The 70,682-nt window shown below is 46.6% G+C and overlaps 3 protein-coding genes, 3 long non-coding RNA genes and 1 pseudogene across 9 annotated transcripts; 3 read left to right on the top strand and 4 right to left on the bottom strand.

Moving 5' to 3' along the window:
- Window positions 1-3,924: 3,924 nt before the first annotated feature.
- On the top strand, window positions 3,925-8,128 carry LOC136520450 (adenine nucleotide transporter BT1, chloroplastic/mitochondrial-like). Its single transcript, XM_066513984.1, has 4 exons — window positions 3,925-4,169; window positions 4,577-5,230; window positions 6,945-7,106; window positions 7,184-8,128. Exons 2-4 carry the CDS (start codon window positions 4,604-4,606, stop codon window positions 7,658-7,660), a joined length of 1,266 nt encoding a protein of 421 aa, XP_066370081.1. The 5' UTR covers window positions 3,925-4,169; window positions 4,577-4,603; the 3' UTR covers window positions 7,661-8,128.
- Window positions 8,129-10,415: 2,287 nt separating this feature from the next.
- On the bottom strand, window positions 10,416-12,245 carry LOC136521351 (uncharacterized protein At2g34160-like). Its single transcript, XM_066515082.1, has 5 exons — window positions 11,945-12,245; window positions 11,585-11,633; window positions 10,876-10,938; window positions 10,736-10,800; window positions 10,416-10,642 (listed from the first exon to the last, which is right to left on the bottom strand). Exons 1-5 carry the CDS (start codon window positions 12,059-12,061, stop codon window positions 10,547-10,549), a joined length of 390 nt encoding a protein of 129 aa, XP_066371179.1. The 5' UTR covers window positions 12,062-12,245; the 3' UTR covers window positions 10,416-10,546.
- Window positions 12,246-34,462: 22,217 nt separating this feature from the next.
- Window positions 34,463-35,077, bottom strand: LOC136524260 (ethylene-response factor C3-like). The gene has a single exon (XM_066517696.1). It carries the CDS (start codon window positions 35,075-35,077, stop codon window positions 34,463-34,465), a length of 615 nt encoding a protein of 204 aa, XP_066373793.1.
- A 3,413-nt stretch (window positions 35,078-38,490) lies between these two features.
- On the top strand, window positions 38,491-39,463 carry LOC136524259 (peroxidase 4-like; annotated as a pseudogene).
- Window positions 39,464-40,963: 1,500 nt separating this feature from the next.
- LOC136523082 (uncharacterized) lies at window positions 40,964-43,327 on the top strand. Its single transcript, XR_010776090.1, has 3 exons — window positions 40,964-41,243; window positions 41,334-41,618; window positions 43,223-43,327. It is a non-coding gene; the product is annotated as an uncharacterized lncRNA (long non-coding RNA).
- A 5,922-nt stretch (window positions 43,328-49,249) lies between these two features.
- Window positions 49,250-51,483, bottom strand: LOC136523081 (uncharacterized). 4 transcript variants are annotated; one of them, XR_010776089.1, is made up of 6 exons: window positions 51,119-51,483; window positions 50,869-50,974; window positions 50,159-50,232; window positions 49,808-49,901; window positions 49,633-49,713; window positions 49,250-49,543 (listed from the first exon to the last, which is right to left on the bottom strand). It is a non-coding gene; the product is annotated as an uncharacterized lncRNA (long non-coding RNA). The 4 variants fall into 4 exon arrangements; XR_010776088.1 differs by having other exon boundaries at window positions 49,250-49,713; XR_010776087.1 differs by having other exon boundaries at window positions 49,250-49,901; window positions 50,869-51,013.
- A 7,385-nt stretch (window positions 51,484-58,868) lies between these two features.
- Window positions 58,869-60,142, bottom strand: LOC136519451 (uncharacterized). Its single transcript, XR_010774919.1, has 2 exons — window positions 59,957-60,142; window positions 58,869-59,440 (listed from the first exon to the last, which is right to left on the bottom strand). It is a non-coding gene; the product is annotated as an uncharacterized lncRNA (long non-coding RNA).
- Between the last annotated feature and the right edge of the window lie 10,540 nt (window positions 60,143-70,682).

The following is a 70,682-nucleotide window of genomic DNA, read 5'->3' as shown; positions in this document are numbered from 1 at the left end:
AAGCTAGTTGGAGTGGTATACCTCCTTGATGAATCCGACTGTGAGGAGTTTGGCGACCTCCTCGCCTATGGCCCTACGCCTCTCATCGTCAAAGCGACGCAAGCGTTGCTTAGCGGGCTTTGAGCCTGAGATGAGGCGTAATGCATGCTCGACGACCTCTCGTGGTATGCCTGACATGTCAGAAGGTTTTCATGCGAAGACATCACGATTGGCACATAGAAAGTCAGCGAGCTCGCATTCCTATTTGGCCAGGAGCTGAGTCCCTATCCGTACCGTCTTGGTTGGGTCGATGGGGTCGATCTCCACTGCCTTAGTTTCCTTGAGTGGGTGGAAGGCAGTTGAGGAGGTTGGCTTGTTGTAGTTCGGGACTGCTGGGGTCGATGATTCTTTGAGCCAAGGGAGCTTGGCTGAGTTGATGACGGCAGTGGCGAGCTCATAATGCTCACGATCGCACGTGTAGGCGTGCGAAAAGGTGCTACCCACAATGATGATGTTGTTCGGTCCTAGCATCTTCAACTTGAGGTAGGTGTAGTTGGGGATCACTATGAACTTGGTGTAGCATGGCCGCCCCAAGATGGCGTGGTAGGACCCTAGGAAGTCCACCACCTCGAAGGTGAGGACCTCCGAGCAGAAGTTGGCTCGGTCACCAAACGTGACGGGCAGGTCAATCTGCCTGAGCGGGTATGCCTGCGTTCCTAGGATCACGCCGTGAAAGGGAGAGCTCACTAGGCCGAGCTCCAACCGGGGGATGCACATAGCGTCGAGGGTGTTGACGTAGAGGATGTTAGGGCCATTGCCTCCATCCATCAACACCTTGGTGAGGCACTTTTTGTGGATAATGGGGTCGACGATGATCGGGAAGCGACCCAGTCTAGCGATGTGGAAAGGATGGTCCCTCTGATCAAAAGTGATTAGAGATTTTGACCAGCTAAGGAAGGAGGGGATGGCCGTTTTGGCGACGCATGCCTCTCTGTAGTGCACTTTGTGCTAGCGCTTGGAGTAGATAGCATCGGATCCCCCAAAGATCATGAGGCATTCCTCAGGGTCGAGAAAGTCGTCCCCATCCTTGCCCGCCACGCCTCCTTTCTTGGGCGCTGCCTCCTTGCCCTTTCCTTATTTCGGTCCACCGGCCTATTATAGAAAGCGCTTGAGGAGTTCACAGTCCTTGTAGAGGTGCTTGACAGGGTAGGCGTGGATGGTGCATGGGCTCTCCATGAGCTTGTCGAAGTGGTCGGGTAGGCCCTGCTAGGGCTGCTTGCCTGCACGATCGACCGCAGCGACCAAAGCAGAGTTGGCCGATCGACGCCGATCCATCTTGTTCTTTTTGCCCCTTTGCATGGAGGGGCCCTCGTCTTGCTCCTCACGCTTGGCCTTGCCCTTGTCCCAGCCTCCACTAAAGACCACTCCGACCGCCTCCTCATCGAAGGCGTGGTTTGTGGCGATGTCGAGCAGGTCGCGGGTGGTCTAGGGCTTCAGACAGCCGAGTTTGTGGACCAAGGACTCACAGGTTGTCCCAGAGAGGAACGCGCTGATGATGTCCGCATCAACGACATCAAGAAGAGAGTTGCATCATTTTGAGAACCTACAGATGTAATCATGTAGGGACTCGTTGGGCTCCTACTGGCAGCTCTTGAGATCCCAAGAATTCCTAGGACGGACATACGTCCCCTGAAAATTCCCGATGAAGATTCTCTTGAGATCCGCCCAGTCACGGATGCTGTCAGGGGGGAGGAATTCGAGCCATGCTCGAACGTGTTCCTCTACACAGATGGGGAGGTATTGAATGATGAAATGGTCATCATCCACTCATTCGACTCGGTAGGTGATCCAGAAGTCTTTGAGCCATATACCAGGATTTGTTTCCCCGGTGTATTTGGCGATGTTGGTAGGTGATCGAAAGCGCTGTGGGAACGACGCTTTCTGGATGCGACAGCCAAAGGCCCGTGGTCTCGGGCTAGGACTCCGATCGTTCAGTCGGCGACCATGCCTGGGGTGTGTTTCCCCGCTCCCCTCGATGGTCCGGCCGGGCCCCATGCCGCCTGCTCTCACCACGCCTTGATGGACGTCATCATCACGTCGGGCCTGACACCGATTGTTGATGACGCTGTGAGTGTCTCGGTTCGGCCTGAGCCATTTGCGCATAGGGGGTCGGTGTGGAGCGGGTGCCGGGTCAAGCCGTGGTGAAGCTACGGCCTCCTGTTTCACGCCCGACGATTGTATTGGTGAGCGGACGAGCGATTCAACTGGTGCGCTCCCATTCCTTCGGTGGGAAGAGAGGCCGCGAGTTAGTGTCGTGATGCGGAGCTCTCCGCCTGCTGAACGGCGGCAGTTTCCACCAGCGCCCGGAGGTTCCGATGGATCGCCTGCTCTTACGGTCGATAGGCTCTGGAAGGCCGCATAGAAGCATCGCCGCAGCAACGATGTTCTGGCCAGCCCAAGCGAACTATGGGGGATCGTTCCCCCATCAATGATGTTGCCCTAGCTCCGGGTTACGCGCGTGTGGCGCAGCGTGATGCGCCGAGCGCACCGACGCATGTGGCGGCTGGCTCTACCGCCTTTGCCATAACTCCTCGCCGTGCTCCTGTGCGCGCGAGAGGGCCTGCGCACGAGGGACCGGAGGGGTGTGAGTCTATAGGGACTCTTGCACGTGTCAGCAAAAGATCGGGCCAGATCTGCCGCATGTGTGTGCATAACTGCGTCGCCCGACCATGGTTTCGTGTCTCGTGAAATTTTAGAGAAAGTCTATTTGCCTCCTCGATTATCACCTAGTCTGTTTTGCTTGTTGAACTTCAAAACCAAACATCTTATACCTCTGGAAACTCTCAAAATCATTCAATTTAACTCTCTGATCTAGTTTGGAGTGGTTTTGAAAACGGTTTCGTCTTTTTAAATATAAAAAATCAATAAAAACTGTATAAGGGGTTTTAAACCATGAAAATTTTATCTTAGATTTTAAAAACTAGAAACCAATTCCAGAGACAGATTAAGATACGTAAATACAAATATAATATTTAGAGCCATGAAAACATCTTTAGGAACTTAAAAAATAGGTTTAGCTCTTTGAAAATGAGAGAAATATCCAAAAAATTCTAGAATATTCTCAAAAGATTCTAATCTAGGTAAAACACGTTTTAAAAATTGTACATGTAAAAAGTATGAGATGCAACCAATATGAATGCAATATGCATTAATGTTCAATGTGTTCATGCTATGCATCCATGATGGTTATGTATCATGCTTTTTGTGGAAAAAAGTTCTCAAACCCTGTTTACATAACAAGTAGAATATTTTGAGAATTTTCTATATTTCTATGGATTTTTTTCCATTCTCCTAGAGCTAAATCCATTTATAAATCATCTAGAGATTTTTTTCATGAGTTCTAATATATTTCATTTGAAATTTTCAAATTCCAATGTATCTCTACAATTCTTCTAGGATTTTTAAAATCTGAGACATTTTTTTTATGGTTTTAAAAAAAATTATGAAGTATTTACCCATTTTTAACTTAAAAAGATAAACCTGCCTTCAAACCCACTACAAATCAGGATAGAGAGGTAATTTGAATGGTTTTGAGACTTTAGAAGGTAATATGTCTGGTTTTAAAGTTCGTAAGAAAATCAGACTACAAAGATAGTTTACCAAGCTAGAATGGACCTTTTTCTCGAAATTCCAGCAAAACAATCGTCCTCCGAACGGGCCTTACCCTGAATCCAGGTTTTGAAACTAGAGGCCCATGTAGCGACGGCCCACAGCTGCAGGCCTGCAGCGTCCAACGGTCCAACCCAACCGGAGCAGGGCGGACCAGGAAACGCGAACCCAGCCGGGGTCAGCGTGACGCGCGTCCACGCGCCCTAAAAATCCTCTGTGAATACCCGGAACTGCCCTCAAGTTGGTCCGCCATTAACCCCCTGGTCCCCTGCGAACCAACCCCCAAAAAAGGTAGCGGATTGGGTTTTCCCCTCCGCCTCCCTCCCCCCTCACAAAAGGGCGGCAGCACAGCACCCCTCCTGTTCTGTCGAGTTCGGAGCGCAGCGCAAGGCGGGGGGAGGAACAAGCAGCCGCCGGCCGCCCTCCTCCGGCTCACCACCAGCCTGCCTCCGCGCCGCGCCGCGCCGCCACGAGGAGGAGCGGCGTCCAATTCGGGATTCCTAAGCGGCTTCAGCCCCGAGGTATCTTTCGCTCCGTCTCCTCGACGCGCCACCGCCGGTGCCGGTGCCGGTGCCGTAGGGTGCTTTATCGGGTGGGGCAAAAGGGTTTGGTGATCTTGCTTAGGATGGGTCCGTTTGGTCCGGGCTGAGGTCGGCGGAGCGGGGAGGCCCAGGTTCACTGCATCTGCCCCCGTGCTCGTTGTATTAAGTGCTGATGTCCGATTGGTCCATCACTCTTGGGCCATCTTTGTCTGCGATTTCCTAGTGGAGAGGGTAGGTGGTATTCTTCATTCTTAGTGGCGAGCTCTTCTTATTTTGAACCAATGGTGTTAAACTTTTGGAATTGGTGGCTGAGAATATACCACCCCTTGTTGTGGCCGTCAGTGCAGCGCTGCTGAAAGCCTGAGCCCCCGCTCTGTGTCCTGCAGATTGAGCCAAAGCTATTTTCTAAGAAAATGGCGGCGACGATGGTGGCGATGACTGCGAGGAGCAAGAACAGCGTATTATCCGTGGAGAAGAAGCAGGGCTGGTCTATTCAGCTCCCGGAGCTCCGGTTCCCTTGGGATTCACACGAAGACAAGGGCTTCTCTCTAAGTCTGCAAGGCTCTGGGCCTGCTCATGGCGGCTTGTTTGCTAGCGTGGGTCTTAAAGTGTCGACGGGTGCGCCAGCAGTGGCGCCCGGTCCGGGCGACAAGGATATTAAGATTCCGTTTGCTGATCATTGTATGAAGTACGTGTCCGAGGCGGTTGGGTACAAGGTTATTAGCACTAAGGCCGAGCCAGTGGAGGAGGAGGTGGTGGATGCTAAGGCAAAGAAGGCAGCCAAGAAACGTGGGCTGAAGCTGAAAATTAAGATTGGGAACCCACATTTGAGGAGGCTAGTTAGTGGAGCTTTTGCGGGCGCTGTTTCCAGGACTTGTGTGGCACCACTGGAGACAATCAGGACTCACTTGATGGTTGGGAGCAACGGTGACTCCATGATAGAGGTGTTCCAGTCAATCATGAACACTGAGGGGTGGACTGGGCTTTTCCGTGGGAATCTTGTCAATGTTATCCGAGTTGCGCCAAGCAAAGCAATTGAGGTAAACTGCTTCCTTTTTTTATTTAATTTGATATTACCATTTAAATGTCCTGGAGGTCAGGTCCTGTTGCTTAAAATTCTATCATGTGATGTCACTGTTGTCAGTTGTTGTATCAGTGATGCTAACTGATGCTTGTACAAATCATGGTGTTTTTTACACTTAAATGGGGTTGATAATTATGGGTAAATGATTAGGAAAAGATTAATTATATTTGATACTGTTGTACTGCCAATTCCATTTTGCTGATGGCCTAGCAGTACAAACAAATCCATGTTGAAATAAGATTTTACCAATATACTGAGATTGTGCCACTCTGAAGTTAAATTTCTGTAACAGCACCCTGGCTGCTATTAGTATAGTATATGTGATTTGCAAACACATTCTTCAAAGGAGTTAGTGTTCGCTTCATGCTTTTCTTCATCTAGTTGCTCTTGATCTTTTAGTTGCTTATTACATTCTTGATATGATCTGTATCCTCTACAAGAAAATATATGGTATCATATTGCTATCCTTGGTTTTGATAACATTTTACGGCTTGAAGCTATGGGCCTTGTTGTTTGTGGTTATTCAGCTTTGTCTAGATCAATGTTCAAAAAGGCGCTAGGAGGTATCTAGGTGCTGGCCGGTCCTAGAGCCTAAGCGTGCCTAGGCGTCATCTAGGAGTTTTCTAGGCGTTCTACACATACATTTATTACCTTAAATAAAAGAAAAAACAGGGGACTGTGGACTGAAAGTTAGACAGAAAAGCCCCAAAAAAGCCCAGCCCACCTTTCCCTCCCAGGTGCACGCCAACCCAGCCCACCTTTCCCTCCCAGGTGCATGCGTCCACCTTATCTTCTCGACTCACAGACTCTGCTTTCCGCCCGCCGCCTCCCTGCCGTCTCCGCCGCCGCTAGCTTCCTCCTGGCTGCCGTCTCCGCCGCTGCAAGGCTGCGCCTGCCGTCTCCGACGCTGTGCGGCCATGCCTGTTGTCTCCACCTGCAAGCAGCCCGCCGTCCATGCCTCCTCCCCCGCCATCCCCGCTGTTCCCACCACCTCCTTTGGCGCCCCTGCTGTTCCCACCTCCTCCCCCGCTGCTCAGCATCCTTACCTTCGTGGATCTGCTTGTAGGAACACCAGGGACGGCATGTCCGGCTGCCACGGCCGACGGGAGCCACCTAGGTACCACCTACCCCCCTAGGGTCCACGGTACCCCGTCAGTCCGTCACGGCGCGCCTAGGCGGCCGTGGAATCACGCCTTTTTGAATACTGGTCTAGATTGGTAGTTTATGAATTGTATCAACTGAGTTGCAACCACTTACCTTATATTTTGAATATTATATTTTTTTCTGATATTTTGAGCTTGCTATCTGGTCATGTGCAGAATAGGCATGTTTGACACTCTGTAGGCGGCAAACATGTATAATATGCTACTATATAAATTTTGTTTCTGAACATGTGAGAGGCCTCAAAATGAATTTGTTAATTAGCAGTGTGCTTTTTGGATATTTTTTTATGGCCTGCACTGCAAGAGAAATTTATTTAGATATGGACTCGCAAAATGTGTATATGTTAGCCTTTATTATGACTTTGCTTGTGGTATTCCATGTCCATTTTTTTCTGCTTATGAATCTAAGATATCCAGAGACCTTGGTTTTACAACAATTGATCAATTATCACCTATACTGTTGTACAAACATACCTTTATATACCTGACCTCTTTGTTCAAATGCAGCTGTTTGCTTTTGATACTGCCAAGAAATTCTTGACTCCAAAGGCTGATGAGTCCCCAAAGACCTTCCTACCTCCATCACTTGTTGCTGGAGCACTTGCTGGAGTCAGCTCAACCCTGTGCATGTATCCATTGGAATTGATTAAGACCAGATTGACGATAGAGGTGCACAGAGCTCTTTCTCAACCACTTGAATAACTGATGTTTCTCTGTGCACCTCAGCTCACTCCTTGTTTCTGCAGAAAGATGTCTATGACAACTTCCTCCATGCTTTCGTCAAGATTTTGCGAGAGGAAGGTCCATCAGAGCTCTACCGTGGTCTGACACCAAGTCTGGTAGGAGTGGTGCCATATGCTGCGACCAATTACTATGCCTATGACACCCTAAAGAAGCTCTATAGGAAGACGTTCAAGCAGGAGGAGATCAGCAACATCGCAACTCTCCTAATTGGTTCAGCAGCTGGTGCCATCTCTAGCACTGCCACCTTCCCTCTCGAGGTGGCCCGCAAGCAAATGCAGGTAGGAGCAGTAGGTGGGAGGCAGATCTACAAGAATGTGTTCCATGCGCTCTACTGCATAATGGAGAAGGAAGGGATCAGCGGCCTGTACAAGGGGCTCGGACCGAGCTGCATCAAGCTGATGCCTGCAGCGGGCATCTCGTTCATGTGCTACGAGGCCTGTAAGAAGATCCTGGTTGAAGACAATGAGGATAGTGAGTGAAGCTGAAGCTTTTATGCCCCTGAGGAAGGGGTATGACTGATGTGGAAGGCTGGAAGGTGGGGGTACTATACCCTAGTCATATCAACCGATGAAAATGTGAGCATGTTCGTTTGGCTGTGGCTTGTCGTAAACGATCGTAAATTTCCAGTTGGAACAGTATTTTTCTCACATACAAATCAGCCAGCAGCACTTCTTCACGAACCAGCAACGATATGAACCAGTGAACCGAACAGGCAAGATCTAAGATATTTGAACGCCTGTTAGATCAAGTTTTGGCTCAGTTTTGTGTTGCAATCCATAAAGAATATTCTTACTTGATGGTGCTGCATGTTGCGGGGGCAATTTTGTCATGTGATCATGTCTGGTAATGTCGTAAGGCTCGTAACTTTTGCTGTCGCTACTCTAATTTTGTAACCTGTTCCCTCAATCTTGAAATAAGGGACGAAAGCATTTAAATTTTGAGCAGAAGTATGCTCGTTTAATTTCCTCAACGACATTTCCTCTCTTACACATAGGTCCCTGTTTAGGCCTCGTTTGGAACATAGAAAACCAAGAACATATAGGTCCCGTTTAGGTCCCTTTGGAACATAGAAAAGCAAAACCATAGGAATATAAAAAAAGAAAATATAGAAATTACACATGAATTTGAAAGGAACGATAAAAACATAGGAATACAAAAAATTGCAGGAATTACACATGAATTTGAAAGGAATGATCATTTGGATGGACCGATTTTTACCAAGATATTTGAGCGAATACTAAATTTTCTGTAGTTTTCCTTCAAAACAACATTCAAAGAAAAAATTCCTACACTATTCCTAAGCTCAGTTCATGTGAACCAAAGACATGAAAAATGTGCTCTCTAAATCTAGAATCCACCACAAAAGGCAACAAATAGTTTCTTCCGGGTCCTAAATCTAGAATCCACCGTAAAAGATAAAAAAATAGTTTCTTTCGGCTCCTCCATACATGCACATGGGCCTCCACTGGCGTTGCGGCCTACTTAGAAAATGCGCTCTCTAGATCTACAGCATGTTTGCTTAGCCGTAAACGATCGTAAATTTTCAGCCAGAAAAGTATTTTTCTCTCACACCAAACCAGCCAGCAGTAATAATCCACGACTGTATACGATCGTTTCAGCCTCAGCTGAACAGGCTACTAGAATCCACCGCATGAGGAAAAAAAAGGTAGCTTCTTTTGGCTCCTCCGTACATGCACGTGAACCCTTCGCTAGAGCTCTGGCCTATCCCACTCGGGAAACACAATCTCTGGATCTGGAAATAGAATCCATTGGGGAAGAAAAGGTCTCTTCTTCTAGCTCCTCCATACACACATGTGAACCCTTCCAAAATGCCTCTCTTCCATGCCCACCCCTCCATGCAGGATGCGCGTGGGGTGAGCGGCGATCGACTCCGACTCCAACGGCATGGGGACAAAAGCATTGAAGGCGGAGGTGTGATGGAGGCCGAGGAGACCGAGGTGGCATGTGGACAGAAGTCAGCGACACATGCGATGGTATGTTGAGCGGATAAGAGCAACTCTAGAGAGGCCCCTACAAGCCCCTACTTAGAGCTCTCAAGACTAAATTTGAGAACTTACGATAAAAAAAGAGGTCCGGAGAACTCTACCAGAACCCTAAAATTTGAGGGCTAATTTGGAAGCAAGGGGAGGCACACCCAGGAATGAAAAACCCTCCATAAAGAATAAAATAATTATTCAAATTATTTCTCCATAAATTTTTCCACCCTAGAATAAGTCGCCCCGAGAGGGCCATCAAATCCCCCTTCGGACCCTCATTCCTGGGGGCTCTGGAGGGAGCCCACTAATGGAAGGGAGCCCACTAATGGATGGTTTCCTCGCAGTTCTGCCTCCTAGGCTCCCAGCGCCCCCCTCTCCGGTGAGGCCTCCTCCGGTCCTCCCCCAACGCCTCTCCCTGGCAGCATGGCCTCCTCCTCCCGCCCTCTAGTCAATGGGGAAGAAGGCAAGAAAGACTGAAAGAGGATGGCAAGCGTCTTCTGTCATTCTCTACTTAGAATTGTTTTGAGCCGCGGGCCACTTAACAGAGTGCAGAAAAAAAACCCTCCTCAAAAAGTAAGAGAGCATGAAAAAAAGGGCCCTATTTCGACGGCTACTACCGAAGTTATACTCTAAAGAGAGAAGAAAATAAGAGAGGACATAAAAAACAAAGAAAAGAGAAAAAAAAGATCAAACAAAGAAAAGATTAGATTTCATCCTTTTTATCCATTTTTTTATTAAACAACCAGAACCTGACGTTTTCCAACCGGAGCAAAAAAAAAAAAAATCACCACCTTTTTGAGTAGCCAAGCCCTACCAAACACGTCGTAAGACTGTCTCCAATAAAGAACCCATATGGGCACCCAAACCCAAAATGGATAGCAAGAGACCCAAAATCAGTTTCCAACCGAGTACCTATACGGGAAATCTATTTTAGGTTGTCTGAGAGACACAACACAAATATGAGCATCCTTTCTCTTGAAAACCCATTTGCAGAAAGAATTCTCTTTTGGATCTTGTTGTTGAAAATGCCGAATAGGTATTGAACCTTTTACATGTAGCGCAGGTCTTGTATTTTGGATGGTGTTGTTGGAGATAGCCTAACTCCACTTTTTTTCCCTACTAGTGCAGAGTTTGTGGAGTTGAAAGGAGTGGAGCAGAATAGTCCAAGACAGGCCCATAATTGGAAACTCAACAAAACACTAGTGAAAACGAATCTTATCATAAAGATAAGTTACCATGGAAACAAATAAAATGAGCACAGCTCTTGATTATACTAGCACAGAAGTACTGTCTCTTGTTGGCCAAGAGATTAAAATCCACAACCTAACAGCATTGTACTAATACAACATCAAAATTTAAGATAGACGTTTAGCTCTGTTCCTCTGCCTCGGCAGCTTCCCTCTCTGCATCAGCTGCCGCCATCAGCTCATCAAATTTATCTGTCTTGCCCAGCACTATTTCGATCTGGCCACAGTAACAGTATTAGCATAAAAAAAACAATCCGCTAGTAATCTTGAGCAATATTACTTCATTTCTTAGAAGGGAAGAGATGTTCACCTTGGCTTTCTGAATAGGGCGGGCCTTTGAATCATCCTTGACATCAACTGTGGATGTCATGATCTCTGGAAACCAATTCTCATTAGATGAAGATGCAAATGAGTCACAATGACAGAAGTATATAGGCTACAAATCCTTACTCTTTTCAACAGCGAGCCCATTATTTTTCAGAATTTCAGCAACAGTAACCACAGTGGCAATGGCTGGAATGATAAGGAAGTTCATCAGCATACCAACATGTTGTAATTAAGAAAGTACAGTATGGACAGGCACAACAGATATTACCACAGCGAAGAGGACAATTGCAAGATATAATTATGAATACAAAGTGAAAAGTGGAGTCATGGACATTATGTCATCATGTTTGTATGTATGTAAATTTGACCAAAGAAATATCCTAAAACAGGTACCATAACAGAAAAGCAATAAAACATAACAGAAAAGTAATAGAAAGGACACGATAAATCATGCTAAAAGTTAACCTTGGGCACTTGAACTTATAACCACAATAATACGTCATCACAGATCCGCAAGACCTATGGCCAATAACTAGACATTGCAATAACAGAATTAACCTGTGTTGACCTTTCAGAGTGAACTTTCACAAGGATCACCACATCCTTGAGGTAGGACAGCTCACAAGAATGCCAACACAAGACACTCTGAAAAATCGCTAAGACTTCACAGTCAAAACTCAAAATATGAGTAACCAGGGACAGTTGTAGTCAAAACTCGACATACAAACGTTTCTGACTTTTGAGATACAGGTACATAAAAGCTTACAACAACACAACAGTTGAACGTGAAGAATACTGGTAAATAGCATTGTGAAGGGCAAAAGAGTTTTACCCATGCCAAGGGCCGAGAGCTCCACCTCCTCGTGCTGCTGCATGTACCTCTGCAATCATCGCAACAAACAAAAAAAAAGTCTCGAGTTATCGCCAAACGAAAATACATGACAAAACAAAACAGTACATATTCTTTCAAGAGAAAAGAGATGGAATCAGATAGTTTTTTCCCCTCTAGGGTTTAGTGACCAAAGCCCATCCTGGATCCGTGCACTAATTCTAGGAAACTTATAAAAATTTGATGAAAAAAGAGGATGCAAAACCGCATCCGCGCTGTTGGCTCAATAACTGGCAATAATAATCCCCCGAACAATCAAGGAGAAAAAAAGAAAAAAAAACGAGAACGGGGGAAAAACCTCACCTTGGCAAGGTTGACGTAGAAAAATAGAGGCTTCTTGGTGTTGGAGACCTGGATCCTGTTCTTCTTGTGCGGCTCCGTAATAGCCAGATTGTTCACTCCCTCCGTGACCTCCTCCATCTCCGCAACCACAGAAACCCTAACCCTAGCTCGGCACGAAGACGCCGCCGCAAAAAAACACGCCGCCGCCTGGAGGCTACTGACTTCGGGTAGGACAAGGCGCGGCACAAAAATCGCACGGGCAGCACAGACGAAGGCTACAGCGAATCGGCGGCGAGACGGGTAGCCCGATACCGGGCGGCTGGGTTATAACTTATATGGGAGGAAGAGGAGGAAGCGGGCTGGAGTCGGGTTCGACTCGAGTGCGGAAGCCCGGCGCGGCCGCGGTTGCCGTTTGTCCCTCGGGGCTGACGGAGATGCACGGGCTCGCGTTCAGGCCGGTTCGGCCTGGATGGGCCAAGGGCCTTGCTTGGCCCATGAGGTGTTTTCTTTTTCGTGTCTTTTTAATTAAATAAATGGCCGATCCATTTTTTTTTGGGTAAAAGTGAAACTCTTTGGCCGATCCATCAGTTTTGTTTTTTGAAACAGATCCATCAGTTTTTTATGGAGTAGCTAAAAGGATGCGGAAGTCAAGTTGGTTTCCAGAAGGAAGAAAGAGGCAATGAGAAGCAACTAGAAATAAATCCAGACATGCCACCATGAAGAAGAACGAGATATAATCGGAGAAATCCAAATGGTTTGAGTAGCACTGTCCCCAACCATTTCCCAACCCTAAACATAGGAGAAATGAAAAGGAATCTAAGAAGTAAAAAATCAATGCAATGGTTAAAATAATGAAGAATTTTCCTAAACAATCAAAAATATTTTTACATAATGTTCTTCTGAACGTAGAGTCTAGTACTCTAGTTTATGAAACATTCATATAAACATTTTTTAATATAATGTGTGAAACATTCTATCATCAGTAACTGGCAACTGTTATATCAATTTTCTTCTATGACAAATATGGTTTCAAACACGCAGTTATCTCACGCACTACCACCAACATAAGTGATAAGTGTGACTTCTAACAAATAAGTGTAGCTGAGGAGTTCGATAACAGGATCATAAGCAAGAAAGAGAAAAGTAGGGAAATCCAAACATTTTTAGCAATAATGCACCCAACCATTTGCATCTGTAAGTAGGGATGAATGAAAAAAAAAAACCAAAAAGTGAAAGTCAATGTGTCTGAAACATTTGAGCAAAAACGTTTTTGAATATAGTGTCTACTGTGCGAAACATACACATATAACATATTCCTAAAGGTAATGTGCGAAACTTTGATAGTCTCTATTCTTCGTACGAATGATTTCTCTTATAGAAACTTCCTCTATAATAGTAGTGCAATTCTGAACATATAGTTCCTTCATCTCTCCTCACTAGCTACAAGTGTGGAGATTTGTTGAACATACTAATAAAGAAGTATGACCGAGGATTCAAGTGAGTTGATCACAAGCAATAAAGATATAAGCAAAGGCTAAATGATTTAGGTACCAAATGCACTTGCTTGAACATGTGTATACATTATTCTTAATAAATAAGGAAACATTTGTGTAAAATATTCTTTGAGTGTACGTAACATATTGAACATTCAGATAAAGCTGAATTTTGAAAGTAACATGCAAAAACATTCAAACCATCATTTGATATATGTATACCTAATTTCTAATAATCTATGGTTCACATAATATTCTGTAATGCTTACCACATATCCACAATTACTATACTTTCTAATTTGTTGTAAGAAGATACCCCTTCTTCATTTTTTTTCTCTTAGTGGTCAAACAACCCATATTTTGTGTAGACTCGTCCTTCACCCCTTTTATGTGTTCATAGTTAAGAGAATGAATATGCATATAACCAAGCGCCATGCCCCCCCCCCCACATTCACGACTTGGTAGTCGACACAAGTACTGAGAACTTTGCCTCCCCCAAGGCCTAGGCCCTGTTTGGAACAACTTAGAGGCCTAGACCCTGTTTGGAACAACTTGTATTGCCCACACTTCAATTCACAGCCAGCTTTGATTAGAAACAAAGCAAGGAAAAGCTTGGTATTTGGGACTCTAATTCTTCCCACAACTACCTGAGCCCAACGGACTTGCCAAAGCGACCACCAAAGAAGAAGGAGATGGATCTGCCACTACCCCCATCTTGCATGCATCACTCGCTCCGCCCTGTCACCTCTAGAGAAGAAGGAGGTGGATCCATCGTTGCCCCCCTTCTCACAGGCATAACCCACCCCGCCTCATCATCGCCAAAGAAGGAGGTGGATCCGCCTTCGCCCCCATCTTGTAGGCATCACTTGCTCCGTCACTGATGGAGAAGGAGGCGGATCCACCGCTGCTGCTGTCTCACGAGCATAACCCATCTCGTCACTGCTGGAGATGGAGGAGGCGGATCCGGTGATGGGGATGAGAGAGAGAGAGAGAGAGAGAGAGAGAGAGAGAGAGAGAGAGAGAGAGAGAGAGAGAGAGAGGTGGAGGTAGGGTCCAAGGGACTAAGCGTAGCGTTGAGCATGGGGAGGCAGACACTGGACTCTAGCGAGGAAGGCTAAGCCAAGCGATATAGGAGAGAATCATGTGGATTTTCCCACTGTTCATTGGGAGTCGATTCAACGTTCACGTGAAATGAGACGGGGAAAGAATCATGGGAAAAATAAGTCGCTGGAGAATCACGGCGTTTGGTACCCTTGCACGGTTTCTTTCCACCAGAGGCGGTCCCAAACAGGGCCCTGAGCACAATGATGATTAGCTTTGGATGTAGATCACTAGACCATAAAAACAACATTGCCTTAACTATCAAATGTGTGTGTCATACACTGGTTGTACAAATGCGCTGTAGTAAAGCAAAATGTTTCAAAGTTTCATTAATTTGATGCCATGTATGACGTGTTTTTTTTTCCTAAACTATCAAAAGTCCTACCACATCTTTTTTTACAAGGAATGACCTGTCCAATACAAAGCATTGTTCCATGGTTTACATTTCAATCGTTCCATGGTGGTCTTTTCTGAGGATCTCTTCCAAGGTATGTGTTCATGATTATGTATATAGACTAGAAAAGGGATTTTAACATTACAAAGCCAAATTAAAATGTATCTTTGTGTCTTTGTGGTATATGACGTAGCATGTACATGCACACCCTTCCTATGTGCGTAAACTCTATATAAGACAAAAAAAAGTGAGGGTAATTTTCTTCATGCTTTCACACTTTAAAACATTTGCGGTGTGAAACATTGGAAAATAATCCTTATCCGGTGGTATGCACAATTATCAAGAATTTAGAATCCAAATGAGAAACATTTTGCAATCCATAATTGATGCAATTTTAAGTTTTCTATAATGTGTCCCTTCTTCATTTTCTCTGTGTACCTTGAGTGCTTATCACACATGTTAACGCCACACTCTTCTTAATTTAGGCCATTTACGGTGGCAATAATTAAGATTACTACTGCTGAGACACAATTGAGTAAAACCAATTGTTTTTTGCTGCCATTAGTGCACTCAATACAAATTTACTTCTGCACAGCTTGCCAGAATAAAATTGAGGCAAAGGCTACGTTGTTAGCGCGTTGAATAGAATTCAAGGTGCAACTATATATAATTGTTAGCAATAAGAGAGCCAAAGCGCATAATTTTGTCTCTAGAAGGTGGAATGAGGATGGTATTTTACTTTGAGTTTTTGAAACTAAGTCAAATATTTCACAATCACCATTGTGTGTTCATGATTTTGATTTCCAGCAGTTCAAATCCACCTTCTATTTATTTTGTAGCGATACTCTTTAGCAATTAAATTTCATGCAACAAAATATTTGGTACAGTTCATCACCTATCTATAAGTTTTATTAGTTTCTATTTCAAAAAAGTGTTCTCAACGATCACAAAAGCCACCAGCAGTCACAAAGCCACCGACAATCATAATTGTTCTTTGGTTCTTCTAAATTTCCTACATTTCCAGAATTGCCATGCTTCTTTGAACCAATATCCCCTATCACCTCATTCAACGCTACCACCAGTGCTATTTGTCACAGAGAAGTATGTTAGAGAAAATAAGTGATCTAGGCGAGGCGCAAGCAACTAAGGTTGGTAGTCAGGTTGGTAATGAAGAAAGAAACAATGAGAAAGCCAAAGCGATAGAGTAGCAAAATGCCCAGCCTTTAACTCATGTTGAGGCAGGATATTAATCCCACCCGAGAAGTGAATGTTTGAAGGATTGTCCATTTCCAAAGATGTAAGTATGTCAGAGAAATTAAGTGACATGACCACAGGCAAGGTGCAAACAACCGTGGATGGTAGTCAAAGGTGGAAATAAAGAAACGAACAACAAGCAATTCGAAACGATAAAGCAACATGCTCAGCCTTCAACTCATGTTAAGGTAGGTGATTAAAGCCCACCCAAAAAAACAAAAGTTTTAAGGATTGTCCATTCTCAAAGATATAGCGCTCACTGAGAAGAAGGGATTGGCAAGTCAAACAAGATCCCATTCCAAATTAAAACTAGTGGCCAAGGATCGCAAGATTCCATTCTAATGATATCATAGAGTTGGGCTCTATTGATTCTAATGATATCATAAACATGGACTCTGTTAGAGAAGAAGAGGCAAACACCGGTATCACCGATGGTAATTCTAGTTTTTTTTTCTTGCATTTTATGTTTTAAGGAGATATGCCTAGACCTTTTCTTATTACCTTGGTCTACTTCTTGGAAGTTAATTTCTCTAATGACATAAAAACATGTAGAATCTAATTTATGAAACATTCACATAAACATTTTTTCATATAATTTGCGAAACATTCTATCATCAGCAATTGGCAACTCTTAAAACAAGCTTCTTCTATGACAATATGGTATAAAACACATGTGTCGGGTTCATAAACCCGGGGTCCCTCATTAACCTGCTTCCTAGCAAAAGCTCGGCCCAGCAGACAACGTTGCGAACAACGCGCAACTCCTAGGCCGGCCCAAAAACCTAACGACAGGCCAGAAGAACGATCCAGTCTCCTACCGGAAGGCCTGACCAAAAAAGAACGATGCTCGCTTCCGACCCTGGCTCGCCTCTCCGACCGGAAGGCCTAGCTGGCGCACGCTTCCGTTGCTTCTGACTCTAGCCCGCCTCTCCGACTAGAAGGCCTGGCCGAGAAGGACCGACGCTCCCCTCTGACTCCGGCCCACCTCTCTGACCAGAAGGCCTGGCCAAGGAGGAACGACGCTCGCTTCCGACTTCGGCCCACCTCTCTGACCGGAAGTCCTGGCCAAGGAGGACCGACGCTCGCCTCCGACTCCAGTCCGCCCCTCCGACTAGAAGGCCTGGCCAGCTCGCCTCTGACTCCAGCGCTCGCTTCCGACTTCGGCCCGCCTCTCTGACTGGAAAGCCTAGCCAGCTCGCCTCCGACTCCGGCGCTCGCTTCCGACTCTAGCCCGCCTCTCTGACCAGAAGGCCTGGCCAAGGAGGAACGGCGCTCGCTTCCGTTGCCTTCGACTCCAGCCCGCCTCTTTGATCGGAAGGCCTAGCTGAGAAGGGACGACGCTCGCCTCTGACTCCGACTCGCTTCTCCGACCGAGAGTACATCGAACCTCTACTTACAGCTCTTCTCCGACCGGGAGGCCGGAGCTGACTGGGGAGCGACCGACCGGGGACGCCCGCTCGGTGAAGATCTAGGAAACGGACAGAGCAAGTAAGGCATGACGCTCCAGTCAACCGCAATATCAAGGGTCGTACCCTGCACACCTGCAGGACAGCACTATCAGGCCATGTCAAAAGGATGCACCACAACCTTCCAGACATGTCAGAACACGATCAATGTTGTGGGCGCCAACATTTATCCTACAGTATGGTAGGCGCCGACATCTGTCATACCTGAAGAAGACGATGTAACCTACCACATGCATCTGAACATCAACAGTGTTATGGGCGCCGACAAACCGCCTTGTACCCGACGGCGTGGGCAACAAGACTAGGTAGCACACACACTCTTTCTCTCACACCATCTCTTGTAAAGCCATCCTCTTCATCTATAAAAGGGGATGCGCTCTCTCCAAAAGGAGAACGATCGATTCAGACGAGTCGAACAACCATCAAACGATTCCAACGAAAAACATACGGATCATTTTGATTCTCTCTGCTCGGCTCTAGAACTCTAAAGCCGAATGGAGCAACACTTAGCGCACGTCGGAGCTCCCGTCACTCTTGGCTCTTCGGTCCAGAGTCCGACCGGACCTTTGATACCCCCTATCTTACTCCCTCTCGTTTGTAACCCCACAACAAACTTTGAGCACCTGGGCTCAGGAATAAAGTCTCTGACCGACTCAAACTGAACGTATGGTACCTTGCCTGAACCAGTATAAACCCTGTGTCATTGAGTGTTAGGCCACATCCGATCACAACATACAACAAAACTACAAATATTTACGTGTTGGTCACTTTTCGCACCGACAACATGATTATCCTATCTCACGCACTACCACCAACATAGGTGTGGCTGTTCCTTAAACATTCTAATAAATAAGTGTAGTTGAGGAGTTGAGTGAGAGGATCATAAGCAAGAAAGAGAAAAGTAGAGAAATCCAAACAATTTGAGCAGTAATGCACCCAACCATTTGCAGCCGTAAGCAAGGATGAATGAAAATTTCCAAGAAGTGAAAATAAATGTGTCTGAAACATTTGAGCAAAATTTTTTTGAATGTATTGTCTATTATGCGAAACATTCACATATAACATATTCCTAATAAAGGTAATGTCTGAAACATTGATATTCCCTATTTTTCATCTACAACTTCTCTTACAACAACTTCCTCTATAATAGTATGGTTTCAAACATATAGTTCCTTCATCTTTCCACACTTGCTACCACCATAAGTGTGGCCATTTGTTGAACACACTAATAAAATAATTATGACTGAGGAATCGAGTGAGTCAATTGCAAGCAAGAAAGATACAAGGAGAGGAATCTAAATGGTTTAGACAACAAATGTACATGCTCGGAGATGTGTATACATTTTTGTTTATAAACAAGGAAACATTTGTGTAAAATGTTCTTTGAGTGTAATATGTTGAACATTCACATAGAACTGTCTTTTTTGAATGTAATGTGCAAAAAAGCATTCGGGCCATCATTTAGTATATGGTATACATAATTTTCAATAATCCATAATTCACATAATAATTTGTAATGCTTACCACTTATCCATAATTATTACTATACTTTATAAGTTTGTTGTAAGAAGGTTCCCCCTTCTTCATTTTTTCTCTCAGTACGCAAACAAGTATTACCAAGTGGTACGACCCCCACATTCATGAGTCAGTAGTCGGCACAACCGCACTAGTACTAAGAACTTTGCCTCCGCCTAGGCCTAGATGGCAAGTTTAGGAGCACAATGATGATAAGCTTTGTATGTAGATCACTATGTCATAAAAATAGCATTGCGCTGTCGATGTTTCACCACCGATCGCCTGCCACGGGGGTACCCGGGGCAGTATGTTCGGGCTTCGGTGTATGCTGAACTCGATGGTTAACGCAAGAGACAGCCGATTTATCCTGGTTTAGGCCCTCGATCGTAGATCGAGTAATAACCTTACGTCCAGTCGGCCTTAGGCCTTTGCGTTGGATTGATTATGATATGCCCTGTTCTTTTTTCCTGACAGGAGCCCTGCCCTCCTTTATATAGTCAGGAGGCCAGAGTCCTAGTCGGTTTACAATGAGATTTCCTAGTAGGATTACTTAATAGTTCTACTACTAAGATTTACATGGGAAGAATCCTAGTTGAACTAGATCTTTTCTCTCCCTTGCGGGGTATCCTGTGGGTCCCATATCGACAAGCCCCCGAGCACTTCATGGTTGAGCTCTGAAAGTCTCGCTCTGCCCCTTCAAGTCTTGTTGAGTAGGAACAAGATGTCATCCGAGTGCTTTCTGGAGTGAAACCTTGTAGCGCTTCTTAGGATCTTTGAGTGGTGAGTGCTTTTCTGAAGAAAAAATACATCCATCTGGTTGTAGCCCCCGAGCCTCTTGCTATTTGGAACAAGGAGCTGGAGGATCTTGTCTTGAAGTTGTTCTGATTGTTCGTTGAAGTTTTATCAAAAAGAACTCGAATATGGCTCGTTCCAGGTTCTTTTTGTCGTAATGTCTTGAAATGGTCTGCGTTGAGAAAGTCTTTTGGTGACGTGCGTTTTTTCGAAGAAAAAGTGCACTCACTGAGTGTAGCCCCCGAGCCTCTTGCTATTTGGAACAAAAAGTTGGAGGGTCTTGATCCTTTATGTTGTTTGAAAATTTGTGTTCTGAAGTAGTCCCCAAGACTTGGATTATGTCATCGTCCGAGTAGTTTCACGGCATCTTTCCGAAGCGGCCTTTTAGTCTTGGATTAAACCATCATCCGAGTAGTTTCGCGGCATGCAGCCTCCAAGCTTATGTCCGGGTTCCTTTTGGGTGAAATTGCACTAACTGAGTGTAGCCCCCGAGCCTCGTGCTTTTGGGTCTATCCCGCAGCTCCGCGCTTTCTCCGAGTTCTTTTCTTTAGAAAAGAAGTCGGATGAAGAGTCGTGATGTATCGTCGTCGTTGTAGTCTTGAGTTTCTTGTATTCTTGGTCCTTTGTCTTTGGTTCCGAGCCTCCGGGAGTAGTTGAAATGAAAGCCGAGTTCCCTAGCTTAGTGTTGATTAAGCTATGGTGCTGGCCGAGCCTCCGAGCGTATATCCGTGTTGTTTTGTTCAGGAAGAACTCGGATGCGAGGTCTTGGCGTATTCTTTGATGGTCTGCTGTTGTCAGATGTAGTTGTATGGTGGTGGTTGAGTGTAAATGCCTTTTGTTCACGGGTTGTACTGTGCTGGTATATTCTTCTGAATATGCCCGTCTTCGAGTACTGCTTCCTCTCGCCTGAGTCATCTATTATTGAGTCCTATCTTTTCACTGTGTCCTTTGTTAGGCTTATTTCGTTGGTACTCCTAGTCCATGTGCGCCGATCCTTTGGTCTATAAATACTGTCCCGGAGTGCTTGTTTTCATCCATTGGACATTCTGTTGAAACCTTGGTGGTCATGAACATGGTAGTTTGTGAAGTAGAGCAGCCCCCGGGCATATTTTGTAGTTCCTGTGTGTCTTGTCGTAGCTGGAGGAAGTCTTGTGATAGGGATTAGAGGTAGGCTAATCCCGCGACAGCATTGTGCCAGGATGTACGTGGTGGTAGTTGGAGGAAGTCTTGTGATGTGGGCTTCGTTCCTTCATCCGGCAGTTCTGGGTTGATCCTCGTCGCCTGTCTTGAGACTGTCCAGTGCAGATCAACACCATATCCAGCATCACATCGGTCTTGGGTAGACAGATGCCCGCCGGCCTTCTCTGCTCCATGTTGCCCTGCCGTGCTGCCGATTTCCGCCTTGGATGCACTGCGTCCGTCCTTTGAAGAAAATAGTGTAGCTGATGGCGGTCTGTCCTTCCGAGTAGCAATTTGGGACACGTAGTCATTCCAGAGCCTAGTCGTGTCCGTGTTCCTCTTTGCTACTTTGCTTTTCGTGGTGCCGAGTTCGTTGGGTCTTGTAAGATTTGTAATCTTCTATTTTTGAAGTCGCTTGTAATGTAACGAATCTTGTCTTCTGAGTTGTCTTTGACTTTTCTGTTGTGATCCCTGTCGTTCATGAGACTACCGAGTTCTTTCTTACATAACCGGGTTCTTTTGTTCCTCGTGAGGTAGCCCTTTCTTTCTTCTTTCTTTCTTCTTGGTTTGATGGGTTGTTCTTGTATCAATCTGATAACCCTGCCGTGGTGCTGGACGGATAAGTCTGAAATCTGCCCGTTGGTTTGTACCGTTGTGTGGATTCGTGCCCTCCGTCGTTTTAGCTGCGTCGGTAAATGGACCGTTGCGTTCCCACATTGTGTTTTAACGGGCCTTGTGGGCCGTTTGTATCACTGAAAAATCTATTTAAAGACCTTTTATCTTCCTTTCCCTTGCTGCCCAGCTCTTGCCTTTAAACCCTAGCTCTCAGAAATCCACCGCCGTCATTGTCGCCATCACCCGAGCACCATCATCCTAGCTTCATCTTCCTTAGTGCCTTTTTTGCTTCCGCCAGTTCATGGGAAAGAAGAAAACCGCAAGCAAGTCTCAGGCGACCTTCGTGGACGAGGAGTCATCCCTCTCTTTGATTGAAAACCAGGAGTTCGTGGCCATGAGGGCAGCTCAGAAGGTTTGGCCGGCTCCAACAACAAGCGAAGACCAGCTGCGCGAGCTCGTTAGCGACGGCTTGATCCAAAGCAAAGTCATCGCTGAATGGAGAGTTCCGGGCGAGCATCGGGTTCCGGCTCCGGGTCCTGGTGAGATTGTCCTTTTTGTTTCCTTTGTCCGCGCTGGACTTTGTCTTCCTGCTTCCGCCTTCCTTCATTAGTTTCTTGGTTATTTCGGGGTTAGTCTGAACCATCTAACCCCCAATGCCGTTCTCCATCTTTCTGTTTTTGTTCACCTTTGTGAAGCCTTCCTTGGGATCCCTCCTTCTTTATCTCTTTTTCGCTTTTTCTTTCGTCTGAAACCTCAACCTCGCCGTGAAGAAACCAGCACCCTCGGCGGTTGCGGGATTCAGTTTTGCCAGGGTCTCAAAATTAAGTTTTTTGATTATGACCTAGTCGATTCTATCAAAGATTGGCGTGCCGAGTGGTTCTATGCTGCCAATTTGATCCCTTCCCTTGTCGTCCACTCCGGATCTGGTCCTGTGGTGAATGACCGATGGGACAAGAAGCTTGAGTCACCTGCTGAGATTCAAGCGATCCAGCCACTCCTTGATAGGATTAGCATGCTGAAACAGCAGGGTTTGACCGGCTTTGGTATTGTTTCAAGCTTCCTTCGTCGCTGGGTTCAGCCTTTGAAAGAGCGGGAGCATCTCGGCTTTGAGTATTCTGGGGCCGAGGATCCTTCACGCATGGTCCCAGCTCTTGAGCTGACCGGTGAGGAGGTACTCGAGCGCCTCCAGAAGATGCTGAAAGGAGTGAGCGTCATTCCTCCTGCCGTCTCTGAGTTCTCGGCCATCAACCTGCCCCCAGCTGTGAGTTGTCTATCTTTTTGTTTGAGTTCTTTATGTACTCTTGCTGCATCCATTCTTGCTTAGCTTTTCCTTGTCTCGGTGTTTTATCTTTTTTCGTAGGAGCTTGGGCGGAACTTTGTCGATCCGATCCCCCTTGATGTTCTCCCTGCCGTGGCGGAGACTGGGGATCGTCTAGCTGGTACTTCTGCAATTAGTAAGTCTCAAACCTTTATAGCCCTTCCTGGGGTTTCTTTCAGATTTGTTGATGTATATGAAGAATATGTTCCTCGTCTAGTCCCTCGCGGCCCTCGCAGTGTCTCGAAGAGGGGGCGAACGGATGGGTCTTCATCTGGCCTGCCTATCTCCAAGAAGCCTCGCAAACCAAGTACTCCCTCAGGTACTCCAGTCGTTGCTAGCATGCTCTTAGGTGAGCACATTTAATACTCTTTGTTCCTTTATTTTCATGTCTCTCTCTTGATCTGAGTACTTTTATTCTCTTTTCAGCAGGTGCTCTGGTTTCCTTGGCTGAGGAAGAAGAGGATGATGAAGTCCCCCTCGTCATGCGGTGGTGAGTTGTTTTTCATATTCTTGTTGCATTGAATTTCTCTTCTTTGTTTTGACTTTTAGTCTTGAACTTTTTGAAGTAATCGGAGGTCGGGTGTGAGTTCTTCCGAGGCTCCCGCGCCGACTTCTCCTGAAGCTCCGGTGTCGAGTTCTTTGGTTGCCTCTGTCCCGAGCTCTACTGCTCCTCCGGTGCGGAGTTCTTCCATGGCTCCAGCCCCGGCTTCTTCCGCGGCTCTATTGTCGGCTACCCCGCGCCCGTCGCCGGGTGGCGGGGACGTCTTCGCCGTCGTGGTTCCCCCTGCGAGGCCTTCTCTTGGCTTCGCGAAGAAGAAAGTGGTTGGGTGAGTAGATTCTAGCTTTATCTTTTTGGCTTTTATCTTCCTTCCTCTGGTTCTTAATGGTGCTTCCTTTTATCATTTTTCAGTGTTTCGTCTTCTCTCATTTCTTCATCGACTTCTTCTCTGCCTCCCGCCATGCCAACGAGTTCTGAGCCTCGGGACTCACAACATTCTGTTGATGAAGTCGCCGCGGGGGCTTCAGAGCTACCTGGCGGAGTTGCGGACTTGGCCGCTCCGGAGGTGACTGTGGCCATCGCGCCGGGTCCTTCTGAGGGTTTGGCTCTGGCTTCCCTGGAGGTTGCTTTGGTCGTTCCTTCTTCGCCCCAGCCGGCCTCTCCTTCCCCTTCTCTTGCTTCCGGCGGCCCCTCTTTTTCCGGTGACGTGGTGCAACAGTTCGATGCCACTCATCGTTTATCGGAGCTGATCGCAGCCTGGGGGAGCTTGTCGACCCTCGCGACTTCTTTTGGTGAAAAGCTCCAGGTAGGTTTTATTGCCACTCCTCTTTTGCATGCTTGTTTTTCTTCTGTTCTTACGCCTTGTTTCTCTTTGCCTTTTTTTGCTCAGTCTTTCTCTCGTGATCATTCTGGCTTCTTTTTCTCATCTAAAAATGAGAGGAAGTTGTCTTCGGAGGTGGACGCTCTGAAAGCCGATCTTGACCTCCTCTGGGCTGAGTTGGAGACAGAGCGTCAAATGCACCAAAAGGAGGAGAAGACCCTTCGCGCTCGGGTAGTGGAGACGGAGAAGCAGAGAGATGCTGCAGTGGAGTCTACGAAGAATGAATGCAAAGGTGCCGCGGGTTCTGCCTGTTTCTTCTTGTATTTTGACTTCTTTTTCCGCTGACTTGTTCTTGGGTGTCTTGTCTAGCTCTCCGAGTTGAGAAGCAGAAGCTCTCGGAGAGTATCGATGAAATAAAGGCCCTTGTCCGTTCTAGTCATAATAAAGCTGAGGAGGTAATTACTCATGCTGAGGAAGAACTCGCTCTTGCTAAGCTGATTAGGCACGGAGCTGACAGAGATCTTGTGCAGGCCCAAAAAACTATTGAAGGCTTGTCTGGGAAGCTGGCGACGGCTACTGAAAATTGGAATGTTTTGTGGAAATCTTTTCGTTCAGTAGCCGATGTCCTCCGGACTCCAGCGGATGACGGGCAATCTTGGGCGCAGTTCATTCCCCGGATTCTGACTCATTTTCAAGAGTTCGCGAAGAAGTGTGCCCAAGTATGTACCAAGAATGTGCTGGCCCAGGTCCGGGTCCTTGCTCCAGAGGCGCCTCTGTCTAAGATAGCAAAGGAAGCTGAAAGCCAAGAATACCTTGACGCCGTTGAGAGGATGGAGCCTGAGGTCGAAGGTCTAGCCAGTAGGGTTGTAGACAGTCTAAATATTGACATCTCCCTTTCTGATGACAACACCTGACTCGATTGAGCATCCCCTTGTAATATTACACTCCTCTTTAAATGAAGATTCTTTATTTTTGTTGATGTATTCTTTGCCTGGGTGCGGTTGAAGTTACTTGACTTGCTGAGTACTTTGTCCTGTTCCCATCTCTGCTCCGCAAAACAACTCTGTGCGTTATTCTGACGAGACCCCTCGATTTGTCGAGTACTTTTCTTTTCTTCCTCTTTTGTGATCCGTCGAGTGCTTTGTCCACGCTATGACTTTGTTAGATGTAGATATTTGTGTTGACAACCTTTCTCCTGCGCTATGTAAAACGACTCGGCATAGAAAGTTGCTTTGACAAACTTCGGCATCCGAGTGCTTTCTTGAGTGGCGCTTATGCTTTTCTGAGGAAAAAGTATTCCTATCAGGATGTCCTGGATGTAGCCCCCGAGCCTCTTGCTTTTCGAAACGAAGAGCTAGAGGGTCTTTTTGGAGTTAAATTTCGGTCGACTGGTTTTAGGTGTTAGCTTTTAGCTACCCTCATCGGCGGGCTCAAGCGTCTTTTCAGCTATTTTGCTCTCGGCCGGGAGCTCAGGCATGTTTTCAGCCATTTTGCTTTTTGTTTCGGGTGTTAGCTTTTAGCTACCCTCATCGGCGGGCTCAAGCGTCTTTTCAGCTATTTTGCTCTCGGCCGGGATGCTCAGGCATGTTTTCAGCCATTTTGCTTTTTGTCTCGGGTGTTAGCTTTTAGCTACCCTCATCGGCGGGCTCAAGCGTCTTTTCAGCTATTTTGCTCTCGGCCGGGATGCTCAGGCATGTTTTCAGCCATTTTGCTTTTTGTCTCGGGTGTTAGCTTTTAGCTACCCTCATCGGCGAGCTCAAGCGTCTTTTCAGCTATTTTGCTATCGGCCGGGATGCTCAGGCATGTTTTCAGCCATTTTGCTTTTTGTCTTGGGTGTTAGCTTTTAGCTACCCTCATCAGCGGGCTCAAGCGTCTTTTCAGCTATTTTGCTCTCGGCCGGGATGCTCAGGCATGTTTTCAGCCATTTTGCTTTTTGTTTCGGGTGTTAGCTTTTAGCTACCCTCATCGGCGAGCTCAAGCGTCTTTTCAGCTATTTTGCTCTCGGCCAGGATGCTCAGGCATGTTTTTAGCCATTTTGCTTTTTGTTTCATGAAAACAACTCTTTGGAAGTCATGACAAGACATGCTGTGGATGAATATCATCTTCATTGATCATGAGTATAAACTACTACATATGTTGTTGAAGAGTATTGTTTTTCGTCGATTGTGCCCGTTGGTTCATTGTGGCTTGCATATCTCTTTTTTTTTCCTTGAGTTGTTTTTACGCATAGAATCTTCTTAGCTGGCTGATGTGCCATGTATTGCTGACTCCTTTTCCATCTTCGGTTATTAACTTGTATGTACCTGGTCCGGTGACTTTTGTGACAATGAACGGACCTTCCCATGGACTGAGTAGCTTATGTCGTCCGTCAGTCTTCTGTATCCTTCTTAGTACTAAGTCTCCGACTTGTAGTGATCGGGGTTGGGTACTTTTGTTGTAATGCCGTCTTAAACCTTGTAGGTATCTGGCTGATTGGAGGGTAGCGTTTACTCTGATTTCTTCTGAGCTGTCGAGTTCTAATCTTCTTGTGTGTTCTGCTTCTCCTTCATCGTATTGCTCTATCTTTGGGGATGTCCAGATCAAGTCGGCGGGCAGTACGGCCTCTGACCCATAAACTAGGAAGAAGAGTGAGTAGCCTGTTGCTCTGCTTATTTGAGTTCGTAGTCCCCATACTACTTTCGGTAATTCTTCAATCCATTTGGACCCATAGTCCACTAGTTCTTCGTATAATCTTGGCTTTAATCCGGCTAGTATGAGTCCATTAGCCCTTTCTACTTGTCCGTTGGCCTCTGGATGTGCAACAGACGCATAGTCTATACTAAAACCACAGTCTTGTGCCCAGCTCTTGAATTCTGTAGCTGTGAAGGGGGAGCCTAGATCTGTGATGATTCGATTGGGCATGCCGAAGCGGTACATAATGTCTTGGATGAACTCGACTGCTTTGGTTGCGCTGTATTTCGCGAGTGGTTTGTATTCAATCCACTTGGTGAACTTGTCGATTGCCACAAAGATGTACTCGAAGCCGCCTTTTGCTTTTTTCAGGGGCCCTACTTGATCTAGCCCCCAGTAGGAAAAAGGCCAAGCGGGTGGGATGCAGATAAGATTGTGAGCTGGTACGTGGGCTTGTCTTGCAAACATTTGGCAACCTTTGCATTTTTTGACAAGCTCTTCTGCGTCCTTCAAAGCGGTTGGCCAGTAGAATCCGGTGCGAAATGCTTTGCCAACCAGTGTCCTTGAAGCGGCATGATTTCCACAGCAACCTGAGTGTATTTCATCTAGGATTTCTTTGCCTTCTTCAAATGAGACACATTTTAGTAGTACTCCTGATGATGCTGCTCTTCTGTAAAGTTTATCCCCTACTAGAACGTAGTTTTTGCTTCTGCGAACAACTTGGGTGGCCTCTACTTTATCTGCTGGCAGTTTATTTTCTTTGATATAGTTGATGAAAACTTGGCTCCATGAAGTGTTGATTACCAAGATCTGAACGCCTTTAGCCTGAATTTCATGTGTTGTTTCACCGGGTTGTTTGATAGAGGGAACTGATAGCTCTTCTATGAATACGCCGGGTGGAACCTTTGCTCTGTCTGATCCGAGCTTGGCAAGGACATCTGCTGCAATGTTGGAATCGCGTAGGACGTGTAAAATTTCTAATCCTTGGAAATGTTTTTCAAGTTTCCGTATTTCAGCACAATAAGCACCCATGTTTTCTTTGGCGCAATCCCAATCTTTGTTGACTTGGTTGATGACTACTGCTGAATCGCCGTATACGAGTAATCTTTTTATTCCGAGGGTAATCGCCACTCGTAGCCCGTGGATGAGGGCTTCATATTCTGCTTCATTATTTGTAGCTTGCCATAATATCTGACGGACGTACTTGAGTTGTTTTCCTTCTGGAGAAATGAGGAGAACGCCTGCACCGGCCCCGCCTAGTTTGAGTGATCCGTCAAAGTACATCTTCCAGTGGTCAAGGATTGTATCTGATAAAGGCTGTTGAATCTCTGTCCATTCGGCCATGAAATCGGCGAGGGCTTGAGATTTGATTGCTTTCCGTGGGGTGAAATTGATGTCAAGAGCTCCAATTTCAACTACCCACTTGGATATGCGCCCCGTGGCATCTTTATTGTGTAGGATGTCTCCGAGTGGAAAATCTGTCACCACGGTAATCTTGTGGCTTTCGAAATAGTGGCGAAGCTTCCATGAGGTAATGAGTAGAGCGTAGAGTAGTTTTTGTACATGCGGGTACCGGATTTTGGATTCTGACAGTACTTCGCTGATGTAGTATACGGGACGTTGCACTTTATACACGCGCCCTTGTTCTTCTCTTTCTATGACTATTGCTGTGCTGATTACGGTAGGAGTTGCCACAATATATAGCATCATATCTTCATCTTTCTTTGGAGGTGTCAGGATAGGCGACGAAGTGAGGTATTCTTTAAGTTTTTTGAAAGCTTCGTCGGCCTCTATTGTCCACTCGAACTTGTCTGTCTTCTTTAGTAGTTTAAAGAAAGGTAACCCCTTTTCGCCGAGTCTTGATATGAAGCGGTTGAGGGCCGCCATGCATCCTGTTAGTTTTTGCACATCTTTGACACTTCTAGGTGGGCCCATTTCTGTTATAGCTCGAATTTGCTTGGTGCTGGCTTCGATCCCGCGCTGACTGACCAAAAATCCGAGTAGTTGTCCTGAGGGAACTCCAAATACACATTTATTTGGGTTCAATTTCCATCTCCATTTCTTCAAGTTTTCGAAGGTTTGCTTTAAATCTTCAATTAGAGTGTCTGGGTTCTTTGTTTTCACCACCACATCATCCACGTATGCCTCCACATTTTCACCGATTTGATTCCCAAGGCAAGTCTGGATAGCTCTTTGGTACGTGGCGCCAGCGTTCTTTAGTCCAAACGACATGGTCTTGTAGCAGTAGGCGCCAAACGGGATGATGAAAGATGTCTTGCTCTGGTCTTCTTCTTTTAGTGTGATCTGGTGATATCCTGAATAGCAATCGAGAAAAGATAATAGCGTAGATCCTGCTGTCGAGTCAACTATCTGGTCAATGCGTGGTAGCCCGAACGGATCTTTTGGGCAATGTTTGTTGAGATCTGTGTAATCGACGCACATACGCCACTCGTCCGTGTTTTTCTTCTGCACAAGGACCGGGTTTGCTAGCCAATCTGGATGAAGGATCTCCTTGATGAATCCGGCTGCCATCAGTTTTGTTATTTCCTTTTTAATTGCTGCCTTCTTGTCGGGTGAGAATCATCGTAGCCGTTGCTTTACAGGCTTGGAGCTTTCGTTAACATCAATTCTGTGCTCAGCCAACTCCCTTGGGACTCCTGGCATGTCGGCCGGCTTCCAAGCGAAGATATCTTTGTTGTCCCGAAGAAAGTTGGTGAGCGCGAGTTCCTATTTTGCCGAGAGGTGAGCACTGATGGTTGCTGTCTTGGAGGTATCGCCTGTGCCTAAGTCGATTTGCTTGACGTCGGCTTCTTTTGGTGGTGCGATGATGCTGGGCTTTTTAGTCGGTATTTCTAATTCTTCTTGGCTTGTCTCTGCAGCGATTGCGGCTATTTCTTTTCTTCCATTGTCGGCTTGCGCTTTAGCTGCAATTTGGATTGCCTGAACGTCGCAGTCAAAAGCGCGCTTCAAATCACTTCGAAGAGAAAGGATACCGTTGGGTCCTGGCATCTTAAGCAGTAAGTACGGATAATGTGGTATTGCCATGAATTTGGCCAGTGCTGGACGTCCGAGGATTGCATGATATGACGAATCGAAGTCGGTGACTTCAAATTTGATAAACTCTGTTCGGTAGTTTGAAAGAGTTCCAAAGGTAACAGGTAAAGTAATTTGTCCGAGTGGCATGGCTGCTTTGCTGGGTACTATTCCGTAAAAAGGTGTGCTTGTTGGCGTAATCATCCCGGCGAGTTGTAGTCCCATTTTCCTTAGAGTTTCTAAAAAGATGATGTTGAGTCCAGCTCCTCCATCGATTAGTACTTTGGTGACGGTCATTCCAGCAATAGTTGGATCTAGAACCAGCGGATAATGGCCTGCGTTTCCCACGCTAGTCCATTGGTCTTCTCTGGTAAATTGGATAGGATACTGTGACCAATTGAGGTATCTTGGTGTAGCCGGTTCTACTGTCATGATGGTCCGCAGTGCTAGTTTTTCTTGATGTTTGCTTCTGCAATCCGGAGCCCCTGAGAAAATCACTGCTACCGTTCCCCTGGGTTTTTGGAATCCTTTGTCCTCGTGGTTGTCTTCTTCTCTTTTCTGATTGTCCTCTTTGGTGTTTTCCTTACTATCTTTTCTTGTGTATCGATCATTGAAAGTGTAGCAATTTCCGATGGTGTGCCTCCCACTAGGGTGCAATGGGCAACGTATGTTTTCAATGTCATCATATCTTCTGGGTTTGGGAAACTTCTTTGATTTGTCGGCCATTGCCACAGTATTGTCTGGTCTACGTTTTCTTTCTTGATGTCTGCTATTTCGGTGATTTTGCTTGTCCGAGTTGTCCTGGTTGCTTCTGTCCGGGAACCTCTCTCGTGTTTTTTCTTCTGCAGTAATCATCTTTTCTACTGTACGTCTGAATTCTTCATTGTTTCTCAGATTTTCTTTGCAGAAGTCTTGAAATTGCCACCTAGCCATGATTCCGTGAGAGAAAGCTTCAATTACTTCTCGTTCGGTTATGTCATGCACTTGAGCTCGTAGTTCGCCGAATCGTCGATAGTAATTTCTAAGACTTTCACCTCCCTTTTGCTTGAGTCCTTTTAGTTCTGCATGAGTGATTGGGTGTGTAATGATTCCTGCGAAATTCTCACAAAAAGCTCTTTGCAAATCCTCCCAATTTCTGATAGATCCTGGGTTTAGTTTGTCGAACCATTGGAGGGGCATGGCCTCCAGTGCCATGGGAAAGAAAAGGGTTTTGATATCATCGTCTCCTCCGGCTAGTTCAATTGATTGTGAATATATTCTGAGCCATTGCCTTGGTTCAGTTTTGCCATCATACTTGGAGTGGTTAGACGGTTTGAATTTGTGAGGTAATCGTACCAATGCAAGCCTGTTCGCGAAATAGGGGAACCTGTCGTGTGCCTTGGTTTCTTTGAATTCAGATTCAGCACCTTCTTCTGGCCAACTGTTGTTCTGATGGGAACAATCTTGCGAGGTTGTCTGGGTAGGTACCCTGCTCCTAGTCTTCCTTAGTTGTTCAAATCGGTGGCCTTGATTATGTTCCTTCTTACTTCCTCCGTCATGGCTTCCACCCGGCCCAAGTCTTTCGAAAGCAGATTTCCTTTGATTTTGATCTTCTTGCCGGTGGGTTGCTGATCTGGCGGGTAGTCTTGATCGAGCTTTCTCTTCATGCGTTCTCGGGATCGTCGATCGGAGCAAGTCCTAGAGCTGTTCATACTTCTCACCAGGATGTGAAGTTGCTCCGAGTTCTTCTAATGCTTCTCGAATCTTATCGTAAGGCGTATTTGCCGTGCGTCTTCCTTCAACTTCTCGTTGCGATTTTCTTTTGTCGTACTCAGCCAATTCTGACTCGTATCTGATCCAAGCTTCCCTGCGCTGCCTAGCACGGTGTTGGCGTCCTTGCTTCAACTTGTTTTTTCTTTCTCTAGCTTGTTTCTGACTATCGGTTTCTCCATCGTAGCCCTGGGCAAAGGGTGATATGTTGGATTCTGATTCATCTGATGATCTGACATCAGGTGCTTCCGGGGGATTTAATGGTGACCGCGGACGTCGAACCATGAGCACTTCTCGTGCGTGAGTCGTTCTGTTATTGGCATTAGTTTTCATGCTGTCGGAGTCGCTGATAACTTTAGTAGATGCCTCGGTGTCGTAGATCGAGTCTCCTTCTTGGTAAGGTAGAATAGCTGTTGTTGTTGTGCCGACTAGTTGGGTTCCGCTACCCTCAGGAACGGAACCCGGCCAGTGGATGATACAGTCCTGCGATGTTATCGTTAGCACGAGACCCTCCTGAGCTCCTGTCAGTGGTATCCCGAATCTAGGATTGAAAGATCTTTCGAACTGTCCCTGATAGGATTTTGCCATGTTGTCGAGCCCAAATGGAAAAGAACTCGACTTCTTGAGAGAACTCTGGGGGTAATCCGAGTTGTTTTGGGTTGTGCTCTGGAATCTTGCCAAAAAAGAACTCGGTTTCTTGAAAGCACTCGGATAAAACTTCGCCTTGGAGCTTGAATTCGAATCGGATACGAGTGGTCGTGAAATCTGATTTGAATCAGATACTATGAGCTGCGCGAATCTTCTGGTGAGCTGATCCGTTGCAGTTGTTGAAATAGGAACCTCTTTAAGATGATCTGGATCTTCGAGGAGATGGCTTTGAAGCTTGCCGTTGTTGTCTGCCTCGCAGATCCATGAGCCGAAGATGAAAGTTGATCCCGTCGGGAAGATTATGTTGTCGAGGTCCATTGAGCTCTCGGATGCAAAGTCGCCGAAATCCCCTACCTGGCGCGCCAGCTATCGATGTTTCACCACCGATCGCCTGCCACGGGGGTACCCGGGGCAGTATGTTCGGGCTTCGGTGTATGCTGAACTCGATGGTTAACGCAAGAGACAGCCGATTTATCCTGGTTCAGGCCCTCGATCGTAGATCGAGTAATAACCTTACGTCCAGTCGGCCTTAGGCCTTTGCGTTGGATTGATTATGATATGCCCTGTTCTTTTTTCCTGACAGGAGCCCTGCCCTCCTTTATATAGTCAGGAGGCCAGAGTCCTAGTTGGTTTACAATGAGATTTCCTAGTAGGATTACTTAATAGTTCTACTACTAAGATTTACATGGGAAGAATCCTAGTTGAACTAGATCTTCTCTCTCCCTTGCGGGGTATCCTGTGGGTCCCGTATCGACATGCTCTTAATAAATATCAAAAGTCATACAAATGTGTGGCACACAAGTTGTACAAATGCACTATAGTTAAAGTAAAATGTTTCAAAGTTTCATTAATATGATGCCATGTATGATGTATTTTTTCCCTAAACTATCAAAAGTCCTACCAAATCTTTCTTTTACAAGGATTGACCTGCCCAATGCAAGGCTGTAGTGTCCATGGTTTACATTCTATCATTCTTTGGGGTCTTTTCTAAGGATCGTTTCCAAGGGATGTGTTAGTGATTATGTATATAGACTAGAAAAAAAAGGATTTTTATAATACAATGCCAAATTAAAATGTATCTTTCTGTCTTTGTAGTATATCACTAGACCTGAGCAAAACTGGCTTGATTATTTGAGCTCGTTGGGCTTGGCCTGGCCTGCTATCCTTATTGGATAGCGTCTAGGTAGCCTAGAAAAAAATTTCTCGACGTGAGCCTGACCCGATATAGTATTATTTTTATATTTGTCTCTAAAACCTCACGGCAGCCCGCCTAGGCCCAATCCCAGCCCAAAATGTGAGGCCCGAACCTACCCATAGGTGGGCCTGGGCACAAATTTTAAGCCCGAAAATAGTAAGCCTTTTTGCAGACCTGGCTTGATTTTTGCTCATCAGGTCTATATATGAAGTAGCGTGTACATATAGACCTTCATATATTCGCAAACTTTATACGGGGCAAACAAATGGGAGTCATTTCCTCCGAGCTTCCACACTTAAAAACATTTGCGGTGTGAAACTTTTGACAATCCTTATCTGGTGGTATGCACAACTTTCAAGAATTTAGAATCCAGATAAGAAACATTTAGCAATCCATAATTGATGTCATTTTAAGTTTTCTATAATGTGTCCTTTCTTGATTTTCTCTGTACACCTTGAATTCTTATTAGGCACATGTTCCTCTACACTCTCCTTAATCTATGGCCCTGTTTGGCATGGCTCCAGCTCTGGGTAGAGTTGCTCCACTCCAAAACTTTAGGTGGAGCCAGCTCCACTCCAGAACTCCAAAACTAAAATATGGTGTTTGGCTAGATGGGTGCTCTCAGCTAAAAAAAAAACCGATTGCAGTGTGAATTGCCATTGTTGTCCCCCAATTCAGGCCCCACTTGTCATCCTCTCTACCCTCATCTTCTTCTTCAGAGTCTCCTGTGTTTAGCTTAGATGAAATCGTGATGCACCATTGCTGCTGCAACGTGTACTTTGCTCATAGCTTGATTCATTACGTACGGCACCAAGATGACGACGACGACTCCTCGGTGGCAGTGGCGCCCAGCAGCGCCTCCAGGTAGTCTGCTCCGAGGTCTTCCAGCTCCATCACCTCGCTCCTTGTCGCCGCCTTCGCCTTCCGGCTCCGGCTCGCTGGACGCCGCATCCGCATGGAATGCCGCCGCTTGAGCGCCACCACGGGCGAGCCAGAGGCAGAACCAGAGCCGGCGCACACATCCATGCCCATTCCTTCCAGGGACTGGCGGACCCGCTCCACGGGGAAGTTGAGCACGGCGGCGGCGCCACGCATGGCGAACGCCGCCTGGTCGTACGCCAGCGCCGCCGCCTCCGCGCTGTCGAAGGTGCCCAGCCACACGCGCACGCCGTTGCGCGTCGAGTCCCGGATCTCCGCCGCAAACTTGCCCCACGGACGCTTGCGCACCCTGCGGTAGGGCCGCCTGCCAGGCCCCATGGCTCCCGTGCCATTATTCGCCTCTGCTTCTTCCTGCGTCGACGTTGCCAGGGCCAGGCCGGTCTCCTCCTGCAACTGCCACTGCCCGGCGATCATGTCCAGCAGCGCCACCTCGTCGGTGTCGTTGCTGTCGTTGCTGCGGCAGGAGGAAGTCATAACGCGTGGGTTCGCGAGAAAAGAAAACGAATCGTTTTTTTATGTAACGAGTGGCATTGGTGGGTAATTACCCACCAACTCCACGAGGAGGTTCAAGAAAGGGGTTTTGGAGCAGCAAAAGAGGTGCTCCAAAACTCCACCCCCATTTGCACTACAGCTCCATGGAGTTGACAGCTCCATGGAGTTTTGAAGTTGGTGTGTTTGGCTGGATTTTTTGCTAGAGTTGATGGAGTTGTGGAGTGGAGCCATGCCAAACAGGCCCTATATAACCTATATAGATGGAACCCACTCACAGTCATTGACTCTGATTTCTCTACAACCACGTTAAACCACGTGATCACTTTTAATTTTTGCCATTGGATCACGAGTTTCCAAACATATCTATCCGTCCATGTGTAATGCTTGATATCCAGCCGGTGGTGAGTCATGTGAAGCACGAACCGTCATGTCCCTTCCCCTCTCTCCAGTCATTCCACCCAATTATTTATGAAGCACTGCAACAACAAGGAAATGATGATCACCTCCCCTTGCCCAATCGCAAAACCTTGATAGACATCAGTGATTCATCTCTCTCTCTCTCTCTTAACAAATCAACTTATGGTGTATTATCGACTTGTCTATGCATAAGCCATCTGCTGCCGGTACACATGGGATTTCCTACTTCTCTCTTTTAAGTCAATAAGGTTAGTCAATGATATCAAACACCGTTAGCTATTTAAATTTTTTAAGACACGACTGATTATTCAGATTTTATTACATGCATATGTCGTTTAGAATACCCCCTCCAGATTGCTTCAAAAGAAAAAAAAAAAGATACACCCCCAATTGATCTGGTGTTTCTCAATTAGCTGTTCTTATTAATGTTTTTTATTGGTTCAAACAATGAACATGAATTAGCTGCCATCGCAAAGGCAGAAGGTCCATATCTCCCCATCAGTTAAGTTTGTCATTGTCTAACTTATGTTCTTATATTTTTCTCATCATGCAGTTGGATCCTTCCCGGAACCATTTCTACAGGTTCTTTTTTTTCTGAAGAAACAATATATCTTTTCTTTACCATTATGATCGGCTATCTTCACGTTGATGTAGTTTATGCAGCTCAAGATTTCAAAGATTTGCGTTTGTGCTATCTATAGAGAACAAAATAATAACAATTTTCTTATATAGTTAAAATAATTAAAACATATCTTATTTTAAGTTAGTAATATATTTATTGGAGATCACACCAATAGAGCTAGGGAGACTAGAAGAGTCAGACTAGGAGAGCAAGAGTGTGGGAAGTTTGAGAGTCAACTCCCCAAGCCAATTTCTCTAAAATATTGTTTAGAAATTCCTGCTTAAGCGATATTTGTCCATTTTGTTTCTGGGAGTATCGGTTTCTATTGTGTAGTTTCCAAGTTGTCGTTAACCCCATGACGAGCTTCCTTCATTTGAAAAATAATGCACCATATCATGCTCCCAGCAAACTCCAAATTCTCTACGTGCTCTCCATAATCCTTCATCTAAAATATTTTGCTTCTTTCAATGATAAAGTTTTTTAAAATCCCACATCAACACGCGGAAAACTCTCCTAGTTATTTATACTCCTGGTCCTCTATCTGCACTTCCCCTATTGCCCACCACCACGGTCTTCTATTTAGTGTGGCCGTTTGTTAGCGACATACTAATAATCGACCGAGATGATCACAAACAAGGTGTTGGCAGCAGTTGTAATCTGGGGCAACACGATTTGAATGTCGAAAACCCTCACGCTTCCACCACCTGCATAAGTGGTCTTTCCAGCTCCCCCATAGTTTATATTAAGTTAAGTACATATGATGGTTGAATCCCGGAATTATTGGCATCACATGATCCAACCTAAGATGGAATGCCACCCAATGGACATACATATCATCAATCATCTCATCAGGCATCGCCTCGGTGATTGATTGCTACAAAGATGATACATGAGCAAACACGAGTCAGTTGCTCCTATCATCACCATCACGTAATGCATGGAACTAAACAAATAGTTTGTTAAGCTAGTTCATTGGCACCCACTGTCTCTCCATACGGATATGTGACAGCCTTATTATAAGCTTTTCGAGGTGATGGGCATCTTTGAAATCTGGCTTAACAGAAACAAATGCTGCTGTTGCATATATAGGAACATTTTAGGTTAAAATTAATCATCGCTTGGCCAGCTGATCGAATTATCGCCGCTTGATCATTTAGCATTACATATGCTACAATCAGAACTGGGTCTTCATTCATTACAGCTATGCGATTTGCTGTCAAACAGCTTCAAAAGCTTTCCAAGATTATTGATAAGCAAACACAAACTATGTTGGACAATTTGGATAACAAGAAATGAAGTGGTTTTTGACAAATGTAGACCGGATTTTTTTTTGCAGGTACTCTTCAGAGGAACCCATTGGCTGCGGCAATGGGTAAGATTGCAGCGGCGTGATGATCTACGGGACCAGCTGACATCTGCTGGGCGGCTTTTGGAGACATCAGCCTTGCATTTCTTTAGTTCCAATGGGTGGTTCTCAAATAGATTTATCGGTCTTTCTTAGTCAAGACTTTACTTCACGTTTTGTGTTTCCAAAGTCTGGCTGTAAGCTTGTGAACTGTGTAAGTTATGTGCTCACCGTTGGGTCGAACCTTGTAATAATTGGCCTGATTCTACCTCATGGTAGATGAAGCCGGATATAAACTATCCTTTATCTAAAAAAAAACACAAACATATCAAAATCATGAATCGGCACCTATCGTTGAGTTTCGAAAGAGGGAAAGGAACACACAACTATATCTCGATTCTCGATAGATGGGGGGTAATGAGTGTTCCTGAGTTCTCAATGACAATTTGCAAATTACAAGCATGTGTATGGAGAGTATGTATACTGTATACACACAAAAAAGTCACATAGTTCTTACACATGCTTGTTAATTCCATCACACCCACGGATGATGACGATGAGCGTCCTCGCCTTATCCTTAATTCTCTATTTATTTCACTGCCTTATCCTTAATTCTCTATTTATTTCACTGCAAAAGCTATGGAGCGAATCAAAGATGCTAACAAACATCACATATAACAAATTCTCTCTCCATTCTGTTTAAGACCTTATTAAACTACTGTTGCTTTCCGTTAAGGAGTACTCATCGGACAAGAAATCGGTGCTGACCCCAGTTGGTTCAGTCGTTACATATTTGTGGAATTTTTATTTCATTAGTTTAAGTGGGTGATATTAGCGAGACGCACGCGCTTCCAACTATTCAGACATTCCGTGACGAAACTTCCTCTCATGCGTCTCGCAATATAAATTGCAGACCGTCCAATGCAGCTCGTCATCACATCTATCGAGCAATTGTGACTGCCCTGTCTTCTTCTCTATAGAGCTTAGCTACATACTACAAACATATCAGACATGGCCATCTTCTCCAGGGCGACAGCCTTCCTTGCCCTTGCCATCGTCCTCGCCGTTCTTGGCTGCGCCGCGCCTCAGCAGCTCTCGCCCAACTTCTACTCCAACACGTGCCCGCAGCTGTCCGCCATTGTGCGGTCGGGGATGGCGGCCGCCGTGGGGAAGGAGAAGCGGATGGGCGCCTCCATCCTCCGCATGTTCTTCCACGACTGCTTCGTCCATGTAGGCCGCAGTGACAAGCATGGCACCTGACATTGTCGTGACCACCATCATATCCTGCACTACAATGTGCCACTGAATCAGTCAATCAATGTGTTTTAATCTATTTGTTGCCATGCCACATACCAGGGGTGCGACGGCTCGATCCTCCTGGACGACACGCCGTCCTTCACCGTGGAGAAGAACGCCGGCCCCAACTTCAAGTCCGTCCGTGGGTACGAGGTGATCGACGCCATCAAGGCGCAGGTGGAGGCGTCCTGCAAGGCCACCGTCTCCTGCGCTGACATCGTCACGGACGGTCGTGCTCGCCGCGCGTGATGGAGTCAACCTGATCCGTACAGTGTGCCTGTGCCACACCCCCTTCATTCGTGCCAGTATGTGCCGCTGTCTGACTCGGATAAATATTGGTGCATTGCTTGCATGCATGCAGCTAGGAGGGCCAACGTGGCGCGAGCCGCTCGGCCTCAAGGACTCGGGGACAGCGAGCCAGAGCGCGGCCAACTCCAACCTCCCGGGCCGCGGGTCCAGCCTCTCCACACTCATCACCCTGGCAACAAGAACCTCTCACCACGCGACATGACAGAGCTGTCGGGCGCGCACACCATCGACCATCAGTCGCACGCAGTGCCAGTTCTTCTGCAGCCGCATCTACGGCAAGCACAACATCAACGCCAAGCGATGCAGCGCTGCCAGCGACAGTGTCTCCTTGCCCCCCTTCAACGTGCAGACCCTGGCACTATGTCAGATTTTCACATAGTGACGCAGCTGAACAGTCATTAGTGACATGGAAAAAAATGCTTCAGTTATATTGCGTCTCTGATGTGGATACATCAGTGACCCTTCAACAGCGCCGCGTTCAGTCAAGAAGCGTCACTAATGACCCTTCAGCAGCGACACGTTCAGCTAAACGCGTCACTGATGACTTTTTAGTAGCGACGTGTCTAGCCAAACCACATCACTGAAGTGGACCTCAGTAGCGACATGTCTTGGCTAAACGTGTCATTAATGACAATTTACAAAAACAAAACAAAAAGAAAAACCTCTACCGTGGTCCTTTATGCATTACACATGTTTCATCCATTTCAAGAATCAAATTCTTTAAAAACTTCAGATACAACTTAATCTACAAAGCATCTGCTCAAGGAGTTGCTCAAGTTGTTCTTTTTACTGAATCTTGTCCAAAGCCTCAAATCTATGTTAGATGATCAATTATTGTCTGTTTCCACCCTCACACAATTCTGTCATCACTTTGGTCGTGTCAAAGCAATCACATGTTATCTACCCATGTTAATCTCAATTCCAAACAAGCCAATGCCGACTCCTCCTTCATCTCTATTGTCTTTCTTTTCAAGCCATCACCTGTAAATGTTTGGAAAATCGTCATAGTAAATCCTAGCCAACCAAAATATCACCTTTCTCCCTTCTGGACCGTATTGCAAGGCTCAGTCTCATACCAAAATTATGTTGAGTTTCACTCACAATTCTTTACCATGATCCTATATGGAACTAAAACATAATCCAAATTCCGCTATTTCTCCTTTTACCATCGATCCGATTCAATGTCAATTAGTGAGCATCCCAATTCTTCATCTTGCTAATGGCTTCCATCCCTCTCTCTCTTTACCATCGTCAATAACAATCCAAATTGTATCTTTTTCGCCAATGGTCTTAATTAGTCCTTCCTCTTCCTCTTGCTTTGTGGCAAGTCTAACTCAGCCCAACACCCCTCTCTCCTTCTCCCACCCCTTGGCCGAACCGATCTCTCTTTCTCTTGGGAAAACATGCACCACCTCCCCTTTGATCATGCGTGGAATCAGCACCATAACTCCCTTTTAGTTTTCCTCTTTTGAATTTTGCAATTAAAAGATGAGCAGCAACAGCATATCTCCTCCCTAAGGCGCATCCTCTCCTCCTCTCATGCAAAAACAGCAGCATCTAATGCATACTCTCTTAATTCTCCAGCCTCACCTCCTTTGCATGCTTCTCTTCATTCTCTCCTTAATTCTCTCCTAACAGCACACTTTTACTCCATTGGTTGCTCTTCATCTCTTGCATGCACAAAACATTTCCTCCTCTCACGCACAACTAGATGGACACCTTCTCCTATCCACTCTTCCTCTCTTCCCTTGGTCGCCCTCACTCCTTTTCCTGCTGCCGCACAATCCTCTTCCCCCTCATGCAAATAATGACAACACTTAATCCCTTGGTCCCTTAATTCCCTACCCCACCTCCTTTACATGCCTCCCTAATTGCAAGAGTGAAAGTTGATGAAACAGCCATCCCTCCTCTCTCTCTCATGCACAAACAGAAGGCTCCCTCTCCCTTCTGTTCCTGTACACAAACACCAGAGAAGGAGCATCTCCATCTCCTCCCCTTCCTCCTCCATCTCCCATGGTCGACCCCTCCATATTCCATACCTCCATCTGTTGTTCCTTCACCAAAATGGAGATCCCTCAATGCAGCGATTCTGTTTTGCCACTGCAGTCATCGTCCCGGGGCTCGAGCACGCCTCTGGAGAACACCACCGTGCTTTCATAGTATGATGAGGACACGCCCCTTCCTCTACCCTCTCTGATCCTATGGTCAATGCCCCTCTCATCAACCCTTTTATCTCTCACATACCGCAGATTGCCTCTAGGAGCGAATGATCGATGCCCGGGTTGAAGAACGTATCCTGCGGGCGACGAATGTTGCAGGCACGTCAACGTCATCGCCTGACTTCACTGCTACTCATCGACACTCCCTGCTGCCTTGCCGTGTCGTTGTGTTGCACGTCTACGTGGTCTCTGTATCAACTCACTACAACATATCCCTGAGGCAGCCACCATAGCACCATCGACCGTCGGTTGCCTCACAGCCCGCTGTTGACGTCAGCCGATGTTGATCTCATCCTCACCTGTTGAGACCCCAACGTGAGACCCTCTCCTATTTCCCCATCTTGTATACATGTTCCTTACTGTAAATCATGAACCGTCATTAAGTTTGATCGAGTTTTGACGAGGTTTACTAGCGATCTGCTCTGCTGTCCCCGCGTCTAGCATGCTGCTGCCGATGGAAATAGCGTTCCCCATTGATCCTTGATTTATTTGATGAATCCTTTGGCTATACCTGCACATGCCTCTGTAAAATTCTGTGGCTATAGAGTCCAACCCGAAAAAGTTATCATCTTTTTTGTGCTCGCTGTCCCTGCTGCCCCGCAGCCACGCTGCAGCCAGTTGGCATGAGCGTTCCCAATGATTGGCCACTCTAGTGGTCAAGCCCTTCGACCACAATGTTTACCACAAACTTACACATGTCTCTGAAAGTTGGATTGGTCATATGAACCATGACACTGAAGTTATAAACATCACCGTTGTCGATGCTCCTGCCATGCCAGCAGCCACACAATCCAGTCTTGCAATTGCGTTCCCCGCTTGTCAGAGTACGTCATGGGCCTATTCGGCCTGGGCTGGCGGTATAGCCCGTTAGTATTAGGGTTAATTAGAGATAAGGATCGCTTGCTTAGGAGTCAAGTAAGCCTTGTTTGGGAGTTAAGTAAACCTCTCAATATAAAGAGAGGAGATGTATCAATCTAATCAAGCAAGAATTAAGAAGAAAAACCCTTCTCTCTTGCTCGGCTGTGGACAAGGCCCTCGGTCGGCATTCCGATGGCCGCCGCTCCCTCAACTCGCCCCCTTCAACCCTAGCAGCCACATAACATCAGCCCTTCAACTGTAACGTGGCTCATATACTTGCACATGTCTCTGCAAGTTGGCTTTGTCATAGGTGCCACAATGGCCGAGATATAGATGCCATAGTAACTGCTACTGCTGCTGTCCAGTAGTCTGGAATGCAGCCCATTTTTTTCAATCACGTTTCCTGGTCAACCAATACTCAAAATGACTTGCCCTTTTGCCAACATATACTTCATATAGTCCATCGTAACCTTACAAATTGGATCACTGATTGGTGCATCTATGACCGTGTCACCAGTGATCATAACCCCTGTTGTTCGCCAACGTGCACATACAGGATGCACCGGCATTTCACCACATTTCTCATTAAATCATTGTCCAAATCGTTGAGCCCTCTGATGTGACTGTGTGTATGGTAGTTGCACACAATCCCACCAAATATCATGTGCATAAGTTCAGCAGATATCTTTCCTTTTGATGGTCACAACCGCCGCTACCTGGTGCACAGTTCACTACAATTGTGTCCCTCGTTAATCTAGCATTCACCTTAGTGCAACCAGTTGTCAAAATATGTCCCATGTGTCCTCTACACAAATCCATAGTCATCTATAATTCATCTATGGACCCATGTGCTTTGTAAATCCTTCAAGTTAGCACTTATCGATCACGTTTATTCCATTCCTCTCATTTATCGAACCTTCTAGCTTCTACCTTCGATCTTTCATGCCCTTTAAATCATAGCTTTGTTTAGTTGTTTTTGCGCTCAATGATCGTAGTTACAATCCATACGTGTTTAAAACCTTTATGTCATGTATTTGTAACGATTGGTGTACTGTTTCTAGGTTTGTTTAAGATGCTTGTATTGGTTGCCGCTGACGTTAGAAGTGGAGCTACATGAGGAGCATATCTTTGAGAAGCGGAACCATCAACAAGTGTTTGGAAGGCAAGTGTAACAAAGGCTTCTTTATACCTATGAACAATATTTAATTCATACATATGCATGTGTCTAATTTGAAATGCCTATAAGGACTTCACCTAGATGATTTTTGTACCACATATCCTTGTTTTCTATGGGTTGGTATGCATGTTGGATAGTTGCTGCCGCGCGGGGGTAAATTTACAATCAACATGCATACCAACCCATAGGAAACAAGGATATTTCCTATGGGTTGGTACCACATATCCTTGTCTCCTATGGCTCGGGGGTAAATTTGTACAAATTCTATGGAATTCTTTGAACGGATATATCAGTCGTGCTCACGGACACGAGCGGCTTGGATCCTTCTTGATTAGTGGTTACTTTGGTTACCTGGATGGTTTGGGAATGATCAAATACTGACTAATATTACTTCCACTTGGGTTGGTTTATCACTAAAGTAGTGACTCAGGTTTAATAAAAATATGACCAACTAAAATGTTAACCACAGTAAACAGTGTCAAGCCTTTGAGCCTTCATAAACCCCTTTGTATACTTGTTGAGTATGGTGCGCTCGCACTTGCTTTACAATCAACAAAATCCTGGATGGATACCAGATGGTGGATTCAAGCAATGAGTCATCCGAGATGTGTCCAAGAGTACTAGGCGAGTGCTCCCCCAGTCAACCGTCCCTATGGAGTATATATGGAGACCCAAAGGGAACATTAAGAAAGTTTCCGTTATGCTTTGTCATAGATGTAAGTCTTGTTGTAAATATGTTTCGATATGTAATAAAGCATTGTCTTTGATAATCTCCATATTTGTCGCTATATGTGTCATGTGGACATCCTAGGCACACATATAGTTAGCACTTGGTATTCTACGGAAAACTGGGTGCGACACATCCCCCTCGAAAATCACTGCCGCTAGGATGCTATTCTTGGCTTGATAAGCTCTCAATATTTTCCTAGTAACCTTGTCATCTCCCCAATCTTGAGATCCAAGAGACCTTATCTTATGACAAGCACCATGAGCCGATCAAACATCATTCGAGTGGTTTCTCCATGTAGATAGACAAACCTCTCAATCTCTCCATTAATAGCTTAATCTTGCTAGTTCTAACTTTCTTGTCTCCTTTATTTATAGCACACTTTGAGTGTATCCTAAATCTTCTTTGCAATCTCAAGATGATAGAATCACGGATGCTGCTTGAGCAATGTGGTAAAGGTCTTGTGTTTCTTCCAACATCTCTCTTCTTGGCTCAGGAATGGTAATACCAACATCCACAATATCCAAAAGACGAGGGTGCATCTTCATTTGATACGCCTAATCGGTATAGCGAATCTCATCGAAACGACATACTTTACCGACATTGAGCAAGTTGAAGTGCACATTGGGAAATCTAGAAATATTGTTGTAATCATAAGAGTATGTGTGAAACCATGTTTTGGTGGAGTTGTTGTCACCGTCTTTGTTGTTGGAGGAGCAGCCTCCAATTGAGGTCTCTTGGCCTGCACCCATGAGCTTGCTCATCTTCTTTTAGAACTCATTGTCTTGTTCCTCTCTCTTATTCTTGTAGTCCTCCTCCATCTTCTTGATTCCTTCTTCAACCATCTTTTGTGCTAAAGCCTCGGCCATGGCCTTGACCTCATCCGGCACCTTTGCTCCATCACCACCATTCGACATTATTCTTTCCTCACGTGGTTAAGCATTAATCACGAGGATTAGGCACTGATACTGTAGGGTCGAGATGGCGACTAGAGGGGGGGGGTGAATAGTCATTTCTAAAACTTAATCGCGTCGGCTAACCGAAACAAGTGCGGAATTAAAACTATTGGTCTAGCCAAGACTACACCCCTCTATCTATGTTCTCTAGCACCTTGCAAAGATCCTAATTAAGCAACAAAGGTGCTGGGCTAACGAGAGCTCACCTAACCAATTCTAGGAGTAAGGTCACATAAACCTATGCCACTAGTATTTCAAGCAATGAGGGAGCTCCTACACATACTAGTAAGAAAAAGCACAAAGCCAACTAAGCTCACTAGCAATGCTCAATAATAAGGCAACCAATGCCAAATTAGAGAGCGCAAATACTTAGCTACACAAACTAAGCAAAGTGACTAACAAGGTTACACAAACCAAATTAGCCACGCAAGGGAGCTACTTCTATGCTACACAAGCAAGAAGGTAACTAGTGAGCTACACAAGCTAACTAATTACAAGAGCAACTACACAAGTACAATATATATAAAAGTAATCACAAGCTTGTGTAAGGGGATTGCAAACCAACGGGAAGAACAAGGTTGACACGGTGATTTTCTCCCGAGGTTCACGTGCTTGCCAACACGCTACGTCCCCGTTGTGTCAACCGCTCACTTGGTGGTTCAGCGGCTAATTGGCATCACCCGCTAAGCCCGCACGTCGAGCACCACAAGAACATACCCTAAAAGTGAGGGTAGCTCAATGACACACTCAACTAGAGTTGCTCTTTGTGGCTCCCGCGGGGCGAGCACAATGCCCCTCACAAAACTCTTCTCCAGAGCACCGCACAAGCTTCTTGCGGGCTTCAATGGAGACCACCACCAAGCCGTCTAGGAGGTGGCAACCTCCAAGAGTAACAAGCACCACTGGCTTGCAACTCGATCACCTAGTGCCATTCGATGCAATCTCACAATGCAATGCACTAGAATCACACTCACTCGCAATCGATTCACACTCTTGCAAGCACAAGTGAGTTAGAGGGCATCCAAGCACTCCTACACAAGCCACATAGGCGTGAGGGTGCTCTCCAACCAGCCCAAGGCTGACCACACACTCCTTTTATAGCACCAAGGGCTAAAATAGTCGTTACCCCTTCACTGGGCAAAGCGCGTACTGACCGGACGCGCAGGTCATAACGACAGGACGCTGAAACCCAGCGTCCGGTCACTTACAGAGAGGTTCCAGCGACGTTTTTCAGCGACCGGACGCGTCCGATCATCACTGACCGGACTCTCCCAGTGTCCGGTTGCTTCTGGACATGCTAAAAACACTGACCGGACGCTGTGACCAGACTCGCAGGTGCTGACCGGACGCTGGACCCCAGCGTCTGGTCGTTTTTCATGCCAGCGTCCGGTCACAGACCTTTCAGCGCTAAAACGGCTATAACTCTTAGCTCTGAACTCCGATTTCGATGATCTTAGACATTTTGGAAAGCTTACTCAGAGGGCTACACATCCCATATGAATACTTGATCCAAATCACAATGGATCAAAATAGTATTCCAATTCAAGGACCATCCTATAGTTTGGAGTACACCAAAAAACATTTTTCTCTTCTATAAGTTGATTCACGACAACTCTAACTTCTTCTCCTTTGCAAATGTGCCAACACCACCATGTGTATGTGTGTTAGCTTTTCACAAACATTTTCCAAAGGATTAGCCACTCAACTTGCCACGCCACTGGATCCTAGCGATGATGCAAAGTTAGATCACTTGAGTGACACTAGATGACCGATATGCAAACAAGTTTGCCCCTCTTGATAGTACGGCCATCTATCCTAAACCCAGTCATCAACTTCTCTACACACCTATGACCGGTGAAATGAAATGCCCTAGGTTATACCTTTGCCTTGCGCATTTCATTCCATCTCCTCCAATGTCGATGCAACACATGCACAACCATGATCAACAGTGATATGATCCACTTCATATCATCACGTGATCATATTGGTTCATCAATCTTGACTTCACTTGCTTTTCACCGTTGCCTTCGTCCATTGGCGCCAAGTCTTGCTCAAGCTTCACCACCATGTGGTCCATTGCTCTAAAGCCTCCGACTTGCCCTTCACGCTTGCAACCGGTCCATCAAGCCAAGTCTTGTCTTGATCTTCTCCACCTTGATCACATGACTCAACCTTGATCACATGACTCAATGTCATGTCTCATGTGCAATAAGCTCCTTCATCATCACATGTGTGAGCTTTGCAACATCTCCAAACCATTTTCACCTTCACGGCATATGTTGCTCACACACATGTACTTGTGGACTAATCGCCTGTGTATCTCACATAAACACAATTAGTCCACCTAGGGTTGTCACTCAATTACCAAAACCACACAAGGACCTTTCAGATACCACTTGAAAGGATCGAAATGCTTAGAGGGGGTGAATAGGCATAATCTAAAATTCACAAACTATTGTCACGGATTGAATCACGAGTATTAGAATTTCTAGTCCCAAACGGTATTTATGGACTAAATCGAGTTCACCACACATGTAAAGTAGTAGTACTAAGTGATTTCATGCATTTTGCTTGTTCCACCACCTACACACAATATATATCATGTCACCACAACAAATAATACAAACACAAGTCGGCACACAAAGACATAAGATTTATCCTGAGGTTCGGCCACACCACAAAGTTGTTCCTACGTCCTCGTTGTTGAGGCAATCACAAAGGTCCTTAGAGTCTCATTCGACTCCCGCTTTTCCCAAGCGACCACAAAGATCAAGCCAGGATTTCTACTAGAACAAATAGATATTACAAACTTTCCGGGAGCCCTTTACAAGCACAAATCAAGGGCATCATCGGGCAACACCTAGTCAACTAGGGTTCCAAGAACCCAAGAGTAATAGAACGAAAACCAAATCTCACTCACAAAGATGGGGATCTAAGAAAGAGTGAGAGAGAGTGTGTGGAAATGTGAGAGAGATCAAGAACATTGTTGCAAGGTTGGTGAACTAGTGAATGAGCAAGAGAGAGAAAGAGGGAGGGCGCTGGGTGATCCAAATCCCCATAGCCAGCCTCCAAACCATTGGCATGGGGGGAAGCACCCCACACCAGAAATCCTAGCCTAGAGGCCTAGATTTCTAGGGTGGGGCGCATGAGGAGCCTAGGCGCGCGGTCAAAACCCTAGCAGGTTCAAGCGCCCGAAATTTACAGTGAGGACCAATGGAAATTCTGGTTCAGCCACTAGATATGACAAAATGCTCCCGGACAAATAAAAAACTCAGATGTAGAGGTCGGTAATTCAAGGGCCAGGCTCAACAAAACTCAAGTGCGCAGAAGTTCCGAGCTAGCCTAGAATTTTTGGCTAAAATGAGAACAAACAAGCTGAGGCAAGGTTTAGGCAAAGGGTATTTTTGTGGGGTGTCAATATTTGAATATATATGATCCATTGAGCACAAATGTCGAACCCACTTAATAGTTCGGCATCCTATACTCAAGTGAAGTTCAAATATATTTGAAATAAGAATGAACTTCTCTCAAATTGAAGCATGATCGATGCCACATCTTGTCTCATGTTTCATTTGCACTTTTCACATTGATATATAACTGAAAATGTCATGAAACATCATTAGCTCTTTATCTACACTATCATCTATTAACCAAAACCCACAAATAGGATTGATGCACTTACAATCTCTCCCTTTTTGGTGATTGATCACAACACATATAAAGCTCACAAAGCATATAAATCAATAAATTTTGAAACCATGGATATGACAAGCTCCCCACTACAAGAAAAAGGGGTATTAACGACAGGATATGTGGTCGTTAAAAGTCCAAATGTGGTCGTTAGAAGTGATTAACCACCACAAAAGTGTGGCCGTATATGGTCGTTAAAAGCTTGGTCATTAATACAATTAACAACCACATGATATTTTCCGTCGTTAACTTTTTAACGACTGAACAATATGTGGTCGTTGATACTAGACTTGTAACAACCACATTTCTAACAACAACGACCACATTTTCCATCGTTATTTTTTATTACACCATCTATCATGAGGCACTAACGACCATGTTTTAGTAATAATGACCACATTTTTTTGTAATTAATAATATTTTTGACCAGTTACACATTGATAATGTTTTCACATTGGCTACTTATCTATATCACCAGCCACCACTTGATACAATATACAATGAAATATTTTTCATAAATGGAAAAATACAACTAATAAACTTGCAACAGCAAACAATTATTATTTATCCATTTTGTCAATACATAACGATGTATTTTTGTGAGAAATAGAAAAAAAACAGCTAACCATGAAACTAACCGTGCCTAACCTAAGAACCATTCCTATTACAAAGAATTAGCAACAATAAGCTATGTTTGATGGTGAACACCGTACCACCCGTACTACTATATAACTAAAATACTGATCTTCATCTGGAGGCGCTCTGCAACATTGTCCTCCGATAGCTTGGTCTTGTCAATAAGCAGAAGCCTGTAGTTACTTCAATATGAAAACTATACATGACCCAAACAAAATAATATCCGGTTAATACTTAAATGAACTGATGTCAAATTGCAAGATCTTAAGGAATGGAATTTGTTACCTTGTATATATATACCCATATCCATTATTAAAAGAATATAACAAGATGGGTAATAAGTGTTTTCCAATAAACTGAGCACAGCTGCTCTTCGAAACAAAGCACATTGGTAAAATTAGACTGTGCACAAACTTAAGGAAATACTCATCTGAAGCATGAATAAAATTTGGAAACTAACCTTTACTTCATGGTAAAAGAAAAAATACTAGTTGAAGCAACATTATATAGGCTGATATATCTATGATACCTATCCGCTTCGATGAAGTTAATGCCTGAAACATGAGAACACAAAGGTTCAGACAAGGAATTTGGCATGGAAGCTGAAACATGATGCATTATCTAAATACGGATTAGAAGCAACAATTATCAAGAATAATTTGAAACATGATAACACAGAGGTTCAGGCAAGGAATTGTGCAAGGAAAACTGAAACATGATGCATTATCTGAATACGGATTAGAAGCAATAATCTAAAGCATTGGAAGCTTATTGTACTATTAACTGAATTCTGCAGAAGCAATCCACAAACCTTACATTGCTTCCAGACTATAAGAACAGCAGACTAGCAGAGGCACTTGGCAAATTTTCCAAGATAGATGCAATCTACAAACAAAATTCCCTTTGTTAAAGATGCAATAATAAGACATCCTAAACATTGAATCTCATAGACGACAAAGATAACCCACTACTCGAAAGAAATAGTCAGGGGTCTTCAACTTGATCCGAGCCAATGTGTTTAATTATATAGAGAGAGAAGTATAGAGATAATGAACCGAGAGCCCAAACAGTAATGACAGTAAACGAATGATAGTAAAATTATGGCAAAGTCATGTCCATGTAAAAATCAGTATGACAGTACAGGCTTGTTGTGCAGTAGCTTCAATGGAAATGCACTAACTCTGAAATATAAGACTAAATATATATCCTAAGAATATAGTCATCATAATAATATGAAGGTACTGATGTAGCAAACTTATTGCTACTGCTAATACAGGAGGGTATCAAGTGTCTTAATTATGTCTTGGTAAAAGATGTAATCGGTGACTTACTATAAGTTTGGAAAACCATACAATACATCTATGAAGGAAAGTGTAGAATTACAATCGGAGGTACAAATTTGAAAGAAAGGAAACCATATAATCTGATCTAGTGTTCTAGTTGAGACCTAAACCTATCCTTATTAATAACTTCTGAAAAACACAACAATCAAATGTCAAAACCTAACATTGGCGAACATACCTGCATAACTGAAATAGGCAGTGGCAACCCGGTCCTACTGCTGCACGGGATGGAAGATGAAGGCATGGATCGACCCTAGGGCTTAGGCCCAGTAGTGCTCTGCTCCCTGATGCAATGGTGGATGCAAGGACATCATGGACTGAAACTGCCAAGGGACAGTGCCATACATACTGAGGGATTGAAGAAGGCAGGCTTCTCGAGATGCAGATGAGGATCGAGGAAAATTCCATTGAGGAAGATGATGGCTTACGGTTGGGGCTGGTGAAGATGTGTTCATTTGGGCACCCACGGGCAGTCATTATCCACCTATCGGACGACTGTCGCCGGCCTGGTCGCCGAAGCGCAGAGAGCAGATGGTCAATCTCGTCGTCGGCAGTGCACGGAGGGCGACCCGCAGAGGGCCCTGGTCCCGGCCACATCGCAAGCTGCGCACGCATCAACATGGCCACCGTCACCGGGATCCTCCCCTGCATATGGTGTGTACGGATGGGAGAGGGGCGCCCTCGGAAGTGAAGGATTGTGGCGGCGACGAGATGCGCGCGTGGGGTAGCAATCTAGCGGATGCGGCGGTTGTTCGCGAGGGTGGGGTGCAGCGTGAAAGAAGATGGGTGCGGAAAGTAGGTGCCGATCCGACATAGCGACCACAGTCACTACCGGAGACCTGTGCAGTTACGGAGTGCCCCGACAATTACCGAGTGTCAAAAGTCGGGGCACTCGGAAAACAGTACTTACGAGTGCCAACACTCGGAAAATATAAACACTTGGTAGTCGACCGCTTTACCGAGTCAGCACACTCGGTAACTTCAGACACTCGGTAACTTCAGACACTAGTGAGACCTGGATCACGACCGTGCATGTTTTTGGTCGTCGGACACTCAGGGCAACAGTGAAACGCACGGCAGATGGTATCCGATGATGCTAAAGTCTGGTTGTTAATACTGTACGAAGATTTGTTGTAGTGCCCCCTAAATATGTGCATATATATTTTGGATCAACAATTTGGTATGAAAAGCTACATATGCACAATTTTAGTGAAAGTGTAACGTATCAACAATTTGGCATGAACAAATCATATATATACATGATTTCGTGGGTGTGCAAAGTGTAACATATAATATCTGTGATGCATATGACATGAATATCATCCAATATATGGACAAATAGAGACATATACCATCACAAAATAATACCAACTAAGCACACTAACGTAAATATGTCCTTACAAATAGATAAAGTTCCATCTACCAATCACACATAGTCCACCACATAAGTCTTACAAGCCCAAATATAAATAGAAGTCCGAGATAACGATCATTACACAAGACCAAGTCCATACATAAATGAGACATATATAAATGAGGCGATCACATTTGTTCTCCCCCTTTGGTGTCAAGCACCAAAAAGAAAGATGGCGTCAAACAAAGTGCCTCACTCGTCGTAGTCGTCGTCGCCCTCCTCCTGGATCTCACTATGCACATGTCTGCCTGAAGTCGACGGGACGGCGTGTCGGAGGGCTTGTAGGATGGAGAGGGCGGGGGCGGCAGAGGACTAGAACTACAAAAATTAAGATGCAATTATATATGGTTCTGATATATAAAAATAATAAACTAACACGGTTAATTCATACCTGTAGGTGGCTGTGCGGAAAGTCGCCAAGCACGCAGCGGCGGACTCGGCAGACCATTGGGCATCCTCCAACATGGAGTGTGCCGCCTCGGTCCTCTCCTGCTCTAACTCTGACAGGTTCAGCTCACCTTCGGCTGTGTAGTAGTCTGGGGAGCTGTCTGCAGCCTGGGCTGGAGACGCGTCTTTAGAACCACGTTGGAGCTACCGAAGACGCCAGCCCCTCAGTGGACCACCGGAGAGGAGGGGTCATCGGGACCTCTTCCATTGCTGGTAGTAGTGTAATGCAGTCGCTAGGAAGAAGACTGCGAGCACGAAGACCCCGAAGCCGATAAGCAAGATCTCCACGACTTTTGAGATGTGCCTATGAGGTGTGCTTTCCTGCAATAAAAAAGTGAGATGCTAAGATGCTCGGGTACTCTCTTTTTTTTAAAAAAAATGCACATATCTTAAAGCAAATATAACTAATTAACCATTTTACTAATTACAACAAAATTGGTGTTATGTATAGCTATAACTTCTATAGGTTTCGAGAAGCTAGGCGAAAATCACTTTATGTTCACCTTTATCCAGGGTTCAAGGAAGAGAAGAACCCTAGACGATGGCCCCTGGATATTCGGCAAAGGATCTAGTGGTGATAGTGGATTATGATGGTGCAAAAACCCTAGATGAGATCGAGTTTGTTTCCATCCCAATCTGGGTTTGTGTGATGAAGATGCCCCTAGGACTTGTGACGAAACAAGCCAGGGATGTCATCGGTGGGATGATCGAAGAGGAGGTGTTGGAGGTGGATGCAGATGAGAATGATCAGGCAGTGGGAGAGTGTATGAGGATTAAGATCAAGTTGGATATCCGTGAACCACTCATGCGGGGTGTGACCCTGGATATTGGGAAGGAGGAGGAGAAAGGGCTCTGGTGCCCTCTAGAGTATAAATATCTTCTAGACTTTTGCTATACGAGTGGCTTGATAGGACACACGGGTCATGTGTGTGAGGTGAAGTTAGCAAAAGGGGAGAGCCAACAGTTTAGCAAGAAATTTTGATTTACCCCGGAGAATAGGAAGTTCAGTGAGGAGCTAGGTGGAAGGTTTGGAGGATCAAAGTTGGGCTTGCCATTGAGACTGCAGATGGGGAGCAGAGGGAGTGGTGGTAGCTCTAGAAGGTGGGGTAGCGGTAGCAGGCGTGACATGATGGTCCGTCCTAGAGGAAGAAGGGATGGAAGATCATGGAAAGGGAGTGAGTTGAGGAGAGGACCAGGATGGAGGTTACTAGTCCTCTGAAGGACACATCCTTGCAAAGAAGATCAGGGGAAGTGAAGAAAGCCCTTTCTTTTGAGGACAACAGCCACTAAAATCAAACAAGGGTTTCAAATCAGATGGCGGTGGAACGGGCTATGGGGGTGGATAGGTGGCAATATCATATGTTAATGCACACAGTGCCATGCACGTCGATCACTGAGAGGGTCAAGGGGTAAGAATGGGCAGGAGGAGGTGGGGGGAAGAAATCGAGCCTTCGTTCATTCAAAAGGCTTCCGCAATCTGCAAACGAATCGTCAGGAGCAGGGGAAGGGAAGGTAGCGGACTAAAGAAAGAGAGGCATTGAGGAGGAGTCTGAGATGGAGGTAGAGGAGCTACATCAAGTAAAGAAAAGCAGGAGGGAGAAAATAGTGCTTGCATAACTCCATTCTGAAGCTGGACTGGCGGATCAGTCCTGCAAGGCGCAATGAAGCTAATGGCGTGGAACTGCCGAGGCCTCGACAACTCCTTAGTAGTTCGTGGGCTTCTACGATGTCAGAAGTCCGTTTAGGTAGACATTCTATTTCTGTCTAAAATAAGAATGGAAGAGAGAAATATGGTGAGGATTAGGTTTTCTCTAGGCCTATCAAATACGGCGGTGGTAATAGGGGATGGAAAAGAAGGGAACTGTTGTGTTATGGAGGAAGGGGGTAATTGTGATTTTGAGGAACTACTCGATAAATCACATTGATGTGGATGTGGTGGAAGATGATGGATTCTCTTGACGGTTCACAGGCGTCTATGGAGAACCAAAAATGGAGTTAAAGCGCCGCACTTGAAAGTTGTTGCATGACCTGAATGTGTTGCGTTCCATGTCATGACTGTGTACTAGGGATTTTAATGAGATCCTTCATCATCACAAGGAAGAAGCTGGAGCACCATGCTTACAAGCCTGTCTAGATAAGTTCGAGGAAGTGTTGGAGGATTGCGAGCTGTTAGACTTGGGCTTCACGGGGGATATTTTCACTTGGAGGAATCATCATCAAAGAAGCGATGATTACATTAAGGAGAGGCTTGATCGGGCTGTTGCTAATGGAAGTTGGAGGGCCAGATTCCCCTGGGTCATTGTCCACAATGGGGATCCTCATCATTCTGACCCTCCTTGTTATAATTTCTTCTGATAAGGCAGGAGGATGAAGGGAAGGGTCAGCAGAGAAAAGCTTCAAGTTCGAGGTCTCCTGGTTGGAAGAACCTCAATGTAGAGAAGTGGTGCAAGCAGCATGGGAGAATGGTAGGAGTTAAGATGTTTGACGCCATGAAAGGGATTGTAATCGGCTTGTAGGATTCGAGAACTAACATGCTGGGAGACTTGTAGAAGAGGTTGAAAAAAAAGCGAAGGGGGAGCTAGAGTAGTATGGGAGGAAGGGTATTTCACAGGACACGGTGGAGAGGGAGGCTATCCTTCGCTTTAAAGTGGATAGGTTAGAGGAGCAAATTGATATTTTTTGGAAGCAAAGAGCTCATGTGAACTGGCTAGCGAAGGGAGACGGAAATACTTGGTTCTTTCACCAATGCTATAAGGAGAGGAGGAGGGTGAATAGGATAGGTAATCTGAAGGAGGATGGGGGTGGGTGGAGAGTGAAGTAGAGAAGCAGGATTTTATTACTAACTATTTTAAGCAACTTTCAGGTCTAATGGTCTAAATGACACACAACAACTCCTCAATGCTAGCTGTGGCGCGAGGGTAACAAGAGAGATGAATGAAGCGCTGATCGCTGAGTTCGAAGAAGAGGAGTTTGTTGCTGCTCTCAACTCTATCGGTGACTTAAAGGCCCTAGAGGACCAGATGGGATGCCGGCCATTTTTTATAGGAGATTTTGGGATGCCTTCAACTTAGCGATGTTAGCTAAGCAAGGGTAGTGCACCATTCAGAACCCATACTCTCTATGCGCTAGAGTCCTGAAAGCGAAGTATTTTCCAAATTCAAGCTGCCTTGCTTCCCGCCCAAAAGAAGGAATTTCACATACTTGGAGAAGTATTTTGAAAGGCATTGCTACACTGAAAGAGGGAATAATCTGGAGAACTGGAGACGGGGATGGTATGGCTCCCAAAAAATTATACACACCGGCCGATCACCCCCAAGGGCAGTAATCTTCTACGCCAAGTTTCAGAACTCGTTGATCCGAGTACTGGAGATTGGGACGTTCAGCTTGTTCGTGACACATTCTTGGAGGAGGATGCGCGGATTATCCTGGCTATACTTCTCACTTCCGCTTGGGAGAATTCTTTGGCGTGGCACTATGATCCACGAGGTATGTATGTTCTCCGTCAAAAGTGCCTACAAAGTTTGTCGCCGGGGGATCATAAACAAGCAGAGTCGCAACGGGGGCACATCCAGTTCGAGTTCGATGAACCAGCCGGAAGATGGAGATTCCTAATAAGATAAAACTTTTTTTTGTGGAGAGTAGCAGTCATCCCCTGAGGCATGGAGGTCGAGAGTTGCTGTGTAGTGTGCAACGAGGATGTGGAGGATGGGGTCCATTTCTATTTCAAATGTCCTGCAACAAAGCAATTTTGGGCCGAGCTAGGAGTGGCAGAATACCGAGAACTGTTGGCAATCTGCACGTGAAGCGATCTGTTTTATCCTAGCCCTGAGGAAGGATATCCAATGCAAAATGGCCATTGGCATGTGGCCATGGTGCGCTGAGAGAAACAACATCTATCATAGAAGAGGGGAAGAAAAGACCAATTTCTATCATTGCTAGATCGGTGGAATGTATGCTGCGGAGGTTACCGAGCTAATGAAAAAGGAACCTAGGATGGGGATCGGGGAAGCGCAAGTGTGGCGTAAGCAAGGTTTTCATTATCGGAAATAAAAATTTATCGGAGGTCATGGATAAATAGGATAAACAGGATATATCGGATCAAATTAAAAAAAACAATTTGTTTTGAAAAATAAGCTAGATTCTGGTTATTATATCATAAAGATCAACTGGATGACACTGTTATCGGAAATATCAGACCAAATTCAAATAGTGCAGCATCCTTCTCTTGGGACGACTTCGACTTCTTGGATTCAAATGACACTGTTAGTACCTCTGATGGGCGCACGTAGTGCCGGACGGTGGGGTGGGGAGGGGCGGGGGGCTCGAGCCCCCTACCGATACCGGAGCCCTAGAGCCCCCATGAATTTTTAGGCAAAGTTTTATCGTGTAGGTGGGGCTAAGATTTAAGATCGAGCAGCAGTCGGAGGTATGTTGTTGTCGCACTTTTGTTCAGCCCCCTAAAATTTTTCTTGGATCCGCCGCTGGGCGCACGTAGGGTGGTGGCGGTGGTGGTGCCGTTGGAGAAGCCGTTATCCTTGTGGTCGGACTCCAGAGCGCGTCAGCCTCTCCGAGGCTGAGGAGCAACCACATGAAACCAGCTGCCCATCGTCCGTGCACAGCATAGCAACCGAAGCGGGCATGCGACACGAGGTTGATGAGCCCGGTGATGACTGTCGACATGAGCTACGCGGTGCCGCCGAAGCCCAGCGTCTTGAACAGCACCGGCGCGCAGAACATGATCACGTTGATGCCCGTCAGCTGCTGGAACAGCGGGATCGCCACCGCCATAGCACTGGACTTTGAGAAAAGATAATTATATTAAATTTGATTAATTTGTACCAGCACAAATCCTTATATACAAAACACCAAAAAGAGTTGCCAAGTGTTCAACATGTATTGCGCCGGCATGGCGCTTCCTTGTGTTTGGGGCTTTGGGCGATTGGCTTCCCGGCGTGGAGCTCTGATGCTAAAAGAGCGCAGCCCAAACGGTGCTAGGACTGACAAGTAGTACATGATATCACCCATGCCCTTGCCCTACTGTTGTACCAATTTTGGGCAAATGGTTATCTCACTTGCTCCAAAGGCCAAACACTAGTCATGCAGCCACGTGCTTGACAATTGACATTTTTTTACTGTTGGTGACCCACCGGTCCTTATGTGAACGAGAACACGGAAAGAATCCAACCAAGACCGGCACATAGCCACACGGACCACTAAAGAAAGATGGAACATCAGTTTTTTTCTCCATGGAAAATACTCGATCTGCTCACATGTATGAAACCATTCAAAAAATGAGATGGTAACTTCAGAGTGCAATGCACACATGTTATGGTTTCTCCTCAAGAAACCATTTGATGTAGTAGAAGTCTCTATTTGAAAAAGTCTCTTTTGTTCTCTCCCATCCATTCTTTGGTCTTCATCATCGAGTGACACTCAAGACCCAAGATAATTCCATTCTAGTCCAGACATCTGGCTAGAAATGGGACTATGGGAGCGACAAGATTGGGTACTTCCTAGTACGATGTTTGCGAGATCCCAGTGGAAGAAAGGAAGAAACGACACAACAGGACAAGGCTACTTTTGTGTTCAGTGCAACAGGCATATAGCTGTGGTGGTCACAAACAAGGGTCAGGGACGCAGAAATTTTGCCCCTGGGGGCATATGCCCTCATGCGCACCGCGGTTCGACGCGTATGCTTGATGACTCAAGGATCAGCCGACGACCTACCATCGAGCCACAGTGAAGGGGTGTTGCCGAAAACCAGATCGGACTGTCGACCGGACCGCCTCGGTGGTCTGCCTCAGCAGCGTCTAGCTACCGAGGAAGGGATGGGAGGAGGGATCACTTGACAATGAAGGAAGGCAATGGTGAGGGCATCCCCGTGGATTCAGCATACCATATTATCATCTCGTGACGCGTTTTGATTTTTACTGCCTATGCGTTTCGATTTTTACTGCCTCTTGTCGGTGGCCTCGGTGCTTAGCGACCGCTTCAGGAGGTCTTTATGTTTCCCTCAGCCGGATGGCCATATTCCTACTGCATTATGGGCCCCTCGCGGATACCTCGAGGAGTCCAGGTCACACCTTACCAGTCTGCGGTCGTCAATTTCCTTTCCTCTCCGTCATCGCTTTCCCTCTCATACTCGTTTGCCTGCCTTTGTGTTGTCCTCCCGCGCCGCCTCCGCTGTCTTCCTCCTCTATAAGCCGACCCCGGCTATGGAGGCCAGCGGAGGCCTCCGTCGTCCCTCCGTGTTACGGGAAGGATTGGTGGAGAAGGGAATTCGAGGTAGGAGAAGAGATTGGGGGGAATCAGAAATAGAACGCCGCTGGAACCCGTGAGATGTTGTATTCAGAACGGGTTCAGAAATGCCAATTACAGCCTGCTTTCCCCTTTCCCCTACCGTGGCTTATATAATTGCTGGATTCGCTACAGTGACGTCAGCGGTAACAAACTCCCTAACCGCCTCCACACATACTCAGGCCAAGGGCCCCACCTGTCATCTATACCCAGCTATGGTCATAACACCCTCCCGCCCTTAAGAAACAGCCTGTCCTCGAGCTGTTGATGACTCAAGCTGCACAAAAGCCTGTGCATCGTCTTCCCAAGTCGCCATTGTCGCTGGCAGCGCATCCCACTTGATCAGCACCTGTTTGACCGTGTGAGCGCCACGCTGAATCATCCTCCGGTCCAAAATCCTTTCAGGTTGCATCGCTGTAGCTAGATCTGTGCAGACCTAGGTGAGATCATCAGACACCTGACACTCTTTGGCAATGTCCTTCTCATCGTCAGATACTGGAAAGGGGGTTTAGGAACTAAATGCTTAGGATTGTAAACTAAATCCCAAAAATTCATGTAACACTCCCCTTCTTCCAAACAGGTCCTATCATTCCTGAAACAACACGACCGAAGATAATAGGTTAGGCAAAGTCCCAAATGCATATGAACCATTGATTTCGTTGTGAAGGGTGCACTGATTTATTGGTAGAAATCAGAATCTGACTAGCTGATCCCATGAGCACCCATGGGGAGGGGAAGGAAGGAATCTAACGACATGAAAAATTGAGAATAACATGAATTAGTTGAAATCCGATGAGCACGGCAGATTAAGCACGCTTGGCACTGTTTCATTTTTTTTTATAAAGGACGGATTATACTAATTCACAATTTTTACATGACTTGATAGAAAATCGTGAAACCTCTGCATCTAAAGGACAGCCTGCCTAAACAAAACAAAAAGAAGAGCCTAACACTCTAATAACTATCAATCCTAAGGCTACATGAAATTGACGAGTCGAGGAAACAGTGGTCGACAACCAAATGAAGATTGAGCGTTTTGGTTCTTCCGATGGAACACATGGACTCAGTTCAAGCAGAACAAGGGGAAAGAAGCTAGCAGCGCACTCACCGAATGGTTCATACCTTCGGGTCGGATGTGTGGAAGAAGCAGGGGCCCTGGTTTGCTTGGCCCCGGGAGATCTGGCGCCGGTATGCTTGCCGTGGAAGTGGAACCGTGGAAGTGGAGCCGGTGTCCGGAGTTCCTGGGCTCCTAGCCACTAGCGTGGCGAGGCTCCTCTCACTTTGGATCCGTGGAGACCTGGGTATGTCTAGGATCTATTTTTAAGGGTAAAAATATGATCTACTGTATACTTAACGATGGCTTAGGCCCGTTCACTTCTCTTATAATTCATCTTTTTCAGCTTGTTTTTTCAACCGGAACTGTATTTCGGCTTGTTTTTTCAGCGAAGCGAACGGGGCTTCAATTGTAGGTGACCTAAAATCAGATGATCTGTTTTCTTAGCCGCCTTCAACGGCACCGTATCCGAGGATTTATCATCATACAAAGTAAGGTGATCGCAAACGCCAAGAACAAGCATGAGTCTACCAATAGCGAGACATGCAAGGCTTAGAAAATCATTCTTTTTATTGGCAGCAGCTGCAATATATCATGAGAGTTTTACCTGTGTACCATTAAAAAAGATGACCCTTACCTAGAGGCTACTAAAAAGTTTAGGCACACCCAGGTGTCATACACGTAACTTTTTTTCCTCCTAGACCATTCCATCCGCCTCCCATCCAATTTTCACCGTTTAGCTACCTTGACGTGTGGGCCCGATCAGTGAAGATGTCCAAACTACCCCTCTCTCTCCCAATACCTCTGCACGTCCGCCTGCCCCTCTCCGTGCTCGCTGTGCGCTCGCCCAAGTGGCGGTGGCTGGGGCGCGCGTCGGGCGGTGGCTGGGCTCGCGCTCGCCCAAGGAGCGCCGTGAGCAAATCCAACGGAGGGGATGAGCGGGGTCGATGGCGGAGGGGATGAGATGGCCGACGACGGCGCTGTGCTAGAGAGGGGCGAGGCGAAGCTAGGGCAGGGATGGAGCAGGCCGGGCAAGGCCGGGAAGGGCGATGGCGTCGTGTGGACGGTATGGTGCAGGGTGAGGCCTGGCCGTCGCGAAGGGAGCTAGCGCAGGGGCGGTGTTGCGAGGCCGTGCAACGTGGCCATCGTTCCTCGCGGCGCCGGGCTTCGTGCTGCTGTTGGAGCTTGCCGTCCCGTGGCCGGCTCCTAGCCGCGCAGCCTTCCTCCCGCTCTGCGTGTTCCTCGGCGTCGCGCTCTCGGTGAAGGCGCTGCCCGTGCTCGCCTGCATCTAGCTCGGACTCGTCGGCGGCATGCCGTTCGGGGCGCGGGCCCAAGGGCACCCCGCTCGCCTTGGTCTACATCCTCGCGTCGGGGGCCGCCTTCGGCGTTGTCGTGGCCTGCGCCCTGGTAGCAGGCGCGGTATAGGCGGGCGCTCGCAGCGCAGCGCCGTACCTGCAACAGCAGCTCCTCATCCCGCCCGGGATTCTCGACGCAGCGAAGACCTTGCGGCAACCCGGCGAAGACCGCGGCCGGGGTCACTGACAGCTTGCGCCGTGCACATACACCTCGACGAATGACGACTGGATGGTCTCCCTTGAGAAGGCGAACACCTGTTCCCAGTTGTGCGAAGGGACAGCCAGCGTCACGCCGCGGTAGTTGCTGAGCTTGACCTCCCGCTCGATGTCGCCCGAGGGGTGGGCGCCGTCGTAGGGGCTGCCGAGGCCACCGTCTCCGATGCGGTGGACGCCGCGTGGGCCCTCGACAAGTGTGGCACCGAGGCGTCCGAGCCGCTCGTGGTGGCCGCGCTGGGCCACCGCCGGGAACGTCGCCTCGTCGATGCCCCGCTGGCCCGCTCCATGTCATGGCCGTGGCGCGGCAGTGGACACAGGCATGGACGTGCGGGTGCAGAAGTAGATGGCGAGCGCGACGGTGGTGATCACAAGGAGGATCGCTGGACACGACGACGCCGTAGCCGAACCCGCTGATGCCGCTGGACACGAATATGCCGTGCGCGCCGTCGACGCCCGGAGGCGAGCTCGTTGCTGTTTTTTTTTTTCAGATTTTTTATTTGTCACCAGAAATGTTATTGTCATGTTTTTTATTTTCAGATTTTTTTAAGATTTTGTTGAATTATGTGAGATGGATTGTAAATTTGTGCAAGTTTGAGATGCAAGTTAACGTGAGTGAGTGACTCTCCTAGCTATCTTCTCAGTCGTCTACTCTTCTGGCTAGCGGACCGCGTGGAGGGCTCACAGGTCAGTGGCCTCAGGCATGCAGGGCTCACATGTCAGTGGCATGCGCATCAGCAGCCGGAGTCCACGTTCAGGTCCTGCAGAAGTCAGTGGCACAAGAGGAACGACAAACTTTTGAGTGGTGCTCAGAACTAAGGTCAGTTTGGACTTTTTATACAACAGTTTGACACCGTTATAGATGAAAGTGGACGGAATGATTTGGAAGGCAAAAAAAACTTACGTGCATGGCACCTAGGTGCGCCCGAACTTTTTAGTGGCCTGCAGGTAAGGGTCATCTTTTTTAATGGTAGGATTGAATAATAAATTAGAAGGCAGAGAAAAATAAACAAGGGAAGGCCTAAATCACTGTTAAAATCGACTTTACAAGTTTTAATGTTAATTTTATAAGCAATTGACCCACCACAATTTATAATGATGGATCCCTTGAAACAGAAGTCAAGATGGGCCTTTTCGCAAGCACATACCATGAAAAACCACCAAATCCTAGACATATGACTCACCGCTGCCTCCCTGCTCGCAGCCCATCGACGCCCGCCTACCCAGAGTCGTCGTCGCCCACCTGGCCATCGTCGGCTCTTGCCTGCCTTCCCAAAGCCCGCTGGTGGAAAGCGTGCCGCCCCTGTCACCGCCGCCGCTCGCCTACCCAAAGTTGTCATTGCCCACATGGCCAAGATCACCGTCGCTTGCCTGCTCAGAGCCCGCCGCCAGACGCGTGCCGCTCGGGGTCTCCGTTACCCAGCCGTGAGAACTGCGAACCTGTCTTCCCCATGCTCGGCCGCATGGGCATGGGCTCGGTGACACCATGAGGAGCAGTGTGGAGTCATTCGGTCACCTGCACCTGGAGCTGAAGCTGCTTCAGATACTCAATGTCATCATCAAGCATGGAGCCTTGTCCGTCTGCATCTGCACTTGCAAAACTATTCGCCAAACAACAGCAAAATTAGCCTCCAAATTCCAACTAAAATTCTAAATCTAAAACGTAGAACTAACCGACACAGGGATCCAAACAATATGATACATATATCTGCTTTCACAGGTTTGTTCTTATTCTTATTTGCATTTCTTAATCCATTTCAGATAATAGTTGTGAAGGAATACTTTGTTTTCTTTAAAACTAGGGCAGGTTTCGGTGATGCGGTTTTTGACAATTGTGTATCACAAAACTGTGGTTTTATAAACCAAAGAGACACAAAACCGTGGTTTAGAAAAAAGAGGTCATGAGTGTCTCACCGGACGCAGACCCGTTCCACCCAGGTTGCTCCTCCGGTGGGCGCACGAAGAGCCATCGATAGGCGGACGACGACGAGGGGCAGTCCGACAACGAACACCCCACAACCTACCTCGATGCCGTTCCTCGTCCGGCGAAGCCGATAGCTGCATCCCCGCCGCGCGCCCAGACTCGTCCTGTCGTGGTTCAGGGCCGTGGCGGGGCGGACGCTGGACTGCAGGGCCCTGGGCAAAGACGGAGGAGACGCAGCCGACCGCACCCTCGGCTGGTGCACGACTTGCCTGCTCGGCCACTAGACGATCGTATCCCTGCTCGCCAACGCCTTGGCCGCCGTGGACGGGTCTCTGCCCCCAACGCCGATGGGTGGCGGGAGATCCTCCCTCGGCAAGAGACGCAACCTGCGGCCGCCTCGGTTGAGCATCGCCAAAAGCAGCCCCCACAAGCCCGGAGGATCCCCACAGAGCTTCGCGACAGATGCTTCAGTTGTCTCTCCTACTCGCACCGTGTCGCAACTTGCCAGTTGCCACGGCGTTGTCTGCGCTGCCATGGCTTCGGACACCTCACCAGGGAGTGCAAGCGGCCTAGGTCTGCTACGACAGCAGCGGCGAAGGGTGGCGACTGGCCACGACGCTCTGTTCATGGCACCAACCCATCGGCCTCCCAGCATGTGCCACATGGAGGTCCACCGAACTCGGATGGGGCCGTGCGGGGTGCCGCGAGGGGTGCTGGTGGAACCCGACGACGACGCTGGCGGCGTCGGAATACGCCGGCGGGGGACATCAGCATGTTCGCGCCTGCCGTTCTACACTGACAATGCCGCTGCTGCACACCACTCCTCCGAGCCAGATCCTCTGGTGTTGGAGCTGTGCGCGGGCGAGAGGCCTCCGGCGTGGGTTGACCCCATGTTGGAGGAGCTTGCCGCTTCGCTCGTCCTGACAGCAGGAGCACCAGCGACTGGGTGCCCGCCTCCTCCACCGGTCACTTCTCAGGAAGTGGAAGCATATCGCTGGTGGACACCCACTCTCCGGCGATGGGTGCCCTATAGACGACGGAATCGCCTCCGTTGTCGCCTATGCCGGGGCAGCCACAGGACACGCCGCTGCGGGGAGGAAAGCCCAACACCGTGGATGCCGAAGCGTGCTCCAGCGATACCCTCCTAGGCGCGAACCCGGACACCCCGCCCCGGCACATATGCCCTGCGCTGGCCAACACCGGGCCAACCACCCTAGGAGACGCGACGATCGAGCCTGCGACGGACGCCGTCAACCGCACTCCACCTCAAATGACATCGGCCCAGAGACGACTCAAGCGATTCACTGAGCGAATCACAAAGCCGAGGCAGCCGCCTCTACTGGAGCTGCCCATAGAGGATACGGCCTATGGCCGTTACACTCCGCCCTCATTCCCCTCGCGAAGCAAGCGGATAGCAGCACAGAGCATATCTCATATCCCGGCTTCCAAGCGAGGTGAGTACCTTGTCATGAAGCGTCTGTGGCTAATCAGCGGGATGCCGTCTCCGTCGACGTCGGCCATAAAGGTGTACGACGAAATGTTCAGCGGTGACTCCAATATGCAGACGCTACGTGAGTTGTTCCCACCAAACGGTGACGTGGGCTCGCAAAAGCGTCGCCGTCGCCGTTCGGCAGCCCGGGCTTAGGCCTCCTAGCCGGTGTCACAATTTCGGTTGATTTCTGTCCAATGTAATAGTATAGCTTGCAGTACACTAGGGAAGGTCCGAGCACTCATGTACAACTTATTGACCTCCTATGGCGCTGCTAAGGCGTGTTGTATTGAACATTTTCTCTATCTTAATACAAAGACGCGCAAAACTTTTACGTAACTGAGAAAAAAAGGTGGAGTTCCTAAAACTAAAAAAAACTACAGTTTTGATGAAACCATGGTTTAGAGACTACAAGATTTATTGCATCCAAACACCTAGTAGTAGCTTTTAAAAACTAAAGTATTTTATAAAACCATAGTATTTCTACAATACTTACTTCAACAATATTTTGCATCCAAACAAGGCCTATGGCATCCGGTCTTATTGTTTTTTCTTGTCATGTTCTACATGGTCATGTTTGAGGAGTAAACGGTTGTTATTATTTTTTGTATAAGTGTTGGGTATTGTTTTTTTTAGTTGGCAAGTACTCGACGAGACATTCTGTGTATGTAGTTGCACATTCAAAATTCAATACTAATATTTTTTTTTGCGAATTACAAGAGTACAGACGCGCAGAGGCTCAACACGTACGCACACTCACCCCTATGAACACACGTACGCAAATCCTGGCCTATCTATAGTTTCATCCAGTCAGCATGTACGGGCATTTAGTGTTAAACCATTTTAATTATTGCTGGTTCAAAAAAATCAATTATTGCAGCAGCTCCAAATCACACAGTATTGAGAATAAAATAGATGTACAAGAATACATGCAACACAGGTAGCAGAGCAGCCCACAGACCGTTGCTACCACAGAACCAGTCCACAACAATCCAAGTCATCCTAGATAATAAAATAAATTTTGCGGTGGATTGAACACCCCAGCGTGGAAGGGGATTGGGTGGGAGGGACATCGGTGGCAAGATAGGACTGACCCGCATGCCAAACGAGGCCTAAAGCTACATCGGTGGCGACCATGATAGGAGTGGCACAAGGATTTTAGTGCGCTCTCTCTGTACTACAAAATGGGAAAGGACAAATAAAAGAAATTATACACTGAGCATGTAATATGTATTAGATCAACATAATACTTCTAAAAGGGAAGCACAAATAGATTAATTTTGTGCCAAACATAACAAATAAAATGGAGAGAGATAGGGTCATCTTCAACCTCCGGCTCTACTTTGCATCCTTTCCTTTCCCAAGGTAGAAATTTCTTTTGTGCGGGGAGGGGGAGGTTGAGGGGCGCTGGGAGGGGAGGGGAGGGGAGCTACCCACTCAACCCGTCACTGTAGTCAGCTACCATCCACTGGGGAGCGGAGGTGAAAGGTCATAATGGCTAGAGGGGGTGAATAGCCTATAAAATTTCTACAAACAACACTTAAGCCAAGTGGTTAGACAATTATGAGGCGAAACGAGTGTTGCGCTAGCCTACTAAAAATGCAAGCTACCTAACCATAATTCTAGTTGCTATAGTCTCTATGTCACACACAAGGCTAAGTCACTACCACTAAGTTAGTAAGCTCTCAAGGACTAACTGAAGAGCCTCACTAACCAAACTATACAAGACACAAGCTAGCTCTCAAAACTAGTTATACTAAAGAGCTTAGCTACAATAGGAATGTAAATACAAGAGAGGTAGTGAATGTTATACCGCCGTGGCAAGTGATCAATCATAATATATATCAATGAAATCCTCGGAGACAAGATGACACAATGATTTTTCACCGAGGTTCACTTGCTTGCCGGCAAGTTAGTCCCCGTTGTGGCGATTCACTCACTTGGAGGTTCACGCGCTAATAGGCATCACACGTCTAACCCGCAATTGGGTGCCGCACAACCAACACAAGATGAGGATCCACAAGCCACGAGCAATCCACTAGAGTACCTTTTGGCTCTCCGCCGGGAAAATGTCAAGAACCCCTCACAATCACCACAATTGGAGCGAGAGACAAGCACCTTCCTTCACTCGACGATCCTCGCTGCACCAAGCCGTCTAGGGGCGGCAACCACCAAGAGTAACAAGCGAAATCCGCAGCAAAACACAATCACCAAGTGCCTCTAGATGCAATCACTCAAAGTAATGCACTTGGATGCTCTCAACTCTCACTAGATGATGATCCAATCAAGCAAGGTGAGTTAGAGAGTGTTGGCTATGCTTCACTAGGATGTATTCTCAAGACAAATGGCCAAGAGAGTGAGCCCAAGCCAGCCAACCACCTTTTATAGAGGGGCAAACGAAATAGAGCCGTTGCCCCTCCACTTCACTGAAACTCGGGGCGACTGGTCGCAGCGAGCCGTCCATGTGTCCCCGCTTTTTACCTCATCCACGTGATCTCAACGGTCAAATTCAAACCCTCACGCATTAAGTGATGACCGGATGCACCGCACCGAGACCGGACGCGCCAACGCGGCGTCCGTTCGCGCACTTGCCTAAGCCACCGCACTAACAACCTGATGCACCAGTCAGATGACCGGATGCTCCACAACTTGGAGTTCGGTCGAGTCCAGTAAGGCGCCAAAGAGGGTTTTTGACGATCGGACACGTCCGTTCGGGGGTGACCGGACGCAGCACCGAGTCAGGTCCTCTCTGCCCAACTCCTCCGCGTTACGTCAGTGTTCACCAGACGCACCTCCTGCGCGTCCGGTCCTCTCCTCCTTTAGCGTCCGGTCATAGGACCGACTACAACCCTCACTGCGCAGTGAAGACCGGACACAGGCATAGAGGCTGGTCGCTGCCAAAGCAGTGTCCGGTCACTGAAAACAGTGTCTCCACTTCTCCAATTTTGCCACCCTTGCTCAAAAGTGCTAACCACCAAGTGTATCACCTTGTGCACGTGTGTTAGCATTTTTCACAAGCATTTTCAAGGGTGTTAGCACTCACTAGAATCTAAACCCATATGTAATGAATTAGAACATCTAGTGACACTTTGATAACCGCATTTTGATACGAGTTTCACCCCTCTTAATAGTACGGCTATCGATCCTAAATGCACTCAAACCCACTTGGTGTCTTTAGTGCCAATACAAAAATCTCCTATCAAATATACCTTTACCTTGAGCCTTTTTGTTTTTCTCTTTTTTCTTTTCCAAGTTCGAGCACTTGATCATCACCATAGCCTCCACCATCATCATGATCTTCATCCATTTGCTCCATCGCTTGGAATGTGCTACCCTATCTCAAATTCACTTAGAGCAAAGGGTTAGCACTTAGGGTTTCATCAATTCACCAAAATCAAACTAGAGCTTTCAGGAAGGGAGCTGGGTTTTCACAAATTTGCCACCTATCAAGCCCATCAATAGAGGTGACAAAGTGGCGAACGAGCCAACACTTCAAGCCTTTACCTAGGCTGCAAGCTCACTAGTGGGTGCGAGGACGAGTGCTCGTAGCTTGGAGTCGCAATCGAACGAGCCCCTGTCCCGCCGGCTATACCCGTACCCGCTCCCTCCTCCCATCGGTGCCACCAGGCCACTCACGATGGGGAGGCAGAAGGCGATCATCTTCCTAGACCAGGCCACTTCAAACCCATCGGCGGGGGCCGGTGCGCCCTCCCCGCTCACCTCCACCGGGATTTTGTACTTGTCAAACCGCCTCTCCCCGTCGCCGCCGATCTCGAGCCCATCCACCGCCACCGCCTCGGCGAGCACGCCCACCCTCGGCACGTGGTCGCGGCCTCTACCTCTACTGCCCCGCGAGAGAGGACTGGAACCATGCTCCACGGACCACCGCTGTCGCCACCGCCGTATGCCGCTATTGGTGGCCTCTTCCGCTACCACCCACTGGGGAGCGAGGGGAGCTGGGAGGGGACGAATGTCGCTTCCTTGTGTCTGGGGGCTGGGGCTTTGGACGATCCCAGCATGGAGCTCTGATGCTAGAAAAGCACAGCCCAAACAGTGCTAGGACTGGCAAGTAGTACGTGGTATCGCCGATGCCCTTGCCCTGCTACTGTACCTGTTTTAGGCAAATTATTAGCTCACTTGCTCCAAAGGCCAAACACTAGCCATGCAACCGACCATTGACATTTTTCACTGGTCGTGACCCGGCAGACCTTATGTGAACGAGAACACAGAAAGAATCCAACCAAGGGCTTGTTCGGTTCCTAGGAACCATAGCCTGGAACGATTCCTAGCTGGATTGCTTGTCTAATTTATATAACTTTGGTGAGCTAGAATATTTCTGGGAACAAGCAAGACTGGCACGCAGCCACATGGACCACTGAAAAAAAAAGATGGAATACAATTTTTTTTCTTCACGGAAAATACTCGACCTGCTCACATGTATGAAACCATTCAAAAGATGAGATGGTAACTTCAGAGTGCAATGCACACATGTCATGCTTTCTCCTCAGGCAACCATTTGATGTAGTAGAAGAGACCATGTATAAAAACCTAATGACAAACAAAAAATATCTCAATCTGAAGAAGTCATAGGAAGGGGTTGGGGACGTAGAAATTTTGCCCCCAAGGGCATATGCCCTCATGCGCACTACCGTTAGATGTGCATGGCGATGCGTGCACAACTATCTCTCTCCTATTGCGCACTCTTTTCCATGTGCATCTTTCTTTGAAATGGTAACACAAGAAATCCCTGTGATTGCATTGTACAAAAATAAGAAGTTTATTACCCCGTAGCATCTTGTTAGAAATGAAAATAAAATATAACGTACTACTACTGCATGATTGGGCATGAATGAAATTTTAGACATGTTCCGAACTTTTTTTTAATCAAGTGTAGTTTCTTTCTGTGTTCTTTTTATTACTATTATTTGCAATGTTTTCAGCAACCTCTTAATACTCATGGTGTATTTTCTTTCTTCTTCCCAAAGTAATAATGTATATGAAAATGTAAATAATGTAATATGATATGTAATTATATCTCGACGCGAACTTTGTAGGATAGGATATAGAACTTTGTAGGATAGGATATAGCCAAGTTTTGAACTGGAAATAAGCTTGCCTTCAAGCTGCGCTCTTGCAGGAGCCGGGGATCTCTATGCATGATTGAGCCGGGGTCATCTCCTCACCTTCCTCTTGGTAGCTTATGATGAATTCAACCAAGACACCACTCTTTATTAGCTAGCTAGCGGTCCTTGCAGCACACGGTATATATTGCATGTGGCGCAGAGAGCATTAGTGTGTGATCTGCATGTTCTGCATTCATGCCTGACCGTCTCCTTTGCATCCATGAACTGACATGACCTTCTGGCCACGCACTCCCAGTCCTGTAGTACGTCTCATGCTCTGGACGTGTCTCCCTTTTAGCCCTTTCTTCGCTTACTACTGTATTACTTTGTCTCAAAAGACAAGGGGCAGAGGCTAGTGGGGGCCAAACTAGGCTCGTCCCCCCCTTGCCGTGTGAATATTTCTATTGGTTAGCTTATGTATGCATGGTACTTTACTGGTTAATTTGCATGTTAACATTTATGGATGCATGCATTTCCCTCTTTACTTTAGTTGTCTATTCCTTGATCCAGCAATTGTAAAGCTTTTTTAATATACTATTACTTTCTCTTAATGTAGCAATTGAATGGCCCCTCCTTCACTCTACCTCACCCTCCGCCACTGCAAAAGACTATATATATGTACTTGCTACACCATTTCATGCATATTGCTTGCGTTGCGTCTACCCGACTCCCAGAG

Source organism: Miscanthus floridulus, chromosome 18, assembly GCF_019320115.1.
Source record: "Miscanthus floridulus cultivar M001 chromosome 18, ASM1932011v1, whole genome shotgun sequence".
Classification (NCBI taxonomy): Eukaryota; Viridiplantae; Streptophyta; class Magnoliopsida; order Poales; family Poaceae; genus Miscanthus; species Miscanthus floridulus.
The sequence above is the reverse complement of the archived record's forward strand: the minus strand, read 5'-3'. Positions and strand labels throughout refer to the sequence as shown.

Excerpts from the sequence above, each read along its gene's own strand:
- LOC136520450 (XM_066513984.1), top strand. The coding sequence starts at position 4,604 with ATGGCGGCGACGATGGTGGCGATGACTGCGAGGAGCAAGAACAGCGTA. Across the intron at positions 5,231-6,944 it reads CGCCAAGCAAAGCAATTGAG|CTGTTTGCTTTTGATACTGC; the intron begins GTAAACTGCTTC and ends GTTCAAATGCAG. Across the intron at positions 7,107-7,183 it reads AGACCAGATTGACGATAGAG|AAAGATGTCTATGACAACTT; the intron begins GTGCACAGAGCT and ends TTGTTTCTGCAG.
- LOC136521351 (XM_066515082.1), bottom strand. The coding sequence starts at position 12,061 with ATGGAGGAGGTCACGGAGGGAGTGAACAATCTGGCTATTACGGAGCCG. Across the intron at positions 11,634-11,944 it reads TCTACGTCAACCTTGCCAAG|AGGTACATGCAGCAGCACGA; the intron begins GTGAGGTTTTTC and ends CGATGATTGCAG. Across the intron at positions 10,643-10,735 it reads GCCCTATTCAGAAAGCCAAG|ATCGAAATAGTGCTGGGCAA; the intron begins GTGAACATCTCT and ends TACTGTGGCCAG.
- LOC136524260 (XM_066517696.1), bottom strand. The coding sequence starts at position 35,077 with ATGACTTCCTCCTGCCGCAGCAACGACAGCAACGACACCGACGAGGTG.